This window comes from Rattus norvegicus, chromosome X (assembly GCF_036323735.1).
Source record: "Rattus norvegicus strain BN/NHsdMcwi chromosome X, GRCr8, whole genome shotgun sequence".
NCBI lineage: Eukaryota > Metazoa > Chordata > Mammalia > Rodentia > Muridae > Rattus > Rattus norvegicus.
In genome coordinates this window covers 30842890-30914978 of record NC_086039.1, presented here as the reverse complement: position 1 = coordinate 30914978, position 72089 = coordinate 30842890, and the positions used below count along the sequence as shown (strand labels likewise).

The following is a 72089-nucleotide window of genomic DNA, read 5'->3' as shown; positions in this document are numbered from 1 at the left end:
AGCAGGAGAGAGGTTCGAATGTAGCCCAGGCAGACTCAACCTCAGTGTATAGCTGAGGCTGGCCATGCATTCCTGATCCTAATACCTCCCTTCCCCACAGACTGAGGTAATAAGCCATATCCAAACAGAAGCACAGCACTCAGGACATGGTGGTGATAGTGTTTGCTTTTGAAACAACATTTCATTTTGTCCCCTAACTTCTCTAGAATTTGCTACGCAGACCAAGATGGCATGACATTTGCCATAATCCTCCTGCTTCTGCCTCTGAATTACTGAAATATAAGCAAGTATGTCCCACCATACTTGTCTCAAAAACCTAGTTTTGAAAATGGTGCTTAAATGGAAATGTAAGCTGAATAAACCCTTTCCTCCCCCCCCCCCAAAAAAAGAAAAGAAAATGGTGCTTGACCATATTTTTCTAAAAATGGGATCATCAATTATATATTAATAATTGACATAATTTTAGCTACTTTCAATATTTTAACACTCAACCAAGAAGTCAGTGCTCTATGCAGGTGTTTCATCTTGTTTGTATGATTAGTTGGTTGGGTTTGTTTGTGTTTTGCTACACAATGACCGTGAACTTCTGCTTAACTCTTACCTGCTATGCCAGGTATATGTGATGCTTGGGAATAATGCTAGGGCTTCATGCATTGCTAGATATGCACACTTCCAAATGAGTTACATCCCCATTCCTATTTTGGGGGTCTTTTAACCAAGGACTCACTCAGTAGCCCAACATGGCCTGGGATTCATTATGTACCCAGGCTGTTCTTAAATTAATTCATAGCTATGCCTCTGCCTCCTGGTTGCTGGGATTACAGTGGTTTGACCCCCTCCACCTTATACAATTAAACTTTGATGAGCCAAATATTTAGAGGCATGGTTCTAGATAATTTGTTTTTGTCCTAAATACCTCAGAATATGAACTGAAAGCTGTTCATATTCTCAGGGAATACTGCTTAGGGAAGTTTTAATGTCTGTGTAGAAAAAAATCAGCCACGGATTTAGAGAGTTACCATTTTTCTACATCTCACCCCATGACTCTTCTCCTGAGTCTCCTGTCTCTGCTATCTGTGAAAAATTGTGTGTGAAGACAGCACTGAATAGAATAGAATGGAGCTTCCTGGAAAACAAGACCATGGTGATTTATAACACGAGGCTTCGGGGGCACTGACACTCATGGAGGATCACATGCAAATGGTAGAGGTCTGGGCTTAGAGGTTAAAAAATACTCTATGGAGTGAGAAAAAAGGTGTGGAGAAAAATCAACTAAGGACAAAGACATTTCTCTAAGCACCTCGTGTATGCAAGAGTCTTGGGTATCCTTGAGATAAAATTTAGCATTTCAAAAAAGGAAATTAACTCCTGACACTTAACTAGGACTGGGAGAGCCAAAGTTAAAACATCTTTCTCTGTCTTCTAGTTATCAAGAAAAGTAAGTCAAAAGTCATAGCCTTTAAGTCCAGGGTGGAGAAGAAAGGGAAACAGCAGGGAACATATAATTCAACTTATCAAACTTTTATTGAAGATCTACTTTTTTTTTTCATTGAAGATCTACTTTTTTAATGACCAGGCTAGTAGCTAATAAATCGGGTAGTGAGAGGGAGCGGAAATATTTTCCTCATGGAACTTGCAATCTGGCTTGTGCCATTGCTTGTTCTGAGTCTCAACTGTCTGGAAAGAGTGACTAGTACTTCAGTCTGGGCCAGGCTGAAAGGACTAAGGTTAGTAGTGCTCTTTGTGCCCATACCACAGCTTATTCTCTCACAAAAGAGTAGAGGTGCCATTTCAAACAGTTTTGTTCCCAGGAGGCTTTGGGCTGTGATAACTAGAAGAGTAGCAGAATAAAGGTCATGGATGGCTGCCACCTAAAATCTCACTGCACTGGACAAAGCCCCTTGCAAGGAATGATCTGGCCAAAGACGGAGGAGATGGCTCAGTGAATAAAACAGTTGCTGTGCAAGAAACAGGACCTTAATTTGGATCTCCAGCACCTACACCTAAAAGGTGAGTATGGCCTTGAATGTGTGTAACTCCAGTAGAGAGCTAGAGTGATGTGCACAAAGAAGCAGATCTGGAGGTCACTGACCAAGCAGAGTATCAAAAAGGACTTATAGAGTCCCTGTCTCAAAAATTAGGTAGAGAACAATCAAGGAAGCCATACTAGAGCTGATCTCATCTCCCCAGGTATACAAACAGGTATACATATGAACATATACTCATACATACATCACTCACATACACCCAAAAATCTGGCCCAAGATGTGAAGATTGCCAAAAATAAAGCATCTCCCCATTAAGGGTTTTGCTCAAGTTCAAGATCTGACCAGGTTTGAATACTGTTTCTTTTACGGGTTGGCATGTAATATAGCTGGGGATCACCACTATATATGAGAAAAATAAGTGGTTTGAAGGCATGATATCTGGGTTGTGGGACATGGTCTATAGAGAGAAACCGTAGGGCGTGGAAAGATGGTTCAAAGGTCAAGAGTCCTTCCTACTCTTGCAGAAGACCTGAGTTCAGTTCTTAGTACCCTTATCTTGTGACTCACAACTACTTGTAACTTCAGCTTCCGGGGGATTTCACACACACACACACACACACACACACACACACACACACAAATAAATAGAAAAATAAAAATACAAGTAGATCAAGAGAAATCCCACTGCCTCTTTGGTCATAACAGTGGAAAATTACCCCAGCCATCTATACTGCAATAAAACAGCTCTGGGAGTGCTGTGTTTGGGCAAATTTCATCAGAAGGTGTGCTTAGGGAATACCAGTGCCTCTAAAATTAGTCTAAGACAAACATCACAGGATCAGAAGAGTAAATCTGGTGAAATAAACACTACAGCACAAACTCAGCCTAAGCTAAACAGAAATTGTATTTGCATGCTTGTGTCCCTTCCTTCCCCAAGAAATGCAGCTGACTGAGAGTGCAGTATTTCTCCATATTCTCTCTGCCATGAGTAGGTTTTGGAAAGACTAAACCAAAGTGTTAGAGTTCCCAGTTACAACTGCTTATGACCAAAAACAAAACAAAGAAACAACAACAACAGAAAAAAACAACCACCAATAATGAAAGGCTGCAATCTAAGATAAGTTCAATTGATTTTCTTCAAAGCACTCATCACTGAAACAAGTAAAGATGTATCCCTTGTGATAGACAGCATACCTCTTTTACATATGCAGGTAGAAGGGGCAAGGAGCAGGTAGGTTGGATGGTTGGCTGTTGTTCTGAGATAGAACCTCTGGCTTCTATCCCAGAAAGGCATTGAACTCTCTATTTTAGCCTAGGATGACCAGACCTTCTGATAATTCTTCCCTCACTACTTGAGAGCCTCGGGCCAGAGAACCAATATACCCTGGTTTACACATACCATTATAAAGTTAACTTTATAGAGGCTGGACAGATAAATCAGCCACTAAGAGCACTTGCTGTTCTTTCAGAGGATCAGAGTTCAGTTCCCAGTACTCAAAGAGGACAGCTCACAACCGCCTGTAACTCCTGTTTAAGGGGAGTTGATGCCATCGTCTGGCCACTGCATACACATAGGAAGATGCTTACCTGTAAATAAAACAAATAACTAAAATCTATAAAATTCAATCTCAGGTTGAGTGTACTTATACACACACTTGAAACCCTAAAACTTGAGAGTCTGTAAATTCAAGGCCAGATGAGTCTACACAGTCAGTCCCAGACTATTCAGAGCTTTATAGTAAAGACCTGTCTGAAAACCACCACAATAAAAGCAGGCAGGCAAGATGGATCAGCAGGTAAACGTGCTTGCTGTCAAGACCAAGAATCTGAGTTTGATCCTACAGGGTTACATGGTGTAAGGAGAGGACAGACTAAAGTAAGCTGTCCTCTAACTTACAGAGGCGGGGGGAGGGAGAGAGGGAGAGAGAGAGAGAAAAATTTAATTTAAAATGTTTGAATAAATTTCTGCCCAGGTGTGGTGATGCATGCTTTTAATCCCAGAACTCAGGAGGAAGAGACCGGTGAAAGTCTGAGACCAGCCTCTCTATACAGTGAGTTCCAGGGCAACTAGGGCCACAAAGTGAGACTGGCAATGCATACATACATACATACATACATACATACATACATACATACATACATACACAAACGTTCTAGGAATTGACCTCAAGCAGCCATTGAATAGCTTGGCCTCCTGGCATGGCTTATTTGCTCACTGAGGATTCTTCTTGCCCTTTTTCTTTCTTCATTTCCCCTAGGATGCTATGCTTTTATTGTTAGGCCACCCAGGGATGCCCTTAATCCTCTTGTGTCATATGCTTGTATTCATGAGAGCAATACCCCCTGGCTAGGGAAGGGCCAAGGAAAGGTCAAGGTAGAGGAAGCACAGATGTCAAAGATCTGAGAGCCTGTGTGGAGCCTTTAGCTGGGATACAGCTGCTGCCTTGGCTGGCCCCCACTTCCTCCTCTTTGACAAAGCTTTAATGACACAGTGTTCCTGTGAAAGGCACAAAGAACACAGTCAGTTACCTAGAGAGAAGCCAGCTGATATTCCTGTCTGCCTTCAGGTATATGGAAAAGGATGTGGTCACGTCTGTAAGCCTTCTACAGCCTTTGGTTATTTCGTTTCCTAACCCCATCTCTTGAAGGACTAGAGAACTGTGAGGGGTTCAAAAACAATGCTATTTTTATGGACTATAAAGGCTATTTCAGTGATTGCAATTCAGGTGGACTTTACTAATCTTCTCCCAAATACAATCTTGGGGGGGGGGGATAATCTATGGAGTCAAAAAAATTTTCCGATTAATAGACTTACTCTGCACATGTGACAGACATATCAGATCAATAGTTAGATGATAGCTTACAAATGTCATAAAAGAAGCCCAAGGCCAAAGGCCATATACTACTAATGAAAGATATATCTGAATGAAGTCTTTAGAGAAAATTAATTCTGTGACTTAGGAGAAATTTCCTACAGCTAAGTCTGTGAGATCAAAGAATTTGCATGCGGTTACAGTCAAAAGCAATTAGGGCCTGGTATGACAAGAAAGGTGCTCATGGCTACAATCCGAGCCACTCAGGAACCTGAGGGCAGAGGATCATTGATGAATTTGAAGCCAGGCTGAGCTACACAGTGAGACTCTGACTCTGAAGGATAAAGAGAAAGGAGGAAAAGAAAAAAGGGGAGGTAGGAATTTGGGGAGGGGAAGGAAGGAAAACAGAAGAGGAGGAAGGGAAGAGGAGGAGGAAAAGAGGAAGAGAAAGAAGGGAAGTGGAGCAGGAGGAAGAAGAGGAGGTAGGGAAGGTTGGCAGAGGAGGAAGAAGAAAAGGAAAGAGGCGTAAAACGCACATGGCTTAGCTTAAGAGGTTTCAGTGAAATAATCATAATGTAGTTTTTTCAAAAAAAAAAGTATTACACATTTTCAAAGTCTTGATAAGAAGATAATTAGTCCTTGGATACTGTCCACTAAAGGATTTCAAACAAACAGGTAAACTTAGCTACTTAAAATTAACACAGGAAGTTGATGATTTCACATTCACAGGCTAAACAGGCCTAGGAAGTGACACTATATCCTTCACTGAAGGTGATCCTGAGAAAACATTTGTCAAACACCTAGAACAATCCTGGCCTTTGTTTTCCTTTTAAGCTGTCCTCATAAAGATAGGAAATCCGGAAGTCTGTTCTCTGGTGGCCAACCTTAGGATTCATGAAAATGTCCTAAGCGCGATCCACATTATTTAAAAGCACAGACGAGCCAATTGTTGCTCATGCTTTTGTGCAGCCTACAAGCAGAAAATGGATTTGACCTTTGAAATAATGAAAAAAAAAATCAAAGCAAAAATACTAGTTTCTGGGATATGGAAAACTGATTGAAATTCAAATCTCAGCGCCAGCAAATAAACTTTATTTGGACCATGACCTGTGTTTCCATATTGTTTGTAGATGCTTTCAGATTGCCAAGGTACAGTCAAATACAAAAATTACACACAGACACACACAGACACACACACACACACACACCTTCTGAAATAAAAAAAAATATTACATAACTTTATGGACATACTTGGCCAATTTCTACTGTAATATGCAAAAACTAAATTAACATAAGGATAAAAGAAAGAAAACATGGCGAAAAAGAGAAAAGTCAAAGTTCTGTCTAGAACTAATTCTAGCTAGATGTGCTGATGTGTGCCTATAATTCCAACATATAGATGGCTGAGGACAACTTGGTTACAAGGCGGAATTTTCAAACAACAGAAGCCATGGCCCACGCCCCAGAAAAACAGAAAGTCAGCCTCCTTACATGGCCTCTTGAGCCTCTCTGACACACCTCCACCTCTTTCAGGCCATCCTGGCCCCATCTGATTAGAACACTACCCTGTCATGAAAATAGTGTCATTCTCCTCGATGTTCATTATGTAAGATCTCAAAAGTACCTTGAAACTCTCTAAAGGGTTGGAATTGGCTCTTATTTTAGCTGATTAGAGTTCACTAGGTTATGCAAGAAATCTAAAATAGCTTAAATAGTCATACAAACATCAAACCAGTATATGTAGTGGAGGAATCATCACTTTCAAAGTGAAATGATCTTTTGGATGGAACACACACACACACACACACACACACACGCACACACACACACACACACACGCACACGCACGCACACACACACACACACACACACAGAGAGAGAGAGAGAGAGAGAGAGGGGGGGAGAGAGAGAGAGAGAGAGACCCTTTTCATTGCTAATGAATTGTATGGAGTTACAGGAAGGGAGCATATCTCCAATCACTTGACAGCATAGACCTTTGATGAGTGGAGAGGCTCAGGATATGAACTCAGGTCATCTGTTTTATACTAATGCTTCAGTTTTAAGGGTGTTGTGAACTCCCCTGTAGCTCCACAGTGGAAGCAGAGCCATGACTCTGGGGATTATCTATATGATTCAGTGGGAGGTTTTTTTTGAGATGACCTTCACACTGTATTGAGGTATAGCTCTGTATTTTCACTTGTTAATTCTGTACTGGCAGAGAGTTAAGATGGCAGCATTTTGGTATTCTGCCCCAGCTAAAGGCCAACAGATTTAAACTACATAAATTTTCATGTCGTATTTCAACTGTGAGTGAGATCTGCTAAAGCCCTACAATAGTTTTTTTTCCAACTTATTTTCTGTTTAGAATACTTCAGACTGGCCAGAGGTTAATGTAACCAGATATAGATAGCCCTTGCTATTACTAATGAGGTTTATGAACCATCAGTATCAACATCCTTTCAGGACTTATTAAATATGCAGAATCCTGGGCTTCAGAGATGACTCAACAAGATAAGGTTCTTATCACCGAGTCTGCGAACCAAAGTTCTATCTCTAAGGCTCACATAGTGGAAGGTTTAAACTGACACCAAGTTTGTCAAATCCATGTTATGTAATACATACATACATACATGCATGCATACATACATACATACATGCATACAATTTAAAAATAAAAATTTAATAAACAAATAAACATCATTTTATATTCTCCAATCTATATCTGCTGAACAAGAATCTAAAGTATTTTAAAGATTTATTTAATTTTATTCAAGAGCATGTATACATCTCTGTATATATATGCCTCCACACAAAAGTGTATGAATATACTGAATTCTGTGAAGATGGAGTAACAGGCAGTTGTGAGTCTCCTGGCATGTAGGAGCTAACTGTAGTTGGGTGCTATGGAAGAGAAATAAATACACTTAACTTCTAAGCCATCTCTCTATCCCCAGAATCTAAATTTTAACAGGACTCTTGGGTTACCTGAATATTGCTTGCTTTTTGAGAGGCATTAGTTTAAGAAAATCTACTAGACTTGGGCTCCTAGAAATCTAAGTACACAATGGACAGTGGTAATTCTTTGGTGTCCAGGAGCAACATGTTCACAATCTTGTCTGTAAAGCAGGGCTAATTTTGCTGTCTTAGTCAATGTGGGCTGCTGTAACAAAAACTGCCTGAGAGCAGGCAATGTAAACAATTTATCACAGTTTTGGAGTCTTCCAGTGTGTAGAGTGAGGTCTTATTGTACTAACTCATAAGGGAAGAGTGGAAAGGTGGTGGTGTTCTCTTTCTACAAGTACCAATCACTTTCCAGAGTACGATTACTCTCTAATATCTCCGTGAAGCTCTCATCTGCAGTATCATCAAATTGGAGGCAAGTATTTCAACACATGAATTTCAGGAAGGCATAAATTTACAGAGATGTGTGTGCTCAAGTCCACTGCCATCACCTCCTTGCCTTTGGACAGTGCTCTCATTGACAATAAGATAACCAACTCAGGCATGATGTTTCACACCTGCCACCTTACACGTAGGAAGCAAAGGCAGAGCAATATGGAATTCAAGGCCAGCATTAGTCACTTAGAACGTTCAAACCCAGCTGGAGACACTTGAGGACACATCTCAAAATAAGCAAATTAAGTTAAAAGCAATTATGAACATGAAATTGCTTGAAAAAAGTGTTTACTATGCCATGGTTTGGAGATAATGGTTAGTGTCAGCAGTAATTCTGTGTCTAGTCTTGCTCTGCCAATTTCTACCAAATTTTCCTCAATGACACTAAAACTCTTAGATGAGAGTAGTACCATCAGCTTTAACTTAGATGAAGAAACTAAGCTAAAGAGATTTCACACTCTCACAAATGGCTCAGTTGATAGGGGGCTCGCCGACCGCACCCGAAGCCCTGGTTTCAGTTACTAGCACTGCACACACAAGGCAGGGTAGTATACACTATAGCTTCAGCACATGGGAGACATAGTTGTCATGAGAATCAAAAGTTCAAGGTCATCCTTAGCTGAGGAGGTGAGTTTGAGCCAGCTTAGAATACATGAGGTACCATCTGAAATCCAACATTTTAAACCAAAGGTGACCGATTTTCTAAGAGAGAAAAGTAGACTGTTTGTCCTATATTTCCTTAAGCTAGCACCTAAAACATAGCACTGTCATGAAAATATCACAGTGAGCCCCATGAGGTAGTATGCTAGCTGGAGAAAGCAAAAGAAGTCAAATATGATATGGAGGCATGCATGTCAACAGATGAAACTATTATCACAGATTATAGTCTCAAAAACACCCCAAACGCACAGCAAAAGTGCGGCAAGTTAAGAAAACGCAAAAAGGGAAGGAAAACAAACAAAAACCAGTTTCTTATTGATTAGTGACTCAATATCTCAGTGCACCTGAAGCAGCCTGTGTTATGCAGAATGAGAGACAGCTGGTGTCTACTGAGACCTTGTTTCCCCGAGTCAAATGTCAACCATTCCCTAAAACAATAGGCAACATGACTGATAGCCTTTTATCTTTTCAGATTCATTCTATTTCTCTTTAAATTTTAAGTGTGTTATGAAAATATATTAATTTATATATAATAAGTTTCACTGTAGTATTTTCATATAAGTCCATATTATGATTATATTCATCCCTTTACCACTCCCCTTAATTACTTTCCTATTCCTGCCTAAACCAGGGTCCACTTTCATATCTATGTGTGTGTGGGGGGAGGGGGAGTCCAATGAGTTCCATTTGTTAGGAGCATTAGCGAGAGTTTATTTACATCATTGTATTTCTTCTAGACGTGAAGAGCTCAGTGGAGGAGAACTTGTCTGCCAAACGAGAGGCCCTAAATTCCATTTCCAGAACTGAGAAACAAAAATAGCTGAAATCAAAGCTAAAGGAAGTCTAAGAGCTTTAAATGTGCCATTTAGGTGTCTACTTCAAGAGGGAGGAGAGCATGTGTATACCAGGACAGCTTGAGGTAGCTGAGGCCTTTTCCTTCCATCATGTGGAGTCTCGAATCCAACTGAGGTTGCCAGGCTTAGTGGCAAACACTCTTCCCTTCTGAGGCATCTCATTGGCCTAAGACCGTTTTCTGTTTGAGACAGGATCTTCTTATGCAGTCCAAGCTAGTCTTGAACTGACATTTCTGCTATTTCAGCTCCACCTACCTAGTGCTTGTATTATGAGCATGGATTCCACTGATTGGAGATCAAGTCTTATTTAGTCATCCTTAATAGTTGTAGACTCTTGAAATGGGGTCTCTAGTTAGCCTGACACTTACTATGCAGACTAGGCTGGCCTTCAAATGCTGATTCATCTATGCCCACCTCATGAGTGCTGACCTTTACAGCTCTTTACCCTATACCTGCTTAAGTCTTAAGAGTAGAGAGTTAACAACGCCGATTATATGCTTATGGTTCAGTTGCGGGTATAGAGATCTGGAGGTGCTCTGCGCATATCCATGGGATCCACACTGATCCCTTTGGAAGCAGAATTCTAAGGTTTCAAAGTATTTCCAAATAAATATTTTAAATTTGGAGATGTCTCGAAAATCCCCATACTTCACAGACTTGAGCCAAGGATCATACCTTTATTTGCTCTGTGCTGGGAACTGCTCGACGAGCTTTAGAAACGTTAACCGGGGATGCCTCAACAGGAAGGGTACTTGTTGCTCTTGCAGAGGACTCAGGATTGGTTCGCCATCTACAAACTCCAGTGCCAAGGTATCCAGGATCATCTCCTGGCTTCCTCAGACACCAAGCACAGGTGGGTGTACTGCGCCTTCGAACAAAACAGTTGGTAGGTGCACAGTCATGCACAAAATATTTTAGAAAATTAAAATAAATGTTGAGTGAGATAAAGTTTTCCCAATAATTCTTTTTGGCATGTGGAATTATTATTTTATAAGCTATGATTTAGATTAATTGGGCTATTATTCACTGAGAAGGCATGGAGAATTTAAGCAAATCCCTTAAGATCATACAGATAGTAACTGGTAAAAAAGATTTCTTTTGTTTTGCAACAGAGTCCCTTGTGTGCCAGTCTGGCCTCAAACTCATTGTGTATGGGGGTGGGTCAACCTTTACTCTTGATCATCCTGTCTCTACCTCCTCAGTGCTGTAACTCCAGAATTATATCTAAGTACCACCATAGATGGCTCTTCTCCCTCTCTCTCTCCCTGTCCCCCTTTCTCCTCTTCCTTCTTTTACCCTGTCTTCTCCTCCTTCTCTTCTTCTCCCTTCCCTTCTCTCTATTCAAAACAGACATGGAACTTACAGTAATCCTCCTGCCTCTCCTCACTCCCCTGCATGTTGGGGTTACCACTGAGTACAACAGTCAGTTGTGCTCAGTTTTAAATTGGATTGCAGGTTGAAGTATGCAGCCCACATTATTTAGAGAAACCATGTGTAAACTGACTTCCTAAACATTCAAGACATACTAAAAAAAGGAAAGAAAAAGAAAAATAAAGGAAAAGAAACTTCGATTTCCATGATATTTCAATGATACAGGCTTAAAGTAGAATGTGGTAACTGCCTTGGTGAAACACTGGTGCTTTTTCTAAAATAGAAAAGGCAGAGCAGCCACAATTATGTAAATTTCGGGTATTTTAATAGTTAGTAGTTGGGGATTATGCGTAAGAGTGAGGAGCATGTGAATCAAGCCATTGAACCAGTTTGCGGCAAATTTAAAGTATTAGTAGTAAGTCTGAGGATGTAGCTCACGTGGGAAAGTGTTTTCTCGGGTTCTTTGAAGCCTTCAACCTCCAGCACTGCATAAAGCCAATGTGGCAGTACAAAGCTATCAGCCTAGCTAACACTTGAGAGATGGAAGGAAGATCAAAAGTTCCATGTCATTCGGGCTACAGATCAAGTTTGTGGTCACCCTGTCTCAAATCCATAACCAAAAATCTATTTGTATCTATAAGTGTGATTTTTGTCCTTATATCCACAGATAACTATGACGTCCATCCCTTATCAAAGAAACTTCACTTTGCAACAACAGGAAACCACAATCAATTTGCAGAGTCACCGAGTCCTATTCCGATAAATGCATTTCCAACAGAACTCCTGCATCAGAGAACGTTGCAGGAAATGGGGCAGAAAGATTGTAAGAGCCAGAGGATCAGGGATTTTGTGCAAGATTGTGTCTCCTAGTACCACCAAAAGCAACATCCCTAAAGTCTAGCCAACATGACTACCTGAGCATGAGTTGAGCAAGAATGATACCAAATGAACATGCCAAACTGCATAGGGAAAAGCCCACAGGGCCTCAACCTTCCACAAATAACTAGAGGTAACTGAGTAAAGCTGGGAGCAGAAAAGGAGGTCTGTCTTAGGGTTTCTATTGCAATGAAATACCAAGACCAAAAAGCAAGGTGGGGAAGACACAGGTTTTTCTCAGCTTTTATTTCCACATCACTATACATCACCAAAGGAAGTCAGGACAGGGACTCAAGCAGGGCAGGAACCTGGAGGCAGGAGCTGATGCAGAGACCATGGAGGAATGCTACTTACACTTCCTCCAACAAAGCCATACCTATTCCAACAAGGCCTCACCTTCTAATAGTGCCACTCTCTGGGCTAAGCATATTCAAACCACCACTTTGTCTTCTCTGGAGAATAGCACAACAATTGCTTGTTTAGTGCCAAGGAATTGGTCCTGAAAACATATATACATGTAAATTATAAGTATTGAACAGGTTATATTTAGGGATATATAAGTATATGTAAATAAGCATATGCATGCAAAAACAGTTAGTGAAGACAGAGTCCATGAATTTGAAGGAGAGCAGGGAGAAGTATATGGAAGAGTTTGGGGGCAGGAAAGGCAAGGGAGAACTCCTATAATTACATGATAATATCAAAAAACTTAAAAAGTAAAAGAAAGCAAATATATACATACATACATGCATACATACATACATATATACATACATGAAGTAGAAAAAATGGATTATGGGAACTGGACACAATGGGTCATATACATAATCTCAGCATTTGAAACAGAAGCAGAAGGATGACCACAAGTACAAGGCCAGTGTGGTCTAAAGAATTTCAGATGAGCGGAGGTTACAGAGTGAGATGCTGTCTCAAACAACCAGGAAGATTTCATATGCATAGCATAGCAACGGGCGAGTTCAGCAGCATCAAGCACTGGGTGGCAGTGGCTGTTTCAAATGTGTAGCCTCGCACTAGAAGATCGCACAACATCACTGACCTGGAAAGACATTTAAGTTCAAAACTTGGGATCCAAAGTTTGAATCTATCCTAGGCCACATGTGAACCTATCTATAAAATTCTTTCGCAGGATAGTGTCTGTTAAGTTGACTGTGTGAATGCATTATCCTTCATGAACCGGGAGTCACCCATATTGTTCTATAAAAGTGATCCCTGAGCATTAAGACATATTTGGCAATGTCTGGAAGCATTTTCGAAAATTTTCAGTCTGTTGTTCTTAGTATCTAGACGGGTAAGGATTCTGCCAATATCCTGCAGTGCCTAGAACAGCTCTCATCAAAACGATTATTTGGCTCCAAAAACAAACAGAAAAAGCTGACAGTGCTCACCTGTAACCCTAGCAGCACTTGGGAAGTGGAGGAGGAGGGTGAGGATCTCATCCACAGCTACAAAGTGATCTACTGGAGACCTAGTCTGAAAAGAAAATAATTAAATTAAGAAAACATTACTGCTCCCCACCCCCATGTGCCAACTGGGCTGGGGAGATGGTTCAATGGTTAAGAATGCTGGCTTCTCCTCCAGAGGGATTGCGTTCAATTCCTAGCACACATGTATGTAGTTGCAACTCCAGGGATCCTATGCTGTCTCTGTCCTTCTTGTGTATCAGGCGTGCATGTGGTTCATAGACATCCATGTGGTACACAGACATAAAAATGAAATTTAAGGGCTGGAGAGATGGCTCAGCGGTTAAGAGCACTGATTGCTCTTCCAGAGGTCCTGAGTTCAATTCCGAGCAACCAAATGGTGACTCACAACCATCTGTAATGAGATCTGATGCCCTCTTCTGGTGTGTCTGAGGACAGCTACAGAGTACTCATATAAATAAAATAACATAAACCTTACAAAAATGAAATCTAAGAAATCAACAGGGCAAAGACTATGAAACTCTGTTTCATGGAAAAGAATAGTCAAGGATAAGGCAGAAATGATAGCACATACTTGGAAACCTAGGACTTTCAAGACAGAGGCCAGCCTGGACTATGTAGTAAGTTCTAGGCTAGCCAGAGATGTAAAACAACATACACACATTGACACAAGCTAAAGGAGAGAGGAATGTTGGGTATTGGAAGTGACAAACATATAGAGAATCTCAAATGAATGAAAACTGCAGGGCTCTTAAAATTACACAGGAGGGACAGTACCAGATTAGCCTTCACAATGAGGCTGAGTCTGAATGTTAGAGAATGAAGTGTTCATTCTCCTCAGCTATTAAGCTTCCAGAGTAGAGTAAAGGGTAGCCCATGGCTTGGGTTCTGTTTTATTTGGCTGTGGATTCCATATACCATGTATGGCTTGTTGCATTGTTTGAATTCTGTCTGGGACTCAGGCCTTCTCCCTTTTGCCTTTAAAAACATTAGTGAAAACCTTTGGAAAACACAATTCTAAGTTACATGCAACTATGAATCTTTCAATACAGAAAATCTCCATGGATGACAGAAAGCCCTATCTAACTGTGATCTAAAGGAAAGGACCCTGAAGCCAGATATAGTAGTGCACACGTGTAATTCCAGTACTCAGGAGGTAGACGCAGGAAGATTACTTCAAGGTTCAGGCCAACCAGGGCTGCAGCACAAGATTTTATCTTAAAGATTTTGTCTTGAGATGGAGGAGGGAGAAGGAGGGGTGGTGGACAAAGAGGAAGAGGGGGAAGAAACCAACTTAGCAACAGGGCCATCTCTGGTATAGTGGTTTGAGTGAGAATGACCCCTATTAGCTCATATGTTTGAATGCTTGGTCTCAGTTGGTGGGAAGGATAAGAAGGTCTAGCCTTATTGAAAGAGGTGATGGCCTTTGAGATTTTAAAAGTGCATGCCGGGGCTGGGGATTTAGCTCAGTGGTAGAGCGCTTACCTAGGAAGCACAAGGTCCTGGGTTCGGTCCCCAGCTCCGAAAAAAAGAACAAAAAAAAAAATAAAATAAAAGTGCATGCCATTGCAGGTAGTTCTCTCTGTGTCCCTCTCTCTGTGTCTCTGTGTCTCTGTATCTCTGTATCTCTGTATCTCTGTATCTCTCTCTCTCTCTCTCTCTCTCTCTCTCTCTCTCTCTCTCTCTCTCTCTCTCCCTCTGTACCTTCTGCTTGTGGATGAGATGTCAACTCTCAGTGTGTGCTCCAATGCTCTGCCCATGCCTGCCTGGCTGCCTCCTGCATGTCTTCTGCCCTAATAGTAATGGACTCTAACCCCCTGGAACTATGAGCTCCAAATTAAATGTTTCCTTTTATAAGTTGTCTTGGTCATGATACCTCTTCATAGCAAAAGAAAAGTAACCAGGACACCTGGAATTTGAGGACTGTAGAACGCAGCAGTGAGAGGGAAAAGTTCTGGTTTATTGAGGGGACAAAATCTTCAAGGGGACAAAATATAGCATCAAAATACAGAGCTAAGTGATAATAAGAAAAGCATTATCATCCTTCCTCTTAGGTTTCTAAGGCAAATGGAAGAAAATTACCAAATCCTCTGATGATAAATGTTTCCCATTAGTCAATTTACTTTTAGGCTCCAAGGCAAAGAGGTTAAGCCAAAAATGGGTTTTAGAATCTAAGCTGAAAATGGAATGTGGATGGGTACATGACTGCACCAGCTGAACAACCATGGTGATAAGTAATGTGATATCCTCTTCTTTCAAGACCTTTAGACACGCTTTTGAGGAATAGTCTCATGAAGCCTATGATTACTTTGAACTTAGAATGTAGCTAGAGCTGGCTTTGAACTTCCGAACCTCCTGCCTCCATGTACTGAATGCTGCCATTATGGGCTTGTGCCATCACTTCCAACTTACATAGTGCCGTGCATTGAGCCTAGGGCTTCATGAATGCAAGACAAGCACCTGGTCAAATGAATTATGTCCCTAATCCTTAGCATGATTGGAAGATATATTTTCCTGTAAAAGTCCTCTGCCCTAGTCTAATGGAACAATGATAAGGAAAATGATGAGATACAAAATGATGTTAATCAGGAAAAAGTCACCTCCCTGTCCACTCTTTGTAAGACCAGTAATTGCATCTACTAAAATAAGTTAGCCATAGATGGAGTAACAGGAATAAGGGTACACCTGTGAGTTAATTATGTATGCAACTTAAAGGGAGAGTAAATGATTTATAGGGGAGAAGATTGAGACCCAAGGATCCACAGGAGACTACAACATATTTTACCTAAAATCTGAGAACACTGTCAATCCTAGTAGTCTCTCCTATTAAAAACCAGAGCTCTTTGGCATGTGTCATGGATAGATGCCAATGAAGAGAAACAGGAACTGGATTTTTAAATCTGAGCTCATTTCCGAGAGCAGGCAATCTCTGGGAAGAGAGGGGATTAATATCCTAAGAAGTCCGTTTCCCAGGGTGGCAAGATAATTCTGTGAGTAAAGCATTTACTTTACAAGCTTAAATTCAATTCCTGGGACCCACTTGCAGGAAGAAGAGAATCAGCTCCGCTTCCTCCAAACTGTCCTCTGACATTCACACACAGTAAAAGCATGGGCTCTCACACAAATTAATAATAATAAATCAAAAACTTTTAACTTTGTCTTCCATCTCATCTTTAGCTGGCATATTTTAAAAGAATAAGCAAAAAAAAAAAAAAAAAAAACTAGCAGTTGAATGTCTCCTATTTCCTAGACAATGATTCAAGTTTTAATTCATTTTATTTCCACTGTCAATGATGGAGCTTATTGAATCTAAAGATGATGACAGTACCACCAAGAGGTTAAAGAACCCCACAAAAGCCATTGCTCAGAAAACAGCCCAAACAAGCAAAAATAACAGACACATTATTTCTACTTTCTAACAAAAAATAGTAGAATTCATGGTAGATTCTTTCCAATAGAACTAATCTGTGTTCTAGGGGTTTAGCAGGATCTAGTTAAAAAAAATTTTCAGAGATTTTTATTTATTTTTATTTTATGCATATGAGTGTTTATCCATATGTAGGTATGTGTTCCCCATGTCTGCAGTGCCCATGAAAGCCATTTAAGCAGTAACTATGTCTCAGGCACCCCCAAGAGATGAATTTTAAAGAAAACAGAATGCCTTTGCCATAGCCTGTTAAACATGTCATCATATTTTGATGGCTGGAGAGATATAACTTCATGGGCCCAAGGAAAAATGAACACCTTAGTGATAAGGCTCAAGCCTACACTGCCCTTTCAAGTATAATCGAGGATTAGAGGGCCCAGAATGTGCCTATGATAAGAACGAGCAGGCCTTAAATTCAAGAAGAAATCATAGTGTGGCCAAAAAGATCATGGGGGACTTTATATCTTCTGCATCTTCTGGCTTGCCACCAACCTTTAGCAAATACCCAACGGTGATGTCTTTCAAAAGAAATCTAGCCAAGCATAGCCCTTTCCTAGCCTGTCTCTCATTAAAACAGTTTAGAAAAAAAATTGATGTGAGCAGCTGGGTGGAGGAGCTGGCCACTTCTGTGTTTCTTCCTTGTTGTGAGTAGCTATGAGAAGTTTCCTAGGATATGGATCCTCTGGGAGAATGGTTAGCTCACTACTTCTATCCAGAGGCCCTCAAATAAAGCAGCTTAGAGTGACATGATTATGCAATTGTATGCCATGCTTCAAGGAGACGTTGTAAATGGCAGTAAGCAATTTGGCTTCGTGAACCATGCCAGGACGGTTGGATATCTAGAGCAGATGGGCTTGTTCTGGCTTCTGTAGAGAAAGAAGAGTAGAAAGAGAACGCTAAGGGGCCATGGTGAGAAACAGAACATTGGACCAGTGTGATGGCTCATTGAAATTAAGCAGCTGGAGACCCAGGTTTGAGTCCCCAAACTTATAGTGGGAGGAGTTATCTCGTAGTTGTCTTCTGATCTCCACTTTCACCATGGCTTGTGTGTGACTTCACTCACACAGTCACATCATAACACACACACACACACACACACACACACACACACAGTGTTTTTAAAAAAAACAACATATTCAGGGAAACTTCTCCTTTCTCCTCATTTTGCTACTGCAGTTATTTATATTCCAGATGTTACTTTATATTCCTGTCTCTGCCTCCCATCTCCCCAGGAAATGCTAGGGTGACATAGGGGCTACCACTACTGGCTTCTATGTCGGTGCATTCTAGGAATAGAATTTATGTGTTGGCTTATGCAGCTATGGTCACACTGAGCCATCTCCCCAGCCCTGTGCATCTTTTTTATTAACAGATTTATTTATTTATTCTATATGAGTACACTGTAGCTGTCTTCAGACACACCAGAAGAGGGCATCAGATCCCATTACAGATGGTTGTGAGCCACCATGTGGTTGCTGGGATTTGAACTCAGGACCTCTGGAAGAGCAGTCAGTGCTCTTAACCACTGAGCCATCCCTCCAGCCCCCTGTGCATCTTTTGAGACACATCCTCACCACATAAGTTTTTTCGTTATTTTTGTTTTGTTTTGCTCCTTTTCTTTTTTCTTTCCTTTCCTTTTCTTTCATTTTTCCTTCTTTCTTTCCTTCCTTCCTTCCTCCCTAACCCCAGCCTTCCTTTCTATTTTTGTTGGTGGTGGTGGTGTTTTTTTTTTTTTAGAAGCTCTTGCTTTGTCACTCTGATCTGAACCTTGCTAAACCAATTATCTATATGCAGATACATACAGGCATTCCTGCAGAAACCCACTCTTGAACTGTAATATGAGCCAGATTGGGGCTACAAAGCAAGACTGCTTCACCTTTGGCCTGCCAGAGACATGGCTCATCAGTCAAGTGGCTTTCTTGGGTCCTACATATATTTGGGGGAGAGGCATGCATGCAGGTAAACACTCACACACATAAAATAAACATAAGTAAAATGTTTAAAAATTAAAAATAATAAAGCTTAACTCTTGGAATTACATTTTTATTTAGATTTAACTGTATCCTGCTAAACCCATGGAACGCTGATTAGTTATACTGAGAGGGATCTGTAATGATGTCTACAGATTTTAATTAGAAAGTAGAAGAATTGTGTTGGCTATCTCTTCTTATTTGGGTTGTTTCCTGAGCAATAGCTTTGGGAGGGATTTCCTCTCAAGCCAATAACTGTAGACACAGTAAATCCACTTGTGGAAACTGTCTGACTTGGTCTGTCATCTGTGTTTTCTTAAATATACTTGAGTCATTCTACTACACTTTTATTTAGCAGCCACCTATATATGGAATGCTGCCACTTTGAGTGTCAGACATATACATTTTTTCTCTTCTTCCAAATTTAGAATTTGGTTTAGAATTTAAAATTTGTTATTCAAGTCTAAGATGGACAGAAAAAGATAATGTCAATGCTTTCTGCTGTTGCACCTCTCTCCCTCTCCTCCCTGTCCCTCTCTCTGTCTCTCTCTCTCTCTGTCTCTGTGTGTGTGTGTGTGTGTGTGTGTCTGCATGTGCGTGTGCGTGTGCGTGTGTGTGTGTGTGTGTGTGTGTGTGTGTGTGTGTGTGTGTGTTTTCAAAACAGGGTGTTGTGTGTCTCAGGCTAGCTTTAGACATTTGAAGATGACCTTGAACTTAATCCTTCTTTTTCCATCTCCCAGACACTGAGTTTATAAGCTTGCTTACCTAGTTCTGCCTCAAGACATTATCATTCTGGGGGCTGGGAAGATGGTTCACTGGGTAAAGTGCCTCCTGAGTAAGCAAAAAGCAATGTTAGGATCACGATTACCCCTCAATAATCAGACACAGTCCTATAATGGGAGGATGGACAGAAGTGATTGGTAGAGTCAGTCAATCTAGCCAAAACAGCAAGCTTGAGTTTCAATGAGAGAAACTCTCTCAAAAATCAGTCAATCGATCAATCAATATATCAACTAGTAAACAAAGTTCAAGTCATTCTTGGCTACATACTTAGTTGGAGTCCAGTCAGGACTCCAGAAAACCTTGTTTCAAAATAAAACAAAAGGAAACAAATAAAAATAATACAAAGCCCAACAATTGTTTTTAAGTCATTAATGTACTTCTGTAGTCAAAATGTCTTTATCACCTGATAGAATTTTATACTAATTGTTTATTATTTCACAGTTTCCTTGATATGCAAATATGTGTCTACAGTAGTTTCGTTCATAATAGCCAAAAGTTTTAAAAAATAAACTTAAATGTCCTTTAGCAGATGAGTTAATAAATAGATGTGATATATGTGCTTACAATAGAAGCTTACTTAGTCTTCAAAAGGAATCAAGTACCAATACACGATGTAATACGGACAAGTTCTAAAAACATGATGCTATGTGAAAGAAGTACATGATGTATGTCATGTAAATCATGATTCCACTTACACGAAATTTCTAGAATCCACAAGTTCACAGAAACTAACAAGAGATCGGCAGTTACCAGGATCTATAAGGAGAAGAGATTGAAGACTAAATTTGGCTTTCTCTTTGGTTTGAGGACATCACCCTATGCAATATAATATGATTATGTTTGCCTATGTTACAATAAAACTTTATTTGTGGACACTGGCATTTTACTTTGAAATAATTTTCAAACATCATTAAATATACATCTTCTCTTTTGTCCTCTTTTAAAAAAAGATTTTGAAAAATATTTTTAAAAAATTAAGGAAAACTATATAAATATGGGCAGACAGGTGGGATTTAGTGTGAGGCCAGAATTTACTGGGACCCATCCTTACTGGAAGGCAGGCAACCGAGGGTGGCATTCTAGAGAGAAAAGGTAAAGCCTATTTTGACTTACAATGGTAGAGTGGAAGATGAGGGGGAAAGGGTGGGAATATATTATTCAACTTTTCCCCCAGGGTAGTCTACATAAGGATCTCTGCAAATTCCTGTTCTCCATAGACTGAGATAACAGTGCCAATAAAAAAGAACTTATCAGCCCATAGCACTGTGGAATGCTTTTGAAAGTACACTCGCCTCCTCAGGGTTCATATAAATAAGCCAGACAGTTACAAAAGGGAGCAGCAACAGGGATGCCCTGAATTCTTTCTTTTAAGGTTTATTTATTTTATTTTATGTGTACGAATGTTTTGCCTCCACTTAAGTCTATGCAGCACTTGTGTGCCTGGTGCACACAGAGATCAGAAGTCGAATTCCCCTGCAAGTGAAGCTACAGATGGTTAGGAACAACCTTTGTGGTAGCTAGAAACTGAAGCTAATCCTTCTCAAGAGTAGAAAGCACTCTGAACTGCTGAGTAAGCACTCCCTTGAGCTCTCTCTCCAGCTCCCTCCTCCGCCATCCCCAAATTCTTTTTCATTTTAGAATGTGATGTGACTTGAAATCAACTGCAGGAGGCTTCATATGTCAGCCCATTAAAATCATGTGCTCAAAGAGTTTCCTACAAGGCATTCAGTGGCAAACTACATGCCAACCTTCTCGGTGCAAGAATGTCACAGATTTGCCAACATGAGGTAAAAGCAAGACCTGATTGTTACCATTTGGCTTTAATTAATTGACTCTGATCTAATTCTTAAAATTCTTTAAACTTTTTATTTTTTGTTTGACAGGATCTCCAGTAGACCAAACTAAAGGCTTCCTTGAACTGAGCCATCTGCTTTTAAATCTCCCAAGTGCTGGGACTATAGTTGTGTTTTACCAAAGCCAGGTTCCTTCTCTTGAATGCAATTATCTTAGAGTTTTATTGCTGTGAACAGAGACCATGACCAAGGCACCTCTTATGAGGACAACATTTAATTGGGGCTGGCTTACAGTTTCAGAGGTTCAGTCCATTACCATCAAGGCAGGAGCATAGCAGTGCCCAGGCAGGCGTGGTGCAGAAGAAACTGAGAGTTCTACCTCTTCATCTGAAGGCCAATAGGAGAATATTGGATTCTAAGCAGCCAGGAAGAGGGTCTTAAAGCCCATGCCTACAGTGACAAATTCCTCCAACAAAGCCACACCTCCTAATAGTGCCACCACCCCCTGGGTCAAACATATTCAAATCACCACAGCAATTAAATGTAAATCTGAATATGTTGCCAGTACACTATTGAATGGGTTAATAAAACACTTTGATTCTCAACTTGCATCCTATAAAAGTAAGATAAAAAAGTAAAAGATTAAAATTCTTTGATGATATCTTTCTTTCAGTCTCTTAATGAACACATATTTTGATGCTTTAATTTTATTTACAGGCAATAAGAAGCTACAAGAAAATAAAATTCCACTAATTTTTTAACACCACATATTTAAATTAATGTCTTCTGTCTGGTCTTTTTGGTTTTTGAGTTTGGATGAGGTTTCGTGTAGCCTGGCCTGACCTTAAGCTGTCTATGTAGCCAAGTCTGACCTTGAACTCCTCCTCTTCCTGCTTGGTCTCCTGAGTGATAGGAGTAGATACCTGGATCACAATATTTAGCTTCAATTCTTTTAAAAGTGCATAATTTCAGGGTGCAGTGACACCCAGTTTTAATCCCGGCACTTGGGAAGAGAAAGGCCTGTACAGTCAGGTTTGCACAGAGAGACCCTGCCTTTAAATAAACAATACATACATACATACATACATACATACATACATACATACAGCTAATATGGTGATGGACACATGCAAACATCATGATGGCTAGCTTTAGAACATTTTCTTCACTCCAAAGGAAATCCATACCTGTTAATTGTCACCATCCCCTCAGTCCCTAACAAACTCTAAGGTACTTTCTGATTCTGGTTTCATCTATTCTAGACATTTCTAATAAAGAAAATCATACAAGTTGTGGTCTTCTTACATTTAGCCTAACGCTTTCAAAGTTAACCCCTGTAATAGTTTGAATTACTATTTCATTTTTAAAACCGAGTATTAATGGTTCTATTATGTTTTATTTACTGTTCACCTTTTACTAATGGGGATTGTTTCCTCGTTGTGATGGATAATGTTAGTTCATAACACAACAGAATCTAGGATCACTGGGAGATGGGTGTCTAGCGTGCTTGTGATCTTGAGTACAATAATTGATGTGGGATGACCCTGTTTAACTATAGGCACGGCTATTCCCTGGGCAAGGGATCCTGGATTTAATAAACAAAGAAAGCAAACTGGGCAGGGTGCATCCATCACTCTGCTTTCTGATTGTGAATGCGATGTAACTAGCTGCTTTATATTCCTATTGCCTTGACTTTTACACCATGACAGACTGTACCCTTGAACCGTGAGCCAAAATAAACCCCCTTTCCCTACAATACCCTTCTTGGCTATGACAAATAATATCACTGTGACCATTTGTATGGATGTTTCTGTGCAGATGCATGTTTTTATTTCTCTTGGGTGTAGTTCCCAGGAGAGGAATTGCTGAGCTAAGTTACAGACAAACAGCTTTAGAAAGTGGCTCTACTCTTTTATATTTTTAGCAACAGTGTGTGAAAACTAGGCACAGTGTGGCTCATGCCTCTACTCCTAGCATTGAAGAGACTGAGATAGGAAGATTCCCATTGAATTCCAGACTAGCCTGGACTACATAGTGAGATCAAGATTATCCTGGGCTACATAATAAATGAAAATAAAAACGGAAATAATACAAAACAACAGTGTATTTTTGTAGCAGTCTGTCTACATCCTCACAAACACTGGTTTTTGCTTTGTTTAAATGAGAATGGCTATTATGGGTGTGGTTTTTATTGGCATTTCCCTAATGACTCATTATGTTGAACGACTTCTCTCATCTGGGTATTAGCTACTTGAAAAGCTTCTTTGGAGAGATGTCTATTTAAAATCTTATTCTCTCTTAATTTCTTTGTTTTTCTGATTGTCTTTTGAGACATGGTTTCCCTACGTAGCCCAGGCTGGCTAGAACTTGTTATTTTCACTCAGCTCCCAAAGTATTATGTTAAAGGTTTCGTGTATCTCATTCATTCATTCACTCACTCATTCATTCATTCATAGTCAGATCTCAGGAATCTAAGGCTGGCTTCAACTGCCATGTAACCCATGACAATCATGAAGTTCTAATCCTTTTGCCTGTTAAATAGGTCTAGGTATAAAGATACAGATAGCCCTAGTACATTCAGTTTGATTCTGTCATAGGGATCGAACCCAGGGATTCACACATGCCAAGCAAATGCTCTGCTGACTAGGCTGTTAATCTATTTCAAATCCCTTCATCACATTGTATGATGACTTCTAGATGTATCTTCTCAGCTTTTAATTAAAGCCTCGGCTTTCCACCCCCTCCGAATTTGGAAGTTTCATGAGGTGCTCCATATGCAGTATCCAACCAGGGGTCTGGAACACAGTAGACACCCCATCAACGCCATGGCTGATTGCATTATCTGCTTCCTTACTGTGGTAATGCAGCTGTCAGAAAGAACAGGAGAGCCATGCTTTTGTCTATAGCATTGACTCTTCTGAATCTCTGAACAATCAAGACTCCTGATAGCATCTCACTTGGGTGTGGCAAGAACATGCCCAACACTCGATATTCATGTGCTCATTTGGTTTTGGTGGTGCTAGTGTAAGAAATACTAAATATGAGCCTTTTCTTATCAAATACTATAAAACTTGTGTTGTAAGACAAGGATTTCAAATAGTTGTTTTTTTAATCTTCTGTCCCTTGTTTGAGTTTTATGCAAAAGTTTTAATCCACCCCCTGTCCAGCTAAACCTTTGTTCATATGAAAGCTCCTAGCTACATTCCAGGAATTTGGTGACCCAGAGCAGTGACCCTTTTCCCCTTAGAGCAACAGCCTTGTCCCCCTCCCTCCTTCATTTCCGCTGTACGAATTCTTTTCAGACTAGCCAATCAAACAAGACTTCGAGGTCAGACCCCAGCCAAGGAGGAAATGACACAGATACCACCTGTGTTAGAATAAAACCAAGTGCATTTCCTGTCTCTGTGTGTTCATTCCTGAGCACAGCCTCTTGATCACGAGTGAAGTTTGCCTTGTCCTGCCACAGTCTGTTTCTTTTTTGACTGTGGGGCGTATTTATAACAATGAGGTTGGAACTTGGGGCCCCTACCATGTTAGGCAGGCATTCTTCCACCTAACTACCCCAGCTCTAAGAAGTCTCTTTCTAATTTCAGTATCAAAAGATTGAGTTGAGATGGACTGATGAATCTTTGCTCCGTAAACTGGATATGCTTGTTGTCCCTAAGACCCTTTTACCCAAACCTATGCAGCTTGATTCTCTTGCAGTCCACAGTACACCAGAGCGGAAGGAAAGGTTGGATGGTGATGACTGTGTTCTAAAAACATGTTCTTTCAGAGCAATATGGGAGGGGGTGGAGATTGAATGATCTTTACTTGGCTTGAGCTTGACAAATCTATCCCACAAAACTTTACAAAACAGTCCCGAAACTTAATCAAATAAAACAATTTGCACAACATTTGGCTTTTTAAAAAAGAGTTCCTCTGAACTATTCAAACAGTGATCACAAAAGTTATGAAAGAATGCTTTGGTTTTCATGTTGAAAATCAGACCCCACTCCCACTGGTTCTTCTTGCTTGATTGCATGAGCACTTAAAGGTCTATGGGACTGGATCAGCATGAGGGCTAAGCAAGCCTCATGAGGTGAGTTCAATCCCTAAGACCCATACAGTAGGAGAGAACTGACTCGAGTTGTCCTCTGCTCTCTGTAAGCACACTGCTGGAGTTCAACAACAACAGCACTCACAATTAATTAACTGATGCCAATTTTTTAAAACTTTAATTAGATCATCTCAAAGGGAGATCAACTTTGTAAAAATCAAGAATTCCATGAACAAAGAGTACTGGCTAAAATCATCTAGGTCCACTAATATACAGTTCTATTTGATGATTAAATGCCTATAGTTTATAATAATTACGATGATGATAATTTTTCATGTTTACTTTAGGTGTGTGAGTGTTTTGCCTACATATATGTCTGTGTACAACACGTTGTGACTGGTACCCACAGAGGTCAAAAGAAGGAGTTCAATCCCTTCTGCAGATGACTGGTGGGTACTGGGAATCTAACTCAGGATCTGGGGAAAAATAGGAAATACTCTTAACACTGTGCCATCCATCTTTATTTTGCATCATGGCTATTTTAGACCAGATACCCCAGGTTTGTCTTGAACCCCTTATGAACACAAGGATGATCTTATGTTTCAATGACAAAAGATTCCTTCCAGATTTGATAGCTAGAGACACACTGAGAGATTTCAGGTGAAATATCTATGACACTTGCAGCCCACCATTTGAAGCTAGGTTAGGAGATCCAACAACAACAGTAGTAATTCTTTACTTTTAAATAAGTTAGAGGTGAGAGGTGTCGGAGCTTAGAGGGTAGAAGTCTCTGACTTTAGCACTTCCATGAAAGTACTAGTTAAGATATAAGGTCATAACTCCAGAAGCTGGTCTTCCTGGCAATTCCTTACCTCAGGGCTGCTTCAGGCTAGGATCATAGCACTTTAAGGAAGACACTAGATAGCATAGAAGATGTGGTTCATCCCCTTCCTCTACAAGGACAATAGTTTTGTTTCCTTTCTGTTGCTATGAGAAAATAACATAATAGGAACAACCTAAGGGAGACAGGGATTATTAGATTCACAACTCCAGGTTACAGCCTATCACGACAGGGAAACGAAAGTGGTAGGAGCTTGAATCATCTGGTCCCATCACATTCATAACCAGGAAGGACAGAGTCACAAACACATGATGTTCTGATTAATTGCTCCATTGTATACAGTCCAGGGTCCCTTCCCAAACAACACTCCTTCCCCCAGTTAAGACAGGTCTTCTTACATTAGTTAACTTACTTAAGGCAGTTCCTTAGAAGCATTCTGTGATATTCATACTAATATACACCAGCTCTCACAGGGGTTCTCAGAGGCCTGTCTCCCAGGTGTCAATTTTGGCATTTAATATTCACCATCCCAAACAGCATCTTTATTTAACATTTTGAATTCCAGCTCTTTCCTGACCTTTCAAGATCTGGGATTATACATATATCCCATCATCACTCTCAATGTCTTCTATTCTGGGGGTTGAACCCAGAGTCTCCTGAGTGCTAGGCAAGCACTCTAGCAACTGAGTTATTGACTTAGCCCACTTTTATACTTTCAGTAGTTGAAATGTCAGTATAAGAATTCTTGTCACTGGGTGGAGACAGGCAGACAACAAAACAGCACATATAAAACCATCCCATCCTTGTTTCTACATTAAGAAGAACTGGGTGTGGCAGTGCATGTTGCAGGAGACCCTGGTCACAAAATTAAGCAAATAAAAATTGGAATAAAAACAATCCAATTGTGTAGAAAAAACAAATTCTTGAATAAATTCATATTAAGAGAGGTGGAGGTGATGGATGATTTTAATTTAGTTCCTCCTTCTTTTTCTTCCCTTTTTTAAAGACTTTTTTTATATTATATATAAGTACACTGTCGCTGTCTTCAGACACACCAGAAGAGGGCATCAGATCACATTACAGATGGTTGTGAGCCACCATGTGGTTGCTGGGAATTGAACTCAGGATCTCTCCAAGAGCAGTCAGTGCTCTTAACCACTGAGCAATTTCTCCAGCCCTTACCTTTGCTTTTGAGACAGGGTCTCACTGTGTAGCTCAGGCTATCCTTAAACTCACTATACAACTCCGTCTGACGTTGAACTTCCAACAATCCTACCACCTCAGCTCCCTGCATGATATAATTGTAGGCATTAGCTACCGTGACTGGCCAAAACTTTCTCTTACTGTATGCAAGTTTCAAATTTTTTGTACAGTGAAAGGACGTGAATTGGACAATGTCTTCCACAATAACAATGATATGCGGACATAAGGAAAGAAGATCCTGTGTTCAGAGTCCGTGTGGTGCCTGGGACCTAGAGCAAAGAGCAACTGACTGCCTTGCTCTGCTCTGCTTGAGGGCTCCACCCTCCTCCCCACTGGCCCTGTTCTGTCTGCTGATCTCCTTGTGAGTCATCCTTTGCTCTATTTCCCACCACACCCAATCCCCTGGGTGAGTGACTGCTCACTTCCTTACTTAAAGTTGTTGTCCACAGTAGATCAAAGTTCAGACTCGAGACATTTTGCTCAGCCTCTCAGTTACTAAGCTACTCTTTTCTACCATAAAGTTATTATCTACTAAGATAAACCATGCAATTCTCGTATCTCCTTCTCCATTTTATAGTACTACAAATATGCCTTCTGCACACACCTGAAAAGTCCCTCTCTGTAGAAATTTTTCTGAACTTCCCCAACTTCTATCACAAGAATAAACAGTTTCTCCTCTGGTCCTGGGTAAAAGAATGCTCTCCTATAATGCTCTTCCTGAAAGGTCAACCATCTTCGATGACCCTTCTGCCTCTCCCCTCTACCACTACCCTTTTGAGACCACAGAGGTTTCAGTTAACCTGTACAGGTAAAATGATGAAGTGCTGAAAATAACCTAGCTGTGCAACCGAAGAGGATGAGGTGAGAAGCAATATTGCAAGTGTTATGAGCTCTGGGGGAACAGGAGAGCTAACAGTCGGTAAAGTACTTGCCTTGCAAACATCGGGTCCTAAGAGTTCAGCCCTTAGAACCCATGTTCGAAAAATGACTAAGAATTGGAGGGGAATGTGATCAAAATCCATATGTGAAATTCTCAACTAATAAAAATATTGTTCAAAATTGACGTGTAACACTGAGTGTTTTGAGGCAGCCAGGCTAAACTACTTGGTGAGATCTCAGGTCAATGAGAAACTTTGTCTCCAACAAATGGACAAATGACAAAAAGAATCCTCCAACATGTTCCCCAAACATAAGTAAAAGAACAAATTTCAGTTTTGCAGGACAGCAGGTATAGTATAATTATTGTACTTTTACGTTACTGAGACAGGGTCTCACTCTGTAGCCCAGGCTGGTGTGAAACTCATAATTTCACCCACGCCAGTTTCAAACTCAATCCAGCTGCTTTAGTTTCCCCAGTGCTAGGATTACAGGAAACCACACACTGCTTTCGTCCCATTCTTTTTACACGTGTAGATCATCTACCTAGGGAGGTTCACAGTTACATTGCTATTAGTAGCTTTTAGTAGATAGCTTAAAGAGCTTTTACTGTCCAATAGCCCATCTCTCTTCTTCCCTAATATTTTGTGTTAATTGTGAATGACTTAAATGTTTTAGAGTAAAGAAGGTATTTTCTGCTTGCCTCATAGGATTCCATGGCTTCTGGTTTCAGGTCCCCTTTATATGGGAGGCGCATGTGATTCAGACTGCTGTTTATTTGCTTGCCCTGCTTTGGGGGTGAACTATATTTAGATAGAGGTTGACCATATTGGTTTTACTCTTCTTACAAATTTGTTTCCTCAGTATCTATTTTCATGTAAGCTTGAGGGGGCACAGTTCAGCTCAGGCAAGCAAGTGGATACAGGTATTTTGCCTTCTGGCTCATTGAGTAACAGTTTTGGGTCACCTATATTTACCAGAGCCCAGAGTGCTGGGGGTGCAGATCTCACTTGCCTAACATATGTGAGGCCCTGTGCTCCATCTTCAGCATCTCATAAAACTTAACATGGTATCTGTCTATAATCCAAGCATCTGTAGAAGCTGGATTATCTGAAATTCAATGTCATCTTTAGCTACACAGTGAGCTTAAAGCCAGTCTAGAATACATGAAACTATACATACATACATACATACATACATACATACACACATGTACACACATACATACAAATGCGTGTCTGCATATATAGGTGTATGTGTATGAATGTGTATGTATGGATTAGAAACCTACCACAGGATTGGAACCACAGCTTCTAAAAACAATATGGCAACAGAGAAACATCAACACGTTTGAACACTAGCATTTGATCAATTAACATGAAGAATCATGGTCAGTCCCACTTGGCTCCTGTTGGGAGATAAATCTTACATCATGTTGCTTCTATTCATGTGATGCCACAGCAGCTTGTCAGATTCAGGAAGAGTTCCAGATTGCCTGGCTGTCTGTTAGCACACAATCCAATTCTTCGCTGTGGAGACTTTCTAAGGCTGAGTGTTTGGTTGCTATTGTTTCGTTTTCTATAAAAACAACAAAAACATCAATCCGCCAAGTAATGGTGGTGCGCACCTTTAATTTCAGCAGCCAGGAGGCAGAGGCAGGCAAATCTTTGAGTTTGAGGCCAACCTGGTCTACAAAGTGAGTTTCAGGGCAGCTATGGATAGAGAAACCCTGTTTTGAAACACACACACACACACACACACACACACACACACACACACACACTTCATTCATTGATTTATCTGTAAATAATCAGGATAAATTTTACTTTTGTCCTGAAAAATGATTATTATAAAGCCAAAAACAGTCCATGTGTCACTAGTAAGAAAGGTCCCAATGACAGGCTATAAGAACAGGACCTGAAGGCAGGCATCAGAGACACGCAAGACCCTGTCTCAAAACAACAAAGTAGCAAAAGTATCAGTCAGCCCTTAACCTTGCTCCTTAATAAGGTTCTCTCCATGCAGGAATAGGCTAGCACCTATGGGGTTGCAAAGAGTTCTGAAACATTTTTTAACTTGACAGCTCCTTTTAAGAAGTGTGCTTTTATTTTATTATTTATTTTTTATTTTTATTATTTTTTTATTTTATTATTGGTTATTTCATTTATTTCCATTTCACATGTTATCCCCTTTCCTGGTTTCCCTTCAGAAAGCCTCGTATTTCAACCCCTTCCCCAGATGCTGCTTTTAAAACATGAGGCTTGGTGAGATGGCTCGTCCAGTAAAGGAAGACCTGAGTTCCACCCATGGGACATACTTAAAGGCAGAAGGAAGAATCTCTGCACGTACTACATGGTATGTTCATGCCCATGTGTGACTAACAATTTAGTAGAACTTTCATCCATAGAAAACGGTTTAAAATACCCAATGACAGAATATTAGAAACTGAAGATCATCTTCAGTTACATAGCGAGTTTGAAATGTTTAAGGCAACCTGGGATATATGAGACCCTGTCTCAAAACAAACCAAAAATTAAAAAATAAATAAATAAAATCAACCTCAGATTAAGATCAGCATAGCAGGAGATGAATGAGGAAAGAAGTCGAACATTCAGTAAAAATATCCCAGCATTCCTGCACTTTTGGTGATTCTTTTCTTTTTGTCTAGTTGTGTTGTGGCATCTCTCTGCTTTGACAACTTACCATTTTGTGTAGACTTAGACATAAATGTTGTACCTTGACTAATCACAGATGGGCACCATTTGTCACTGGCTCTTGGGTGCTCATTTTCTTAGTCTTACTCACTCACTTGCTGGTACCAGCTGAATCCGGTTGCTCATTCATATTCATTTATTTATTTCGTTGAGACAGTCATACCCTGTAGCCCAAACTCACTAAAAATGACCCTGAACTTTTGATTCTCCTTCCTCTACCTCCAGAATGCTGAAATTACACCCAACATGTATGTATGTATGTATATAATGTATGTGTATATCACCATGCTCAACTCTAAGGAAGGACTAATTTTGTTGTTGGGTTCTTTCCTTTTCTGAGACAAGATCTCACCCTGCAGTACAGCCTCGATTAGAATTTCCTATGTAGATCAGGCTGGCCTAGAGTTTGTTACAATAATTTTTCCTCTCCCTCCTGACTGGGGTTACAGGCCTGCACAGCTACATCTAGGTGCAACTGAATCCTATACTCATTGGAATGCAAACTATTTGCGTTTGGGGTTTGTGTGGAGGTGGGGGTGGGGTGGGGGAATCAGTGCTCTATTTCATGGCATAATCCAGGTTAGTTGACCCACAACATTTTTGGTGATTCCTTTGTCTCGGGTTTGCATCTCACCTTAGGGCTGTTGGGACTTCACACCCATGTCACCAAAGCTAGCGTTTTCATTTTGGTTCCTGGAATTTGGTTTGCAAGCCTTGTGTTACATGCACTATTACCTGATGAGCCATTTTAGTAGCCCTGGACAATCTATCTTAAATTTTTCATAAATTAGAATACAACTTTGCAAATGTAAGGTATTCAACAGAATGGAAACAGACACGAGAAATTTCATTGGGAGCATTGGTCAGAGTTGCCTCAAACTAGAAATAACTCAAATATTCTGTCAAGAACCGAGTGGACCAACAAGACATGGTACAACTATGCAAGAGAACACTACTTAGTCACACAAAGAAATAGTTGATATTAAAAAGTACAATATGAATGGCTCTCAAAACCATGATGGAGAGGCTGGGCAGGTGGCTCAGATGGTAGCACGATTGACTAGCACGAGTAAGGACCTGGGTTTGATCTCAAAACCTGTGTAAACCATGGTGGTGGTACATATTTATAATCTCACAATTCCAGAATCTCATCAGGAGGGGCTGGGGGTATATCAAGTTCTTGTCGCATGTGATAACCTTAGTTCCATGCTCAGCAACTGCACCATAGAATAAGGAGGAGGAGGAGAAAGAGGAGGAGGAGGAGATCAAGTAGCAGGGAATGTTGGTTTTTGTTGTTTTTTTTTCTCATAAAAATAACTATTTACCCAGCAGGACAATAATGAAAAACTAAACGTTTAAAGCAAACGAAAAGAAAGAGGAAAATGCTAAACTACTCTATTGTTACTTCTGGAACCAAGCACAGAACCTTAAACAGGACGATCGGAAGTTCAAAGTCCTCCTTAGCTATAAATGGAATTTGAGGTCAGCTTGGACTACAAGAGACCCTGTGACAAACACAAAAACAAATCGATACAGAGTAAAAACTGCAGAAGGCAAAAGCTACATATTATTGGATTCCATTGGGGTAATATTGTTTAACAACACGACAACACCACCAAAGCACTTGGTAGGATGACATTGCTTATAAAAAACAAACAAGCATTTAGGAGTTAAGAGTAAAAGTTAGAAGGTAGCCTGGGCTATGTATTTTAACATACAGGAAAAGGAAAAGAAAAGGGAGGGAAAGGGAAGGGGAGGGGAGGGGAGGAGGGGGAAAGGGGAGGGAAGAGTAGAGGAGAGGGGAAGGAAGGGGAGGAGAGTGGAGGGGAGGCAAGGGAAGGGAAGGGAAGATAAAGGGACCAAAAACAAATCAGTGCTTGCCAGGAACTAGGAGTTGGTGGGAGGATATTGACAACAAAATAGTCAAGTATAAGTTTATGGGATAACATAAATCATCAATGGCTTAATTGTAGTGAAACTTACAGACTATGTCTGGAGCTCTGACCTCATAGAACTGTACACATAAAAAGATGAATTATACATCATTAAATAGGTCATGAACAATAAAAATTATGATTCTATCTACACAAAAGGCATTTGTACTGATTTGCTCACCATTCTGAAATGAAGACTTAATTGTGTTATTGCGACGACAGTAATAAGGATGGTTCCATAAACACATATACCAGGGAAAGAAGCCAGCCCTCCAGGACTGTAGTGGCCTCTGAGCACAGGTTCCAGTGGTGCCTACACTAAACTTCAGAATAAAGGAAGCTCAGTCTTGGCTGCAGCTCAGTTACTGGAGTGCTTGCCTGCAAGCACAAAGCCCTGGGTCCTATGCCCAATATCACATAAGCTGGGCTTGCAGATATGTGCCTATAATTTCATCACTTGGGAGGTAGAGGCAGTAAGGTCAGAAGTCCAATGTTATCATTGGCCTATTGAGTTCTAGGTCAGCCTGGTACATAAGGAAAATACAGAGAGAGAGAGAGAGAGAGAGAGAGAGAGAGAGAGAGAGAGAGAGACCTTTGCTAGATCCCGTGCTTATGTCTTTAGCCACATGCTTTTTAGAGTAAGAAGTGAGCAGAAAGTTGTGACATTTCGACTAATAGATGTATTGAAAGTTGAGTTGAAGAAAAGCAATTATGAGTAACTTAGGACCAATTGCCAGGGTATTGTTCTCCAACTCTAGAGAAAAAACATGAATTTGATTTCAAAGCCAGTTCCAGAACAAGACATTCATCAAGCTCTCAAATGGCAGAGGAAGGGCTGGGGTAAGTCAGTGGTATATCAAGTGCTTGGCCATTGTGAGACCCTGAGTTCCATGCCCAGCAAGAGCAGCACCAAAAAAGAAGAATGTTGTTGTTTTCATAAAAAATAACTATTTACCCAGCAGGGCAACAATGGAAAAAAAATAAATGTTTAAAAAATATAGAAAGAAAAAGATACTGAATTACGCTACTGTTACTGACTTCCTGAATTGGAGTACCAAACCCATTTCCTGACTGGGCGAGACTATTGGTATCACCTAGATCTGGCCAACCCCTTCCCTGAGCGGGAAGCAAGGAACAAAGGAGAGTGTGAGGAGGATTTTAGGGAGACTCAGTCAAGGGTGAGTTAAGTTTGGAGGCACCTAGATCTGCACCTGCCCTCCCCCTGCCAGTGTCATACCCTCAAACCCAGTAAGAAAGGATTAGAATATGTCTCAGAGAAACAAGCCGTCTTCACCTAGGAGTAAAATGTACTGCCCAGAAAAAGATCCATTTTAAGAGAAGAAATAGCAAGATGGAATAACCTGGACACAAAGGCAGAACGAGACAGAATGAACTTATTTGCATAAGGAATGCTGCTCTCCTGAATGGTGGCTGCTGTCAAGTCCACCTTGTGGATAGACTAACGTGGACATTCCTTGTTCCTTAGAGCGGTGACAACACTATTACACTCCTTAAAATACCTTCTCCTTCTCTGGTTGCTTTCACAAAGCTTCTTGGGATTTCTAGAATTCAGTGGCACTCCAGAGGGGAGCAGCCAGCACGGAGGAATTCACTTTTGAAGGGAGCTGGCAGCAAGACGAGTGGGAGGGGCTGTTCGTTTTGTGCCTGGTCTGTAACAGAGCTGTCCCTTAACAGGAGATGAGACTTCTTCAGATCTCTCTGCCTGCCCTCAGCCCACATAATCCACATACTTCTCGCTGCCTGCAGATTGCATTTCAGCTGCTACCTCGTCACCAAGCAAAGGTTCCTCTTCAAATATTTGCTTTCAGAGATTCTGTCTGTGTCAGCACCGCCCCAGAACCAGGAAAGACCAGCTTAAAAGATACAGCCGGGTACAAAGTTATGTTAAGCACGTGCTTCTTATGGACATGTGTCTGTTCAGTTCTTTCTGCCTCCATGTCCTTCCAACATTCAACGTTGCTGGTTTACTCAGCCATACACCTGGCACAGGAAATGGCTTCTGTTTCTTTAAGCAACTAAGGACTGCCGAGGTAGCTCTATGGGCAAAAGGCTTGCCATACAAACATGGGAACATGCACTGGGATACACACAAAAAGCCAGGCACATCTGTAATCCCAGTGCATCTACATAGTTGTAAGAGAAAGACAGGAAATTTCCCCGGAGCTCACAGGTCAGCTCATCTGAAATACACAGTGATAAAGAACCCTGACTCGAACAAGGAAGAAAACAAGGACTGAGACTCGAGGTTGGTCTCCAACCTCCACATGAGCCTCATGACACATGTACAAGTGCATGCAACACACATAGGTGTCTTTTAAAATGTTAACAGTTGGATTGGATTGATGGCTCAGAGGTTAAGAGCACTGACTACTCTTCCTGATGGTGCTGAGTTCAATTCCCACCAAGCACAAAGTGAGTAGCTCATAACCAACTATAATGGGATCTGGTGCCCTCTTCTGCTGTGTCTGAAGACAGTGACAGTTTACTGACATATATAAAATAAATAAAAATTTAAAAAAGAATTGATTCCCACAAGTTTTCCTTATTAAAACAATGTTGAGTGCATCGTTAGGGCTAGGACTGGGGCTCAGTCAATGTAGCATGTTCAAATCCCTGAATTTTAGCCCTGGTACCACATAAAACCAAATACAGTGGTAAAGATTATTTTTCTGTAAGCCCAGCACTTAGGCAGTCGTGGTACAAGCTACAGAAGTTCAGGATTATCCTCAGCTCTTTTGGGGTACATGAGATCCTGCCTCAAAACGAATTCAATCAGTAAATGAGAAAAAGAGAAAGACTGCACAGTCTAATAACCGATGGGTGCATCTGTGCAACCACACTCCAGGTCAAACGGGATAGGAGAGTCTAGAGCTTTGAACCACATGATTGGCTAGATAGTCAGTCAGTGGGCACTGTTGATGGATAGAGGCACAGAAGAGGCAGGTGCCATATATTAGGGCAAAACAACGGAATTTTCCATTACCTTTCTCTGGACTTGTCTACAGCAAAATGTTTGCCCTTCAATGGCAATGGATCAATTAGGGACTCTGGAGGTGTCAAGGTAATTAGTCTCTTGGGGCTCCTGTAACAAATGACCACTGACTAATGATTTCTATGCTTTTTTTTTCTTTCCCAGTTCTGGGAAGAATAATTTTGAGACACCTTTAATCCCAGATTCGAGGCGAGGACCCAGTATCTCTAGGCCAAAATTAATGCGGCTTGGGCCACATGTCCCCAGGAAGCGCTAAGAGAATGTCCATGCCCTGTCTTCTTTCCAGATTCTGGTGCCCACATTCATTAGCTTGTGGCTTCCTCTAAGTTCTGTTGCTGTCACATTGCTGTCTTTCTTATGCCCATTCCGCAGCTCCCTCTTCTTCCTTTAAAACATGTATTTTATCTATTTGATTATTGGTTGGTTTGTGGTTTTTCGAGAGCAGGCTTCTCTGTGTAGCCCCGGCTGTCCTGCAACTCACACTATAGAGCAGGCCAGCTTCAAACTCAAAGATCCCCCTGCCTCTACATGGAATCTGGGATTAAAGGTGTCTGCCCCCACAGCTCAGTTTCTTCTTCCTTCTTATAAGAAGCTTTGCTAAGTATTTCGGGCCCTCTTAAGTATTGCAGAAAACTTTGTCTTAAGATCTTGAACTTCGGAGCTGGGGTTATAGCTCATTTGGTAGAGTGCCTCCTAATGCACGTGAAGGCATGGGTTGGCTCCTCAGAATAAACTGGATGTGTGTTCATACATGCTTGTAATCCCAGCATTAAGAAACTAGAGCTAGGAGGACCAATAGTTCAGTTATCCTGGGCTACATGAATTTCTGTCACAACGGGGCTGGGGGTTAAATTACATCACATCTACATATACTGTCTCCCCCCAAAAGTAACATTAACAGAGTGATACCTTAGGATATCATGTTTGAATCTATTACACGAGGCCAGCCCCTGCCTTGGTTCTGATGCCTATCAACAGGAGCAAACACTGACCTTTCACTGTCAGGAAGAAAAATACAGTCGGTTCAAAGCCATGTGTATGGTTCTGTCTGCTCTCTGATCCCCCTTCTAGTTTCACGGGCTGCTGGCTTCCTGCTTGCACAATGACTCTTTGAAGAAGCCCCAGACGGAGCTTCCTGTGAGTGGTGGCTACAATGCATCAAATGAAGAAAAGGCAGACTTCTCACTGGGAAGGGGGCAGAGGCAGATTGGGGGCCACATCCTGCTTTGTGCTGGGGGCTATGCTGTTTATTGTAGGATATTTAGTGCATCCTTGGTTTTGACTCAGTCAAAACTAGCGTAAATCGTTACCTCTCTACTCCAACTGTGGCAACTAAAACGGTACTGAAGAGAACTATGAAAACCCATTGTAGTTCCTAGGCGATAAGCTGCCTTAAGCTCCTCTTCTTAGGGTTTCTCTACATTTGAAAACAAAAAGGACTGTATTTGAGAGTCTCTGCTCCCTCCGGACATTTCTTTATCCACCCCATTGGGGCAGCTTCTCAATTTGAATATCCTAAGGCTGGGAGGACCCTAAGTGAATGAATGGCTCAGCTAGGGGTCTCAAGCTCTTATCCAAAAGACCCTTCTGAATCTGATCTCTCGAAGTCACTAGGAACTTAACTTAATCTCACACAAAAAGACGCCTCTCAGCTTTTTCCTTGGAGCCCCAAGAATTAGCAGAGGTTGGTACTTTTGCTAGTTGGGTCCCCAGAAAGTGGAAAACCCAAGGGGATATCTCAGCAGAGAAGGGCCTTTGCCATTTCTCCACTCGAGATATTTTCTGTTTTCTTAGCTCTCCTTACAAGTTAGAGTGCCTCGTGCAAGTTATATTAGCTCTCTGCCTCAGTTTCTTTTTTTTAAATGCTTTCTATCGGTGTGTGTGTGTGTGTGTGTGTGTGTGTGTGTGTGTGTGTGTGTTTCAGTACATTTTCATACATAAATATTTGGATCAGATTCACCACCCATTCCAGTTAAGCTTTCTCTTCCCAGCTAGCCCATCTCCCCATCTACTTTCCTGTTTTGTGTCTTTGTTTTCCAATCCAGTGAGTACTATTTGTTTACAGGAGTCTGGGTAACGATTTGCATACAAAAGAGGACATGGGGGTCTGTTTACAGTGCTATGCATACCTTTCTAATGACATTTTCCAGTCATTAAAGAAAATATCTTTCCTCCTATCAACTGCTCCCTTCCTCCTATAAGTCATAAAGGGGAGGTTGGAGCCCATCCTCCTGCCTCAGGTTTTCTTCTGCAAAACATAATAGAATTTTGTTTTTTTTTTTCTGGGATTGTGGGGAATGAAGTGGGTGATGCAGGATAGATAGTAGTCACTTAAAACTCCGGTGAGGTACGTTTGTGGATTCCCTACAAGATTCAATCATGTGCCTCAGGCAACACTTCAAACACTTGCTTGGTGCCTCACACCTGTTTCCCAGCACTGGAGAGGCTGAGCAAAGAGGATAGTCTAGAATCCCCCGCACCATCCTGGGCTCCATAATAAATTCTAAGCTAGCCCAAGCTACAGAATGAAGGGCCTGTCGCAAAAGGTACAAAGAAGGGTGAGACTGATGCATTTATTTCCTTGACGTTCTTAAAAGTGATCTACAAATCCAATATCTCAGGGAAAATACAGTAAGGAATGCAGCGTTCTATATTCTTCAACACCCACAAGTTTCATAGATCTGCTTCAGGTTACATTGATATAGGCGGGGCTGACTTCTGTTTTCTTTTCTTTTCTTTTTCCTGTAAATAGTGTAAAGTCAGAAGCTACAATTGAAGTCTGTTTTTGTTTTCTTAAGCAAATTTTCTACTCTGGCTCCCTTCCTTTTACAGCCACACTGTAAGTTCCCAGGCAGTTCCTTATGCATTAAAACAAGGCTCCTTTGTAAGAAGGAGAGATTAAAAACACTTCCGGAAGTCTTGCTTTTCAAGTACTCATACCATAAGTGTAGTTGAATGAAGCAACAGTATAGACAAATATGGACAGTACGAGCCACAAAACCTCACTCATGATTGGCTCCCACCTTTGCCCCAAAAGAAGAACATTGTGGTTCAAATGCCGCAGTCCCAGGAAGTCTTGAAATCAACTGAAGGGTTTTTCAAATTCATTCTTCTTCATTTCAATTGGCCCAGTGCAATTGGTGGCTAGGGTGGCCTGAGTCTCGGGTCCAGGGCTGACATTTTCAACCCTCCTTTGACAGGACATAATTAGAGGAGAAGCCATACTCCAGTGTTGCTGACATTTGAACCTCTGGAGCTTTTCAATCCCAGCCGTGGATTGGATTTCAGTTTCTTTCTTTCTTGCGGCACTGCCAATTTGTACTGTTGTAAACTGAGCGGCCAGCAACCTCTGAAAAGCCAGCTCCAGCTTGACTGGTTTTCAAAGGCCCATTGAAAACTCGCAGCTTGTAAAAGGATGTGTTCGATGAAGCTTCAGTTGGCCCCTCTAGGCCTGAGCTGATAAGATGTTTTGCAGCTTCAGTTTCCGCCGAGTGTTTTAAAACACGGGTGTTTGTTTCGGGCCAGTGTAATTGTTTGTTATCTGCCCCACGGCAGTTCTTTTACGCTGTGAACACATCATAAGTCCTTCACATAACCAGTGCAGAAGCTCTGTAAGGATGAAGGCTATTAACCCGGGGCTCAGTTCATGAGCAACCCGAAGCTTCATTAGATTGCCATCTGTGAGAGAGCTGTGCACCTAAGCCAAAGCTGTACTTCCCTTTCAACCCTTTGCGCATGCCCCCCACAGCCTGGCTTCCAGGGTTTGGATAAACAGGAATTGAGCCCCAACTATCCCTGGGGAAGTGGCTAGCTATTATTATCACCAGTGGGAAAACAAACAATAGTTACACGCTACAGAGAACAGAACCTGGTTGGCTTCACCTTACGGACCACATGACCTCCCAGTTCAACTAGCATGCTTTTCTTTTTAACAGGAACCAAGTACATGAACCTTCTCATGGAAACTTCCAGTTTTACTGGTCCACTTTGTCACAGACGCTGTCTTCATTTTGTGCGGTTTGAGGGAACATAGAGAAATTTTGGATAATGTGCCTTTTCAAACTTAACTTTGACTTCTGTACTGATGTCACTGTAAAACTTAGTGGCTGTGCCAAAGTGCTCATTTCTCTCCAGAGAGTACCACCAAACCCACCTCTGACCAGTTTCCCCCTCAAATCTTAAAATCCCAGATATGAAGCTTTTCAGCATCGTTTAACACCACTGCATGGTCACTGTCAGCCCTAAATTCCAATGATACTTTACTAACAAAAGAAAAAAAAATCGAGCCTAATACGGCAATAAATTAGTGCAGCCATACATGAATGCCATGTTCTTACAATAAGCATAATTGTTAATAATCATGTTCCAGAAGAATGAGAATATGTGAGTAAAACTCACAACATGAAAAAAGATAAGATGATCTGGGTTTGTCTGAATTTGTTGAAAGAGAAACACATGCTTAAGAAAACATAGAGACAAGGAGACCAAAACTATGTTCTAGAACATGGGAGGCAGAGACAGGAGGATCAGAAATTGAAAGTCACCCTTAGCCAGCCTTGTGTACACGAGACTCTGTCTCAAATATAAAAGAAAAAAATACATCAGAATAGCAACAACAATTTCTCAACAGCTGAGAGTAAAGCTTATAAATGGTTTAATGCCAACGATTGAGCTTTTCTATATTGTTCAAATCCCCACCCTTAATAAATGTATTTTACAATGAAAAAGTCCACTTAGGAAAGTAATACCCCCACAGAAGCTTGCTGTTCCTTAATGAATTAGTAATATGAGAAGGGAGAAGGGCAACATACTAACAGTCCAGAAGACACGATGGAGATGAGAATATCAGTCTTGTATCTATTTGAACTTTATTCACTCTTGCTTTAAAAAGAACTTTCGTGATTACATATTCCATGCACCCTGCAAAAAGCCAGGACTTTCACATTCAGACTAGGGAATAAAAAGCTCACCCAGGCAGTCTTCAATGGAGGTGGCTGTTCTTGCATTCTAATTGAGGGACTATGTGCCTCAACCATTCTCCTGACACATTAAGAGAATGAAGAAATCACCAGCTGCCAGAGCCCAGAGAAGGAAGGGACCAAGCGAGGGCGGTTGATGTCTGGCTGAGACATCGTTCTGTTTTCTTGAGTTAACATAGGGGAAGAGAAAGCCTCCAGCCATTGCACGCAACTTAGAGTGCATGCAAGCAAACACTGTAGAGTTCAAGGGAGGGGCCCTGCAAGCCCAGAGAGAATGCCTATTTTGGGACATGTGGTTGTGACCACAGTGCTCTTCTGCCTTCAATAAACGGCTCATGTTATGATTAGAACGTTGACACCAATGGAAACTGGGTGACTGGATGCTAATTGTCTTTTTAAAGAGGTAGGGATGTTTTGAGACATGTCCTCAAATGGGTTATGTAGCTGAGGATGGTCTTCAAGTCTGGATCCTCCTGTCTCTACCTCCAAGTGTCAAGATTACAGCCCTGCACCACCGCCAAGTGTCTAAGGTATTTGTTCTGAATAGGCAGTAGATAAAGCAGGAGAAGTTGAAAGTCTTCTGACCCCACCCTAATCTTAACTTTCTGTTGGTCATCTATCTTTTCCTATCTTAGACAATCCATCCTTTTAAGTTCTTTTGTCAAACTGCACTGCTTTAGTCCACAGTGATGTCCTAATTTTTTTACAAAGGCTTAGACGGAGGAGCTAAACCAGGTCTACAGTCTCCTCTCTGTCATCCTGTCTCTAAATACTAATGGGAGTATCTATAGTATTCATAAATACCCTTTCTTTCCTTCGTTGGAAATACCACAGAGACGAAGAAAATTGCATTTCACTTTGCCATCTTTATTCTGGTCCACTTGAAACAGGAACTTCTGAGAGCTTTCTCATAAGCAGTTAATAAATAGTACCGGTTTCAGTATAATGTTCAGGTATATGTGCATTCAGAAACATTCACACAAGATGCACAGAAACATTACCAAGACTCTAGTACTCATTATATGCAACTCTTTAACATATAAACAAAAGTGATTTCTTTTCTTTTCTTTTTTTTAGTATAGAATAGAGTTTATTCCGGTCATAGTGAGGGGAGTTAAGAGGGTAGTAGGGACAGAGAAAGAGAGGGGGGAGGAGGAGGGAGAGAAGGAGGGGAGAGAAGAGGAGGAGGAAGAGGAGGTGGAGGAGGAGGAGTGAAGAAGAGGAGGAGTGAAGAAGAGGAGGAGGGAGAGGCCAGCCATGAGCACGTGGAGAGAGATGGGGGAAGGGAATGGGGTGAGAGTGGGGGCAGGAAGGCAAGAGCAAGAGAGGAGCACGAGAGAATAAGAGAGTCATTGGTTTTCTTATTCATATTTCCTTTACTTGTAGCATCTAAAGGTACCACACAATGGATGGCAAGCTGGGTCCAGCTGAGGAAAGGCCCGGTATAGAGCCTTTTCTCAACTGCTCTTAAAGAATCCCTCAGGTGAGGCCATTTTCCCTTGAGCAGGCATCCTCATGGCTCACTTGGGGAAGGGAAGGACATTTTACACTCTTATAGCTGAGAGCAATATCTTTGGGGAAATGAAGCTAAAAGGGAAGCCCTTTTAGCTGTCTTGCCCTTTTAGCTGTCTTCTGTTATTTATCTGCTGTCCATCCCAATCAATGTTACTTAGCACTGCTGAACAAGCATTAAGGGAGAATTTGAGAGGGCTCTAACTTCTAAGATGCTCGGATGCTTACACACCAAGCTTTCAGATCCTAGCAGTCTTGGGTGAAGCATTTCCCTCCAAGGCAGATGATGCTTATGCTTTAGGATTCACTCGTATGAGCTTTGCAAGTAGGTTAGACTTCCATTATGAAGCATTAATGGAGACTGCAACCACACTGTAAGACTTCAGGGTGATGCGTCTTGCGCAAGAGAAGGGGCAGCCTGTGTAAAGGTTTTCATATTACCCCACTGAAGGTTTTTGTTATCTTTCAAAATTTCAGACAGATAGTAGGCAGAGGAAACAGACCTAGCCCACAAGATCTTAAATGGAAGAGGACTTCCCTTATTCTACTTTCTGATTTCCATTCTTAAGAGTATTCATCTTAACAAATAACCTTAGAGATACATGGGAATATTGCTCAATTAAACATTATTTATGCTGGATGTAGTAGCACATACCCTTAATCCTAGCACTTTGGAGGCCAAAGCAGGCAGACCTTTGTGAGCTTGAGGCCAGACTGGTTTACACACGTAGTTCCAAGCCAGCCAGAGCAACACCGGGAGACTCTGTTTCAAAGAAATGACTTATGTAGGTAGCTAATACTTGATTGACAGTCTATAGCCACCACCAGAGCCTGTCGTAAAAATACCATATCAACCATCAGCTTAACTTTCTTTTTTTCTCTATGATGGAAATGAAAATAAATCAACAGCGTGTGAGCAGGTTTTCTTCTTCAGTTCTAAGGCATCAAATCCAGGACCCTGTGTATGCTAGGCAAATGCTCTACTAGTGCTCCAAACCTTTACATCAACAAATGAATGGATAAGTAAAACAGGTCTGGGATTCAATGCCATTTGCTCCTGCGTCCCATTGAAGTTTAAGCCCATCAAAGCCCATCAAAGAGAAGAAAGGGCAAGACAGTCTTGGGTAAAGTGCAAATAGCAAAAGCATAGCCCAGCTAATTGCATGCAGCTGCAAAGAATAACCTACATAGCCAAATGCTCTAGGTTGCCAATGTGGGCAGGGGAATAAAATTGGTAGAGAAACAAGCAGAACTCAGCTTCCTTGGGTTCCTTCCGGGCTTAATGTGGGTGCGTCCTTTCCTGCAAGGCACCTGCATGCTCTGAGACATGACTTCCGGCCAGAGACTTCCTGTAGAAGGGGAAAAAATAGATAGCATTGCTGTTTGCCCCCTGATGATTTTTTGTGCTTTGGTCTAGCATTTTCTGCTGTTTTCAGCTTTCAATAAGATCTCAGATAGTGGTACTCCCTATCCTGAGCTTCATGGAAATCTCCTTTATATATAGATCTGCTTGGATAATACTACATTAACTAACACTTAGACTGATGTTACAATAGAAGCAATTCTGTCTGACAGGAGGAAAGAGTCTTCAGTATCAAACAGCACCCAAACTCAATAATATAAATACTGAGTCCCCTCATTACAGAATCATGAATAGATTTGGAGACTAGAGAATCATTAATTCTTTGATACAGACTTACTGATTTTATTTTATTCTGCCAAAGGGAAAATGTTCTTCATTATCTGCAATGCCTGCTGCTGTAGCACAGATTGCTGGTAACTATTACTTCCTCCACGGGATTAAAGGGCAAACCCAACAGTTTGACGAGCTGTCATTTTATTTCTAAGTTGGTAGAATTTATTAGAGATATTTGGTGGCTTAGTGACAATCTCAACACCAGCCTGTGCCAAACTGTTTTAGTGCTATTGTTTCTTTCCTTCTACGTGACCGTAGAGGTCATACCCTAGCATCTTTGTTTTACAGATAAGGAAACAAATGATCAGTGTTATGGAGATAAGAGCTGACACCAGTTGTCCTCAAGTCCACTGTTGCCTGGGTATCCCACCTATGTTCTTTGTGAAAACCACAGTCAGGGCTTTCTAGAGCTACATTCTCCAAAGATCTTCTTGGGCTTCCTGTTTTAATAACATCTAGTATCCTACTAGAAAAGACCATAAGCTCCATTTCCTTTTCTGGACAGCAGATCAAAAGAGTCTCGGATTAGGAGTACTGAAGTATATAGATGGCTTTGTTGGACTTGGATTTTTTACATATCACTTACTGTCATGCATGTTTTTAGCATTCATTTTGTTCTTTTTCCCTCAACTGTAGAACAGTGAACAAATGAGATAGTTTTCTCAATGAGACAACAATGACAACGGAAACCACCCTTTCACTGTTTTTTTTTTCCCTCACTTGAAATTTCAATTCGTTTAGTCAAGTGATGCTGCTATTGATTTTTGTTACTACGGCAGTTTCAGTGATTTCACTGGACACAGTAATCTGGGGAAGGGCAGAAATTACAACTAAACATATTTAAGTGGATTGAAAAGTCCGTGTCCTTAAATAGGTCATGCTTACATTTATTTGATGGTTTCTGTGGGGTGAAAGAGAGGAAAGAGGAAATACTACTAATGGGATTGTGTGGTTATTGTTTGATCAGGCTCCTGTTTTGGCTAATTGCACCAATAGGGAGCTTGTGTCAAGTGGTTTTATATTTAAGGCTGGAGGTAGGATAAGGATTTGTTCACCTGCTTCCACTGGGAGTTTGATAATTCCGTGTTGTAGGGGGTCAAGATAAACTGGATGACATTAGGCTCAGCTCTGCTTCTACCTAGTCACCTCCCCCTTCGCACCTCTTTGCTCAACAGTGATGTGCTAAAATGGCTCCAGTAAAGGACAAATGTTTCTCCTGGATTTTGCCCTCCTTTTTTTTTTCTTTTCTTTTTTTCGGAGCTGGGGACCGAACCCAGGGCCTTATGCTTGCTAGGCAAGCGCTCTACCACTGAGCTAAATCCCCAACCCTGGATTTTGCCCTCCTTTATCATGTAGAATCTCCTAGAGAACATTCATGCTCTATCCTGGAAATTCTCTGAAGAACATTCCAATTGCCATCAGCTCTCCTGGTGAACATTTGAAAGAGCTTGTGTTAATCAAGGAAAAGTATCCTACGGATTTGCTTCATAGCAAATGAAAAATTTTGTTTTCACTAACAAAAGGCTGTCATTTGTTACACAGGATAGGGATACATGTGAGTTTTTACTTCCAAAATCTTTCCTGGTTCTGAACTGCTAACTCTGTCCCAAAAACACAGTGGCTTCCCCCATGGTTACTAACAGCCCTCTGAGTACATACCTCAGTGTTATACTGAGAATGACCTTGAATTCTTAGCCAAGCCTGTTTTGCACTCTCATAAATTATATTAGTCAATCTTTGTCAGTCAGTCTTTCCGTCTTTGTCTCTCTGTTTCAGTCTCTGTCTTTCTGTATCTCTGTGTCAATGTATCTGCTGCCCTTTTTCACACAGACATGCATACACACACACACACACACACACACACACACACACACACACACACACCATCTCCCCTTTGCTTCTCAAGCTTAGCTTTCCTCAAGTGGAATCCGTGTGAGTGGTGGATGCCAGGACAATGGGATAAAGAGTTGAAGTGCATTTTCTTAAGCCAAGAGTAGTAGCTGCCTGACGAAGCACTCCTTCCTTGTTCAAAACTGAAGCTAGATGTGCTCAATTCTCTCCTAACACAATTCTGAGGCCAGTTTTCTTGTTGTTTGTTTGTGTGGTACTAGATATTGAACCTAGTGCTTCACACATGCTAATCAGGTTCTCTATCACTTAGATACAGTCCCAGCCCCTTCTAAATTATTATTACCATCATTACCATCATTGTTGTCATCGTCGTCATCATCATCCTCCTCCTCACCATCATTACCATCAGGAGTTTTTTGAAACAGAATCTCACCATGGAGTCCTGGATAGCCATAGCATAGCCTTGAATTTGTGAACAAACTTCTCTCTTTCTATCTTCCAAGTGCTGGGACTATAAGTGTGTGATGCTTGTATTATACTGAGACCAAGTCTCAATGTTGCCCACGATGACCTCAAACTTATAATCCTTCAGCCTCAGCCACCTACACATGTGAACAACAGGCTTGCACCACCAGACCAATCCTGCCCTTAACCTCAGACACCTGGTCACACTCTGCCACCATTACACTCAATTTCCTGAAACTTCAGACAAACTGAAACACATTTTTGGCCTTATAGACGGTTCTGAGGGAAATGTTCTGATATGTCTTGTTTCTGCATTCTTTGGCTTCAGAGTACAAAATCTCTAACCACAGTACAGATCCAAATGTAAGAAACACCATCAAAAAATATAGTCACTTGAAGCTCGTGGTATCATTTTCTAATCCTAGGGCCCCTTATGCAAGTTCCCTGTGTAAGTCTGTGGCCTGGCTTTCTGAAAGCAACTTCCTGTACTTGTACAAAAATATTTCAGACAGCGATGCATTTCTAAACTCTTGTCCTTTCTTTTTCTCTGTTCCTTTTTTTTTTTTTTTTTGGCCTTTCTCAGACTTTCACTCACGTAAAAAGCTCCAGTTGTCTGCCTTTAAGTAATGGTATCCCTGTATTATTTGGACCTTTCGTAGCCATCATCAGCACTATGCAAACTATTTTACATTCATGGACTTATTTTTATCTATTTATCTACTTATTTATTCATCTGTGTGTGTGTGTGTGTGTGTGTGTGTGTGTGTGTGTGTGTGTTGTGCATGCAAGCATCCACCTGTAAGTACCATGGCACACAGGTAGAGGTTCGAAGACAACTGCCAGGAATCAGTTTTCTCCTTCACTCATGTGGGTCTTGGGGCTCTAATTCATAGCATCAGACTTGGTGATAAGCTGCTTTAGAAGCTGAGCTATTATACCATCTCCTTGGAAAAAAAACCTAATGAGTAAATGCAGCTTCATAAAGACATTTCTTGGGCTGAGGGTACAGTTCAATAGAGTAGAGGGCCTACCAAGCATGGATCCTCATAAACTGGGTGTTGTGACTCACAACACTGAGGTGGTGGAGGCAGAAGAATCAGGAGCTCAAGGTCAGCTTTGACTACACAGTTCAAAGCCAGCCTTGGAATAACAATACTAATAATTTAAAAGCCTTGTCTGGAAAGAAAGAAAGAAAGAAAGAAAGAAAGAAAGAAAGAAAGAAAGAAAGAAAGAAAGAAAGATAGATAGATAGTTCTATATTGTTCTCTGCTCTCATGAAAGCTGCTAGGATCTAAATAAATCTAGGATAAAAAGCAGAAGCAACAATTTTTTCCCCGAGAAAGGGGTTTCTCTGTGTTGCCCTGGCTGAGATCCAACTGCCTTTGCCTCTCCAGTGCTAGGTTTCAAGGTGTACGCCATCGTGTCTAGCTATGACATTTTTCTTAAAGGTATTTCCCCTAACAGAAAATGTTTCATGCTTTTCCACCTTCTTTATAACTTTCTTTTTATTACTAATTTTTTGCCATTAACGCACCAAGTAATGTATTTCGCCATATCAGCTTTATATTTGTGTGTCAGATTAATAGCATTCAGATCACTTCCTGCAGGCTCAAAGCTCATGTGACTTGTGATGAAGACTAGTTTTAACTTAAGCCTAAATGATATAAGGCCTCCATGGAATATATAAACATTAGCAGAGAATAAAAAGCCATAAAGTTGCTTCTCTATTAGATTTGGGACTTCATTTTCTGTGGATATTTCCCTGGATTGATTCTGCTAGAATGTGTAATTCTTTGATATTTGATTTTGTAGGACTTTTAAAAAATTAACATAAATCAAATTCAGAATGCAGAAGCTTATTAAAATCCTTTCTTGATGGAGCTATAGTCTAGTTATTAGTGAACAGATGAAAAAAGAAAAGACATAGAATAAAGACAATAAAATACACAATTTATTAAGAAGGAACGTTGGGTAGAACAGAATAACAGGAATGGTGGGCCTGACATGGTGACACATGCCTTGAGCCCAGCAGTCAGGAGGCAAAGGCAAGCTGATCTCTGTGAACTTGAGGCCAGCCTGGTCTACAGAGGGAGTTCTAGGAGAGTCAGGGCTGTTACATAGAGAAATACTGTCTCTACCCACCCATCCCCAGCCCCCAAAAGAAGTAATGGTGGTTAAAAATGGACATAGGGTGGAGATAGCATAGAGAAATTAGGCTTCTTCAGAAAAGAAATCTGATCCAAGACTTAAGAAGCAAGAGAGGCAGCCATGTCGGTATCGGACGATGTCTCTTCCAGTCTGGGCACATGGCTCAGTGACAGAAAATTTGTCTAGTAAGCCCTAGGTCATCAGTTAGAAGATAGTCTGTGCTTTAAGTCTCTTCCAAGCTAACCCAAGCTAAAGGATCAGTCAATGCAAAAGAGAATGGGAGATGACCAGATGTTTGGCAGAGAAGAGGAATCTCATAGAGCCCAGTGTGCCTAGTGAGAGAGTAGAGGAAGTTGGAAACATTTTTTAATTTATTATTTTGTGTGTGTTGGGAAAAGGGCAAACTCACAGCACTGTGTACTAAAGCAGGAATCAATTCTCTCCTTCTACCAAGTGGGTTCCTGGGATTAAACTCAGGTTATTGGCCTCTATGACAGATCTCTGTACCCTCATCTTACTAGTCCTGGAAAAGGGATTTTAACCTATATTGAAACATGGGAGCTGATAGAAAGGGAGACTAGGGGGAAGAATAAAAGACATCCAAGAACATGGGTGTGGGTTTCTTAGAGGCTAGTTCCAGTTAATTGTCTTGACTCAGCCTATGTAAACACTTTAGCAATTCTGAAGTTATCTTCAAAGGCTTGCTAGGGAATTTAAAGGACACCAGAGTGGTTCCTGAGGCATGTTGGTTCGGTTTACAAACTGGGAGGTAACACGGTAGTTTACAAGGAATAGCATGGCAAAGAAAATCTCCTTACTATAAACGAAAGTTTATAGTCTGACATGTGAGGTTACCTGAAAACTGCAGCTATACGGTTAGAAGGGACCTCGTATAGGTTTAGGCCTTAAGCAGGGCTCATTGTTACATTAACAAGCATATTTCTGGAGAGATGTCAGGAGAGTGAATACCGCTTATCCAGTACCTAGCAACTACCAGACAGCTCACAACCACCTGTAACCCCAGTTCTAGGGGATGGAATGACTTCTTCTGGCAGTCAACGATGCTCACACACATGTGCATATACCCTTACACATAGCTGTACATATTTCAAAATTAAAGGTAAATCCTAAAAAAAAACTCTATCTAAAAGAAATATTGTCTCCACCTAGGCAAACTTCACAGCAGATACGACTGGTGCTAGAATCCTTGAGTCTCAGCTTGTGTGAGGTTTCAACCAGCCTCCGGAGTGAAGGGCTTTATCCCCTTCACTTTCTTCTGTGTTTCTACCTAACTTCAATTCTGCCTCGCAAGTCCACCATGATCCTTGGCTAAAATTAAGTATTCTAAATGTATCTTAACCCTGGATAATTAAGATAAAGAATATTAGTTCTTTGGAAAACCATGAAAACAATTGATTTTATCTATATACTACATAAAGCATGTTTCTGTTTACAATCAAATTCAATCCATTATTCACAGCTACCCATTATTCATAACTTCCTCAAATTTATTGAACTCCTTGGTCATTCCTTGTTAGGTACTACATTAATGGAGATATGACATTAGAATACAATGTGATATCAGAGGGAAAAGGAGGAGGATCAGGAGTTCAAAGCCACCCTCAGCTACATAATAAACTGAGGCTAGCCTAGGGTACATAAGACTCTGTCTCAAACAATAAAAAAGGATACAGAACCACAGAAAAACTTACAGGAGTCAGTTCCTTCTGCCATGTAGGTTTGGAGCAGCAAAGTCATAGGGTCTTATCTTGCTGGCTTAGTATCTTTAATCCTCAATTTTTTTCCTATTCTCTTAGCAAACTAAGGCCAATCAACCTTTTAATGTGTGTCCTTTATATCTGAAGAGTGAATATTTCTCATAATTTACATAGGGATCCCTGTGAAAGATGGACTGATATTTTAAGAATGAAATTGAAAGCAAACACCAGTGAACTAAATGCAGTGTGCTGCTAGATTACATCCTTAAAAGAGAAAATGGCCCAGAGAAGGCAATTGCCATGCAGCAAAAGTTTCTCAATGCTTTGGAAAAGAGTTCCAGCCCACTGGCCTTTCAGCCACCAACGAGCTCTGCATGACGGAAATGACTCACACAAGGAAAATGAGCGGTGTTCCAGGTGGCTGTCTCCAGACTCTGCAGGCACCTATTGCTGTTGGAAAGGTAGAGGAGGCAGGCCCTGCTGAACTCCTAATTTGGGCTAAAGCTACAATATTACCTCTGCAGCACAGAGTATTCTTTGGATTTCCTCTCTGCCATTACTCTAAAGAAACCAGAGGCTGAAGCAGGAAAAGATCTGTGGGATGACCAGCCCTGCTGGGCCCCCTTCTCCCAAACTCTCCATCAGCTCCAAGGGAGCAGAGTTGCCTTTTTGGTTTCTGGAACATGGTGGGACATTGGCAAGATGACAGTAGGAGGCTGAGAAGGAGAGGAAAGGATAAAAAGAGGGTGGTACAAAATATGTGCGAGTAAAATCAGCCTCCTCCACTACATATGGCATCCATATTCATCCTCGGTACCTTCTTGGTGGGCTGGATGAAGGATAGGTGAAGTGCAGCAGGGAAGGGGTGGGGTCCGAGGCTGGTATGCAGTTTATAGGTTATTACAAGCTTATCCACTCCTTTTACAGATACTTTGACGAAGAAGGGCCTCTTGGAAAAACCAGAAATAAACCAGCACTTGCTCCAGGAGTTCTCTCCCCAAGAAGAAATTCTAGTCTGAGGCCAGGTTGGTTCTAATTTTGGTAAAATACAGAACATATATCTATAAGCATGTTGTAATTGTGGACACCACACACACTATACACATGCACACATGCACACACACACATACACACAGGCACACATGCACACACGCACATGTATGTGCAAGCACACACAAATGCACATGCATATACGTGTTTAGTGAAGTGGGACTTCGAGAAGGTCAAATGTGTTGACTCAACTGCCATAAGAGACTTCAGCTCCTCTTCCTCATATCCTTCACCCATGCTAGGACCTGTGCCCCTTTATCCACATCCAGCAGTTTGGTCAGTGCCACCTGTAAATCTCAGCTGTTTTATCAACTCCTCAGAGAAGGACTTTCTCTCATTCCCTCCCCATATACACACCCCAGCCACATTAGGTGCCCATTATGAGCACCCTACACTTGTTTTTCTTGGCACGTCTGTCACACTGTACCCTTTTTTGTTTGTTTGTTTATTGTTTGAGACAGCATCTTATGTCGCCTAGTCTAGCCTCAATTTACTATGTAGCCTTAAACTACTGATCCTCCTCCCTCTCACTCTGATATCACTTTGTGTTCTACTGTCATATATTTCCATTGATGTAGTATCTGACAAGAAATGATCAGGAGTTCAACAAATTTGAGGAAGTTCTGACTAATGGGTAGATACGGATAATGAATTAAATTTGATTATAAACAGAAACATGCTTTATGTAGTATATAGATAAAATCAGTTAGTTTCACGATTTTCCAAAAAACTAATATTCTTTATTCTCATTTATCCAGGGTTAAGACATCATCATATCCGGTAGCTGCCTTGCCCATGTGATAGGTGATCAAGCCCCAGGACATGGAGATGCCATTATGGGTGCTCTTTCTAATTTTCAGCTTGGTTTAACTTGAAAACAATGATAATCACTTCCAAGTCAATAAAATTAATTCTACATAAAACATGTACTGAATAGAAAAAGACAAAATGTAAAAGTTAATCGTGGGTGTATCTATAGGATCCCAAGCAACAAGAAGCCTAAAGCTTGAAAGGGTTAGGTAGTTTCTTGGCCCTAGGTCAGACCTGCTTGGACTACTGGGCTCTAGATGTTTGAGATGGTAGGGTTAGTGTTTTCTTTTGTTGTCTCCTTTCTCTAAAAGGTCTCATGTCACTCAGACTGTTTGTAAACTGTATCCATAGCCAAAGATAACCTAGACTTCCAATGTCTATGTTCCAAGTGCTAGCAGCATAGGCATACACCACCATACCAGCTTTGTTTTTTTCTTACTATCTATCAAAAATAGTTGCGAAAATAACATATCTATTTGGGGGGCCTGCTTGTCTTTGTAAAATCATTTACACCTAGACAGCATGGAGTTATTCCTGTTATAAATATCCCATACCAGCTTCTCAACATGGAGCCTAGTGTAGTGACTGGATTAAAACTGGGACTCTGATATCAGATGACCTATATTCAAAGTTTGGCTATGTGATCTATATCATGTCTCTTAGTACTTTTACTTTAGTACCTACAGCCTGGATATAACAATTCATCTCTGAGAAGTGGGCTATGGGAATTAAACCATTTACTAGGTCAAAAGTCATCGGGAGAGTTCCTGACTCATACTAAGTGCTAGTAAATGTTGGCTGAAAAGACCTTACTTGGGGCTAGGGAGAGGGTTCATAAAGCTAATGCCCCCGAAGTAGGATGGCCAGAGTTCATATCCCCAGCAGACCTACAAATGGCAGGTGGATGCGGCAGCCCACCTGTAATCTTAGAACTCAGGAGGCTGAGACAGGGGATCACTGGAGCAAGCTGGATTGCAAGATGAGCCCGACTGGCAAGCTCTGGGTTCAAGTGAAATATTCTGTCCTTATGCATAAGATAAAGACTGATCAAGGAAGACATTAACACCAACCTCGTTCAATGTGTATCCTAGCTAAAGAATCCAAAATGTAAGGAAGCCAGTTGTTGGGGGTTTTTTGTTTTTGTTTTTTGGGGTTTTTTGTTTTTTGTTTTTTGTTTGCTTGTTTCTTTCTTTCTTTGTTTGTTTTAAGTAGTCCATAAGCCTTTTCCTATGGAGAAATATTACCTTTACAGTGGTCAGCCAGGTTTGGTAGACTGGCAAATCATTGCTTTGGAAAAGGGACCTCCCATTCCCTCTAAAGCTGTCCAGGATACAAACATCCTTGAGAAGCCAGTGGGGAAGACATACATGGTGAACAGTGGTTGCTCGTCAATATATGCATCACTCTGATGTATCTTGTACCCCAATAAAAGATGATTGAAAGTGCTACATCAAGGGTTCGGGAATAATTTCACATCTTATACCGTTGAGTTAGGGTCTCACATTGGTCCCAGAGTTTGCCAGTTTGGCTCATCTAACAAGCCAGCTTGCTCCAGGGATTTCCCATCTCTGCCTTGTGAATTCTAGGATTATAGGTGGGTTCCTATGTCCACTTGCCATTTGTGTGTCTGCTGAGGACCTAAACTCTACTCCTCCTGCTATGGTGGCCAAGTGCTTTCTTCACTGAGCAGTGTCTCCTGCCCCCAACTAAGAAATTTTTTTTAGTCTTGTATCATGACCTAAAGTCTTGATTTTTTCCAACTTTATTACATTGGGTATTTCTTATTTACATTTCAAATGTTATTCCCTTTCCCGGTTTCCAGGCCAACATTCCCCTAACCTCTCCCCCTCCCCTTCTATATGGGTGTTCCCCTCCTCATCCTCCCCCCCCCCCCCGTTACCTCCCTCCTCCCAAGAATCCTATTCACCGGGGGTCCAGCCTTGGCAGGACCAAGGGCTTCCCCTTCCACTGGTTCCCTTACTAGGCTATTCATTGCTACCTATGCAGTTGGAGCCCAGGGTCAGTCCATGTAAAGTCTTTGGGTAGTGGCTTAGTCCCTGGAAGCTCTGGTTGTTGGCATTGTTGTTCATATGGGGTCTCAAGTCCCTTCAGCTCTTTCAGACCTTTCTCTGATTCCTTCAACGGGGGTCCCGTTCTCAGTTCAGTGGTTTGCTGCTGGCATTCGCCTATGTATTTGCGATATTCTGGCTGTGTCTCTCAGGAGAGATCTACATCCGGTTCCTGTCAGCCTGCACTTCTTTGCTTCATCCATGTTATCTAGTTTGGTGGCTGTATATGTATGGACCACACGCGTGGCAGGCTCTGAATGGGCGTTCCTTTAGCCTCTGTTCTAAACTTTGCCTCCCATCCCTTCCTAAGGGTATTCTTGTTCTCCTGTTAAAGAAGGAGTGAAGCATCTGCATTCTGGTCATCCTTCTTGAGTTTCATGTGTTCTGTGCATCTAGGGTGATTTGAGCATTTGGGCTAATATCCACTTATCAATGAGTACATACCATGTGTCTTTTTCTGTGATTGGATTACCTCACTCAGGATGGTATTTTCCAGTTTCATCCATTTGCCTATGAATTTCCTAAAGTCATTGTTTTTGATAGCTGAGTAATATTCCATTGTGTAGATGTACCACATTTTCTGTATCCATTCCTCTGTTGAAGGGCATCTGGGTTCTTTCCAGCTTCTGGCTATTATAAATAAGGCTGCAATGAACATAGTGGAGCGTGTGTCTTTGTTATATGTTGGGGCATCTTTTGGGTATATGCCCAAGAGAGTTATAGCTGGGTCCTCAGGTAGTGCAATGTCCAATTTTCTGAGGACACTCCAGACTGATTTCCAGAGTGGTTGTACCAGTCTGCAATCCCACCAACAATGGAGGAGTGTTCCTCTTTCTCCACATCCTTGCCAGCATCTGCTGTCGCCAGAGTTATTGACCTTAGCCATTCTGACTGGTGTGAGGTGGCATCTCAGGGTTGTTTTGATTTGCATTTCCCTTATGACTAAAGATGTTGTACATTTCTTTAGGTGCTTCTCAGCCATTTGGCATTCCTCAGCTGTGAATTCTTTGTTTAGCTCTGAACCCCTTTTTTTTTCTTTATTAACTTGAGTATTTCTTATTTACATTTTGATTGTTATTCCCCTTCCCGGTTTCCGGGCCAACATCCCCCTAAGCCCTCCCCATCCGTTCTATATGGGCTTCCCCTCCCCATCCTCCCCCTATTACTACCCTCCTCCCAACAATCACATTCACTGGGGATTCAGTCTTGCCAGGACCAAGGGCTTCCCCTTCCACTGGTGCCCTTACTAGGCTATTCATTGCTACCTATGACGTTGGAGCCCAGGGTCAGTCCATGTATAGTCTTTGGGTAGTGGCTTAGTCCCTGGAAGCTCTGGTTGGTTGGCATTGTTTGAACCCCATTTTTAATAGGGTTATTTGTCTCCCTGCAGTCTAACTTCATGGGTCCTTTGCATATTTTGGATATAAGCCCTCTATCAGTTGTAGGATTGATAAAGATCTTTCCCCCATCTGTTGGTTGCAGTTTTGTCCTAACAACAGTGTCCTTTGCCCCAACTAAGATATTTTAATTAATTAAAACTGTTATATGGTCAAATTGAGGAAATTTAGGATAAACCAAATTCTTTACCACTGAATTTACCAGAACCTTCCAGGTGCTCACATATGTGTACCATCAGAAGAAAGGAGCACAGTTTGAAGCAGTCAACATGCAGTGCTTCCAATCCTTCTTGCACATACCTGAGAATTATCTGGAGCACTCAGTGGTTGAGCGTTTGCCATGCATGCATGATGCTCTGAGTCTGATTCCCAACATTAAGAAGGAAATAAAAACAGAGCTACCTGCAGAAGTGCAGGTTCACTGGGTCTACAGTGGAACAAGAAATTATGAATATCTAATAAGCTTAATGGACTTTTGTCAATATGGGAACTCTTAAGCTAATGGGGATCTGGATGAATGGAGGCTGTAGGCTTCAAGTAGGTTCGAGTTCTTCTAAGTATCTTATAACCTGGTCTGCTTGAGTCTGCCTCATCCTGGTTATTCTCTATAGATTATGACCATGGACCTAAAGCTGATCTCACTGGGCAAGAGGACATTCAGAGCACATGCAGGTGATTCAGCTGCACCTTACCCTCTCGTTATCTTCCTTAAAACTATGGTTCCATGGCCTGTATACATGGTAGAATCCATCCCCACCCCACCTCCAGCAATGCTTTGGAAACTCCCAATACCCTGACATAGTCTAGCACAGTAAACAAAGAATCCCCTAGCCTCGGGACTTTGTGCCACTAGGTTGTAAAAGTTCCCCAGTGATGCTAATGGAAATTTACCTTTAAACCTCTGACAGAGATCACTGAAGGAAGTGAAAGCCCTAACAGGCATAAGTGAAGCATAAATCCCCAAGCTACACCTGCTTTCCGTTATTCCGCATCCCTGCTGCTTCCACAGAGAACCGAGAGAAGAAAGATGAACATGTACAGGTTCATTGCCTTCTGAGGCTCGCCTTGGCTCATCTCGGTAGCTCATGTCTGGAACAAGTTATTGTAGTGTTTGGGAAATACAGAAGACTCCTTAAGTAGGAATTTTGACCAGCATGAAGCAGTTCCCATTGTGTTTGTGATAAATGAAAATGCAGCCTGGTCTCTATTACTGTACTGAATAAAATAATTCTGCAGTAACATCCTGTGAGGATAATATTTCCAGGGTTGGGTCATAGCTCTGTGTGACTACCAGCTGGGGCACCACAGTGAGCAAGTGACTCCAACTCACTAATCCTCATTTAGTCGCATACACAGAGGGGAAAGCGAGAAGTTCACAGCATTTTGAGGTGTATTAGCAGAATGCAATCCATCTGAACAAATGCACACAGCATCTGAGATGCAGTAAATCTTGACACAGACCAGCATTTCTTTTAGGTTGGCTCAATAGACTTTAAATGTCAGACCTATAGATCAATCGCCACGTGTGGGGATGTGTATTATCTACCTTCAATAAGACATGTTAGTTGAGATGGACTGTTCAGAAGATTTTATACTAATTTAACAGAATATGTCTACCAAATCTCATGATAAACTTAGTGCCCTTCGATTATGTGTGCCAGTATTGAATTGTTGAAATAATTCATTTTATTAGGACATTTGACCAAGGGCTGAGTTTTCATATGCCTTCCTCATCTAATAGTTTTCATAATTCACCTTTATTTTATTTTATTATGTATTTTAAAGATTGGTTGGATAGTATATGATTGATTGTATAGAGCAAGTTGGTGAATAACTAGTTTAACTGTAAATTCATAAATATTGTGCCATGGAAATGAATGGAAAACCACTGAATCTTACGCTATGGAATAAATGGACACAAATCCAGTAGGTCTAAACCACACCCACTTGTTAATCTCCACTTCTGGGTGCAAGGAATGTGGCCATGGTGTGGCTGAATCCTCTATTAGGATCTCATGAGGACAAAATATGGATGCCAGTCTTACCTGGAGCTTGAAAAAAGGATGGCAAAATTGAGTTCCTTGAAGCTAGGGTCAATGATTTCTTATTGGCTGTCAGCAAACAAAACTAGTGTGCAATTGAGGGAGTCACATCCTATCACCTTTGATATATTTTGTTGACTGAAAATAAAAAAGAAATCCTTGCAAGTACTCCAGGAAAGAGTATTAGACAAGGATCTCACTGTAGAATGTGCCCACCACACCAAACAGAGAAGCAAGAAACACACTGGCCAGACATGGTGGCTCATGCCTTTTAACCCCAGCACTTGGGAGGTAGAGGCAAGTGGATCTCTGTGAGTTCAAGGCTAGTCAGGTCTACAAAGAGGGAGGTAGAACGGCCAGGGCTATTACACAGAGAATGTCTGTCTGTTTAGAGAGAGAGAGAGAGAGAGAGAGAGAGAGAGAGAGAGAGAGAGAGAGAACAACCAGAAAACATCCATTTAGGAGGCACAATGAGAGTCAGAGTACTCAACGTTCCTGGAGCTTCAGATGAAGAAGTCAATCTCTGAATTAACCCTGCAATGCTTTTTTCAAATAATACACCATACCTTTGTGTTTCTCATTTTTCTGCAATTATGTCCTTGGGAATATAGAAGTCAATGTAATTTCCTTTGGGATGAGATATTTAACATTGTGAAAGCTAATGGCTATGTTAGTGATGATTCCCAGTAAGGACATTCCTCAGTGAAGTCCCTGGGATATACTCTGGGTAGCTGTAGAAATGACTTCATAAGCTTCTTTTAGAATCTGTTAATTTTTTAAATAAACTATGGTTTTTAATTTACGAGGCTCTTCTTTTTTACGACTGAATCTCTACATAAGACTACAAGTAAACATCTCAATGAGCCTGTGGTTGGTGTCTGCAGCAGGATTGCTTTTCATTAGGCACAAACCTTGGCTTAGCAAAAACAATAGTGGAAGACAACGTTTACATCCAGACGTGGGCTATTAATGGCTTCAGAACCTCTTGGAAAGTGCTTCATACATACAAAAAGAATAAATGTGTAAGGGAATGGTTAAGTGAGTGAAAGTAGGAAACCTGTTACTTCCAAGGAGAGAAAGCCATCAGTAGTGGGATATAGCAGAAAATGTCCCAGACAATTGTTTTCCAACAGAAGTGATTTGGTCACCATGACATTGCTATGATTTGAATGTCAGTCTCTTCCAGAACTCATGTAGAAATCAGATAGCCAATACAGCAGTTTAAGAGGTGGGAACTTAAGAGACAATTAAACCATATAGGCTCTGTTCTCAAAAACAAAGTTATCATAGGTCCATTTGAAAACAGAGAGTTTGGGTGCAGAGATGCCACAGTGGCTAAAGCCATTTGTCACCAAACCTGATATCCTGAGTCCAATCCATAGGTCACACAAGGTAGAGAGAACGACTCACACATGTTGTCCTCTAACCTCTACATGCTCACCATGACACAGAAACGAATGCTCCTCCATAGAAAATAAGTGTAGAAGGGGAGGTGAGAAAAACCTAGGAGTTTGTTTCTTGACCGCTACAATTCTACTGAATGTGTGTGACATACAATCCCCCCCCCCTTTAGAAGATGAAACACTCAAGGTGAAATTTTGGAAATCGGGACTAAGCTCTCTCCAGACACCAAACATCTGGCACCTTGATCTTGAATGCCCTTGCCTCCAGAACTGTAAGAAATAACTTCTTATTCTTTACAAATGGAACAGCCTCAAGTATTCCGTTGAAGTAAGGCAGATAAACCTTATAAATTGCAAAACCTTTTAATGGTGAGGAAAGGATATAGAGACCAGGGTAGGTGAGACTTATGGGGAGCAAGTAGGGATCATTTAGGGGTATTAATTTGTAACTAGATCTTATTAAGGACTTTATGCTTTTTTCAGAGTAAAAGTTGATGCATCTATTATGTGCCTACCCTGTTCAAACATACCCTATAAATATCTCTTTCCCAATAGTTAGGAATCCATCCTTTTTCTGCGATAAGTGGCCAGAAACTGTTGTATTAAAGAGTCTTTCTATCTCATCTTTAACACTGCTAATTCATAGCTCCATGTTCCATATTCCTATAGTTTTGGGGGGAGTGGGTGGGCTATATTAATCCTAGGGCCTTCCCCATGCTGGGTAAGCACTTTATGAGATCCTCGGCCCTTCTCATGGGGATTTTGCTTTGTTTGTTTAGTTGGTTTGGGGTTTGGTATTTGTTTCTGGCAAGAGCTCTCATAGTCTAGATTGTCCTATATTCAAAGGATTACCTTGAACTTCTCCTGCCTCCACTACCTTAGGGTGAGACTAGACTAGTTTATGTAGTGCTGGGGTTCAAACCCAGGACTTCATGCACAGAAGTCAAGTAGCCTACGAACTGAGTTACATCTCCGCCCTCCTGTGAGAAACATTGTAAAGCTAACATCCTGTAGAATAACTACTGAGATGCCTAGGTTGAGGGATTTTAGTTTCAAAGCAAGTGATAATGAAAGGCATACTGAGCAATGTTGGAGCTCAGGGAAATGTCTTGAGAGGAGAATACTGGATCAGTTTTCCAGGTGGCATTTGTGACTTAGGAATAGCAGGATGTAGCCTAAAGTTGAGAGGAGGGCAAAGAAGCAAAGCATCCAAGGCTCATGCTCTTGATTCTGTGTTGTACTTGCTCTAGTTCATGGAGTTCCCAAGAAGAAATATGATAGGACTTCAAGGCTATGAGTGTCTATTGATTGGGGCCCCCGACAGACTCAAGGAAGCCTGAAATCTACTCCACAGAAAAGAGACATCCATCAGAAATAGAATTCAAGCTCCAAGAGTGAACCCCAAGCATAACTGAAAACTTCCACCAAATTGCTTTCCTTTTTGAGATAGGGTCTCATGTTGTTTAGTGGACTGCCTCTACTTCCCACGTGCTGAGATTACCATCCCATACCAACACACCACTTTATGCGATGCTGGGAATGGACACCTGGCCTTTATGTATGCTAGGCAAAACTCGACCAACTAGAGCTACACCTCCAGCCCCTCCACTGAATTTTAAATTTTGAAGGTGTTTTCATAAGTATATAGACACTTGTAAAAATAATACAGATGTTTGCTGGTATTGTTATTTATGGGACAGGATCTCACTATGGAGCACTCAGCCAGCCCAGAACTTGCTATATAGACTGGGTTGGTCTCAAACACACAGAGGTACATCTACGTCTGTCTCTCTAGTGTTGGAGTTAAAGACATGCACTACTACTCCTAGCTCCCAATGTAATACACTTTATTTGAGCCAACATAACTACCATTTCAATGTATGATCAGCTCAATGTGATGGCTCACATCTATAATATCAGCACTCCTGAGGCAGGAGAATACCCACATGTCTGAGGCCAGCTAGGTCTACAGTGAGTTTGAGGTCAACCAAGACTCCAGAGTAAGACACTATCTTTTGGTATACAATGGAAATATTTTACACTAACTTTTCAAAATGAGCCATCACGATCTGGAATGCATTTTTATATTACAGACCATCTGAATGTGGCTTTAATACATTCAGTTGTTGACCTGTCACAGCCATGTGTAAGTGGTAGCTACTGTATACAAAAGGACACCTATAAAAATGTTGTTCTAATAACTACTTGGCTGGAGGTAAGATGTTCGTGTTGGTTTAGTTGGTGTACACATAGAACACTGGAAAATAATCTGGGAAACCTAAAATATTCCTGATTATTTAAAAGTGACCAAGAAATTTACTTCAGAAAATTGCCTAGAACAAAATTAAATATTATCAGTATATGAAAATATCTTTGTGTATGCTGTTATAGAAGGATTTCTGAGATCCTACCCTAGAAATACAGTATTAATGTTGCACATAAAAGGACAAAGAGACAGACAGGCAGGCAGGCAGGCAGGCAGGCAGACAGGCAGACTGACTGACTGGCAGACTGGCAGACAGAGACTGAGAGAGGGAAAGAGAGAGTGAATGGAGAGAAAATGGAGGGGAGAATTCAGATATACTTCATTTCACAAGCCATGATTGCATTTTGAAAACAGAAGTCTCAGGGGCAGAGTGTATTTTTAGGTGGAAAAAAAACCCCACTTTTTCTTCAGGGGAACATATAGCTTCTGGCCTCTGTTCCTTTTGGAGTGTGAATTCAGGATCAGAAGTGGATCTTAATGGTGGCTGTCCCCAGGTAGAATATGCCTTCACTAATAGAACTGCTCTGTGCAGTCTCCTGATTGCTCATTTCCTAGCTGCAGAGCTGATTCATCCTCAGGAAATGCAGCGACAAGTTCATTTTCCCAGAAAAGGTCCTCTCTGCCTCCTTAAGATTATATCTCTTCCTGCTCTTCTCTCCATACCACTGACCTTTTTCAACAGCCATTAGTGTCTCAAAGTGCTTTAAAAATAAATGGACAGCCACTGAGATGATTCACAGGGTAAAAGTGCTTGCTATAAAAGGTGCTTGCCTACACTCCTGATGGCCTGAGTTGGAATCCCAGGATCCATATGGTGGAAGAAAAGAGCCAACTTCTGCAAGTTGTTCTCTGACTTCCATACGCACTTTTGGCATGTACACAAATATACATACATACCCATTAAATCTAATAGAAAAATTAAATATGTGGAGTGGCTGGAAGATGCCCCCGTGAGTAAGAGTGCTCTCTGTCCACGTGTGAGGATAGGAGTTCAAGTCGTCTGAACATACATCAGAAGTAGGGCAAAGTTGTGTATGCTTGTGACCCCCTTGTCGTGAGACTGGAGGCTCACTGACACTTGCAGGTTCAGTGAGAGACCATATTTAAAAAGAATAAGATGGTGGGTGGTAGAGCAGGACACTTAACATAGCAGAGAGAGAGAGAGAGAGAGAGAGAGAGAGAGAGAGAGAGAGAGAGAACAATTGAAGTAGACAGTCAACATTGACCTCTGGCCTTTGTATGCATTCATATACCTCCACCCACACATATAACACACATACATACATATCACATACATATACACACACAATAACAGTTTAAAATTTTGTCGTATTTTCATGTATATGTATGTGTACTTTCATGAGTTCATGTGCACTATGTGGCTAAAGGTGCCCTTGGAGGCTAGAGGTCATCAAATCTTCTGAAACTGAAGTTACAGGCAGTTGTGAACCACCTGATAAGGGTTCTGGGAATTTAATCCAGGTCCTGTGGAAGAGCAGTAGACACTCTGAATCACAGAACTGTCACTCTAGCCCCCAACCCTTGTTTTGGATGACAGGGTGTCAGTATGTAAAGCACACAATGAGCTATACACCCATACTAATTGAAGAATTTACTGAAAAGCCTTAAATGTTTCATGCAGAACAGAGGCTCTCTTCTTCCACATGAAAGTTGAGGCTTCTTCGTCACAGTCCAACGTTTCTTCATTGCCAGACCTTTTACATCATCTAGTACCCATAAAGAAAGTGATGATGCCTCTTAAAGCCAAGGTCTAGGACTGGGGATGTAGCTCAGGGGTAGAGTGTCAGCATGCACAAGTACCAGGTTAATAAGAACCAAAACAAACTCTAGGTCTAGAATTGGTATAGCAACACTTCTATAATAATAATTCATGATTATTCATGATAATGAATATCATGAATGGTCATGATAATTCAGACCATTAGCATGGTGGCAAAGGAGACAAAACTACTTCTAACGCATGTACATATGGAGACAGAATCAATTGTTGAACATTACCTTAAAGACTACAGCACACAGGGGTAAGAACACCTCTTGTTGTTTGGAACCCTAGGAAAAGTAATTCTACTTCTTTTTTCCTCTGAAATGGGCATGTGTATCCTAGACAGACCTTAAAATCAAAATCTCTCATTGAAGCCAAGAATGACCTTGAACTTCTGATCTTCCTACCTGCACCTCCTAAATGCTAGGATCACAGGAGGGTACTACCATACCCAGTTCATGTAGAGCAGGGAAAGGAATCAGTGCTTTGTGGGTATTGCATTAGCAAGCCAACATCTGAACTCAATGCCAGCCCTCTGTTACTTTTTCTTGTTCTGTACTTTCAATTTTTCTGAATATCATCTAAATGATAATTACCATAATCTATTTTCATCACTTGGCCTTGCTGAGTTGGACCTCTAGATACAGCCCAGGTTGGCCTCAAACTCACAGCAGCCCTCCTGCCTCAGCTTCCCGTGCGATGGGATTCTAAGTATGTCCCATCATGTCTAGAAAGCAATAGCTTTTAAATTGTGAGATGCTTGTACTCATAATTTATTTAAAAATGTCAACTTGAATGTTGGGAATAAACAGATGAAGAGAGATGTCAGTAAAAACATGACATCTGCCATGTCTCCAATATGGTTCCTTTGGGGGGGGGGGGTGTTGGCTTTGTCTCTAAAAGATAACTAGAACAAGAGGAAAGTGTTATTTGCTGCCCATGAGAAATGAACCCCTGCCTCTTTAAGCATTCTGCTTGCTCATAATTTAGCTTAGTATGTGGCTGCTTTCTCTTACATTCAAGTGAGAGCTGTAATCTACATCCTCAAGAATAAATCAATTTATTTCAGAGGCCATGGGCTTTCTTCTACTTGAGAGCTCACTCCTTTCTAATCAAGGGAGCAGTCACCCTGAGAACCGGGGGCTCCTGAAAGGTGAGATGGTGAAAGTCATTTTCATCCCACCCGAAAGGCCAGGACCTTTAATTATGGGCTCTGAGTCAGGCATCAAGGTCACTTACCACCTAGCTCTTCTGCAGTTCACAGAGGTTGAGATGAAATGAAGACCTTTCAGTCTAATGCCGTCTTGTCCGGGAGATGCTGGACCACGGTTCATTATCTATGGACCCTCCTCCAGCCATTTCAAGGACCTACCTCTCTCCACAGGAGATCATCCAGCCCTAGCTCAAACTGTTTTCTGCTTTGTACCCAGATTTGGTTCTTTTCTTTTTCTCCAGGAATTTCCTCTTCTTTTCAGATTATATTTTGTTCCTCCTCTACTGCTACGCTCCCCAACGTTTTGCTCTGCTACTCTGTCTTATATATTGGCAATATGAGGTGGGCAAATTTTAAATGCCTGCCCTTGGGGAAACACATGGCCTTGGGTAGAGTCTCCTGCAAAGTGGTGCAAAAAGATCCAAGAAGGTGGTATGGTGTCTAGCCTGGGTCTCTGTGATGCTGCTTGAGCAAGCCACTGGGCAGAGAGCATGGCAAAGAACAGAAGCACAGAGGCTAGATGCTGTGGGCTAGATGTACCAGGTTAGCGAAGGATGCATCAATCACCTCTGTAGCATAAATGTATCTTGGAAAGGAGTAACCTCCTATAGCCCCCGTCATACCTTTGGTGTCCTTGTAGAGAGGAAGTTATATATGGAAAGCCATTCTCAAAGACCCTTAAGGTTCTCTGAACCCCAAGATGCCATGGCTTCTTTACTCCTACTCTCTTACAAACATACAGTGCAGTTTTTCCAGGGAGCACAGGACCTGTAGAAAAAGACTCAACACAGAGCAGTTACGGTACTCTAGATATCATTCATTCAAATATTGAAAAAAACTGGCAACCATATAAATAACATTGCTACTTATAATACTTTAGTTTTCAGGAAATAAATAGTTTATGTATTACATCATTATCATCACCATCACCATCATCACCATCACCATCATCATCATCACCACCATCATCATCATCATTATTTAGATAGACTGTCATGCAGTCTTAGGCTGGACTTGAATTCTCTATGTAGTAGAGATGACCTTGGACTTCTGATTCTTCTGCCTCCACATCCCAAATGCTAAGATGACAAGTATGTCCATCATGCCTGGTTACTGTAGTGTTGGTCATCTAATCTAGGGCCTTAAACAAGAGAGAAAAGCACTCTACCAACTGAGCTATATTCCCCACCCTCTAAGCCAGGAACAGTGGGACAAGCCTTTAATCTCAGCACTCCATAGGCAGAGGAAGATTTATCTTGGTGAGTTTGAGGCTTGCCTGGTCTACAAATTAAGCCCAGGATAATCCTGTCTTGAGAAACCACATATATATACATATACATATATGTATGTATATATGTTTATATGTATGTATATATGTGTGTGTATATATATATAATATATATTTCACATGGTAAACTTCTGGTATATTGAGGGCCATAGAAATGATTCAGCAGGTATAAGTGCCTGCCACCAAGCTTTATGATCTGTGTTTAGTCAATTTTACATGGTTGAAGGAGAGAACTGACTCCTGCAAGTTGTCCTCTGATGTCCACAAGTTATACTGTTGCATGTTCATACACATATCAAATAAATAAATAGATAGATAGATAGATAGATAGATAGATAGATAGATAGATACATGCTAAGAAAATTAAAAACTGTGACATATTGACGTGCAACTGGCTTTACTTTTCTATTTAAATACTTGATTCATTAATGTATCTAAATGTCCCTGGATTAATTGCTTTTACTCTAAACTTGGCTTTGTCTCCTTTGGGTGTTAAGAAAGCTTCTTTGGTGGGGGACATTGGTTCACACCCACAATCCTAACACTCAGAAAACAGAGATAAAAAGATCACAGCAGGTTTGAGGCTAGCTAGCCAGGGCTTTAAAGTAAGATCCTGTCTCAAAACAAACAGCTATGGATAAACAAACATATATCCAAAAAAAAAAAAAAAGACAAAGCAAGTTCCTTAAGATACTCAATTCCTACATCCTGAAAGGGATTTGAGACCAAAATCTGAGGAGTCACTGGAATGGTTTTGTCCCCTATATTCAACCCCAATACTTCACCATAGTTGCTCTGCAATTTTGGTCATGTCTGCATCTATTTCTTCATCCAGAAGCCTATGGAGTAACAGTAAGAAGATCAGTGTTAGGGATTTAAGAGGATTCCTCAAGTAAAGGGCTTTAGATGCTATCTGGTGCGTGATCTGTGTTGAACGAGAACCACTCAGGAAGCTACTGCTGTCCACAAGGAACCCTGCTATTCTCTAGTGACACCAGGTTAATAAATTCACCACCCCAACCCTCAAAGGGTCCCACTAGGAATCCAGTGACCCAGAGAATCTGGTCATATTTCTGTGAACCTGTCTAGACAGACAGGACTCTCATCAAAGAAGCTTAAGAATCTCACTTCCCTGATGTATTGCTGCATCCTGCCTAGCATGGTCCTAGAAACAATGCTGAGGCAACTCAGGAATGGAGGGGGGAAAAGAAGAACTGAGGAAATCATATAGACACACTTATAGAAAAGCTGGTGGGCTGTGCTGGCTCTGATTGAGGACACCTGCTAAGTGACCTGGAGCTGCAGTGAGGCTATTCTGTACAACACAAGGAGGAGGAGTTAGCTGCTCTTAGTAGAAGGCTTCTGTAGAAGAGCAGTCTCACATTGCAGTCGCCTAGGAGATGGAATTTGTGGTTGCTAGTTTCTGCACACACTGTTCAATCATTCCTGGTACTTGGATCACAGGAAGGCTTTGCCAATTCTCTGCCTCTGATCTAGGGGGTCCTATGCCCTTCTCATGAAGCTGTGGTGTTTAGGTCCTTAGTATGGCTGTGCTCATGTTAGCAAGACACACCCCCTCTGGACTTCATCCACTCGTCACACATTTCACTCAGGGTTTCCCCACAGAGAATGATTGTTCGGAACTGACGTATTTGTCCGGAATGTTTACAGAACTTAGACTTACTTTGGGAGGACTGGCTAGGAGTCTGGGTACCAGAGACTCATTTTCTGACAACTTACTTAGGAAACAGCAAATATTTGCTGTGCTTTCGGCACTGTGCAAGGACAGAGGCACATCGAGATGACTTAGATATGGTCTGTACCTACAAGGACTTCTCACAATGGAGGAGACGCATCCTCATCATGGTCCTGCAGAGATTAAGAGAGATGGCAGAGCCATTGAATTCCTCTGACCATTCCTTATAAGAACAGAATCATAAAACTGGAAGTTAATTCAGGCTTCCTCCTCCAAGTTCCCAGCTCAAATGTTACTGACTCTCTCAATAAACCACCCTTAGCATTCAAAAGTTACTATTACTTTATGATTACTATACTATGGTAAGCAATAATGTCCCCACTGTGTTCAAGGAGAAACTAAGGATACACTGGCAAGCATAATCCTCACTTGGAGAATGGAAGTTCCAGAGAGACAGAGCTTGAGATCTCTTTCGAGTTCATGAGAACTGGGTTTTACAACAGGCAATGGATTTTACAGATTCCTATTTGAAATTTAAGTGTGTTTTGCTTTCTGAGTTAGAGTCTCATAGAGTAAGCCTGGCCTCAAACCTGTTTATGGACTGAGGATAGCTTGGAATTTCTGGTTCTCCTGCTTCCACCTCCCAAGTAAAGACATGTATCAGCCTGTTTATATAGTGCTAGGAACTAACTCCAGGGCTTTGTTCATGGCCATCAAGCACTCTATCAACTGAGATATACTCTTACTCATAATCATTTTTTGTTTGCTTGCTTGCTTGTTTGTTTGTTTGTTTGTTTGAGATAGTCTTTCTCTGTAGCCCAGGCTGGCCTTGAACTTACAGGTGCCTCCCAGGTACTAGGATCATTAGGTGTGACTCATCACACTCAACTGACATTTAAGTTTTAAATTCCCTTAGTTATTTCTAACAACTTCCCTGCCCTTAATTTCCACCTTTTGTCCTGTTCAGACGATATGCACATAGGCAAGCTAAATAAGAACAATGTTATTATGAATCCACACACCTATGGTCACTTGATTTTTGACAAAGGAGCCAAAACCATCCAATGGAAAAAAGATAGCATTTTCAGCAAATGGTGCTGGTTCAACTGGAGGGCAACATGTAGAAGAATGCAGATCGATCCATCCTTATCACCCTGTACAAAGCTTAAGTCCAAGTGGATCAAGGACCTCCACATCAAACCAGACACACTCAAACTAATAGAAGAAAAACTAGGGAAGCATCTGGAACACATGGGCACTGGAAAAAATTTCCTAAACAAAACACCAATGGCTTATGCTCTAAGATCAAGAATCGAGAAATGGGATCTCATAAAACTGCAAAGCTTCTGTAAGGCAAAGGACACTGTGGTTAGGACAAAACGGCAACCAACAGATTGGGAAAAGATCTTTACCAATCCTACAACAGATAGAGGCCTTATATCCAAAATATACAAAGAACTAAAGAAGTTAGACCGCAGGGAAACAAATAACCCTATTAAAAAATGGGGTTCAGAGCTAAACAAAGAATTCACAGCTGAGGAATGCCGAATGGCTGAGAAATACCTAAAGAAATGTTCAACATCTTTAGTCATAAGGGAAATGCAAATCAAAACAACCCTGAGATTTCACCTCACACCAGTGAGAATGGCTAAGATCAAAAACTCAGGTGACAGCAGATGCTGGCGAGGATGTGGAGAAAGAGGAACACTCCTCCATTGTTGGTGGGATTGCAGACTGGTAAAACCATTCTGGAAATCAGTCTGGAGGTTCCTCAGAAAATTGGACATTGAACTGCCTGAGGATCCAGCTATACCTCTCTTGGGCATATACCCAAAAGATGCCTCAACATATAAAAGAGACACGTGCTCCACTATGTTCATCGCAGCCTTATTTATAATAGCCAGAAGCTGGAAAGAACCCAGATGCCCTTCAACAGAGGAATGGATACAGAAAATGTGGTACATCTACACAATGGAATATTACTCAGCTATCAAAAACAACGACTTTATGAAATTTGTAGGCAAATGGTTGGAAGTGGAAAATATCATCCTGAGTGAGCTAACCCAATCACAGAAAGACATACATGGTATGCACTCATTGATAAGTGGCTATTAGCCCAAATGCTTGAATTACCCTAGATCCCTAGAACAAACGAAACTCAAGACGGATGATCAAAATGTGAATGCTTCACTCCTTCTTTAAATGAGGAAAAAGAATACCCTTGGCAGGGAAGGGAGAGGCAAAGATTAAAACAGAGACTGAAGGAACACCCATTCAGAGCGTGCCCCACATGTGGCCCATACATATACAGCCACCCAATTAGACAAGATGGATGGAGCAAAGAAGTGCAGGCCGACAGGAGCCGGATGTAGATCGCTCCTGAGAGACACAGCCAGAATACAGCAAATACAGAGGCGAATGCCAGCAGCAAACCACTGAACTGAGATTAGGTCCCCCGTTGAAGGAATCAGAAAAAGAACTGGAAGAGCTTGAAGGGGCTCGAGACCCCAAAAGTACAACAATGTCAAGCAACCAGAGCTTCCAGGAACTAAGCCACTACCTAAAGACTATACATGGACTGACCCTGGACTCTGACCCCATAGGTAGCAATGAATATCCTAGTAAGAGCACCAGTGGAAGGGGAAGCCCTGGGTCCTGCTAAGACTGAACCCCCAGTGAACTAGACTATGGGGGGAGGGCGGCAATGGGGGGAGGGTTGGGAGGGGAACACCCATAAGGAAGGGGAGGGGGGAGGGGGATGTTTGCCCGGAAACCGGGAAAGGGAATAACACTTGAAATGTAATTAAGAAATACTCAAGTTAATAAAAAAAAAGAACAATGTTATTGCTTTAATATTTCACTTTGTCAATAGTTAACATTTACTATTTTTTCTCTTTAATATAGCCTCAAGTGTGCATTTTGAATTTCAATTACTGTACGTGTGTGAAATGTCTCTCTGTGTGAGTGCAGGCTTGCAGATGGGAAGGTCAGAGGAGGACATTTCTCTCCTTCCACGGTGGGTTCCTGCGTTGGAACTCAGACGATCAGGCTTATTCAGCAAGTACTTTTACCCACTTAGGCATTCCGATGCCTTGGAACCTCAAATATCAAAGGGATACAATTAGGCATGGCTCTATCGAATTATATTTTAGAATTCGTATTTTACCTTCTCTACTTTCTGATGGCATTGCTAGAGTGATCTAAAATTAGGTGATATTTATAAAACTATGCCAGAGCATGGCTTTAGGTCTCGCACCCCCCACTGTGTGCAGAAAAACATCTGAGCTATCACTTATTCTTGTGTAGTGAACATTGATTCTAATTGCTTGAGTATTGGATTTTCAGCTTAAATGTCTACACTAGTGGGGAAGCATTTTGCTAATGCTTTGGTAATCAGCCAAAGCTAAAAGAAATCTAGGTCAATCAAATAGAAGCTGAATGTTGATTTTTAGGCTACTGCTTTCCCTTTACAAACAAAATCTATATATCACAAAGACTCTGACTATAAATTCAGAATTGAGTTTCAACCCCCAGGACATTGACTGACTCAAGTCCCTGACCCATGAAAAGCCTTTGTGCCTTTAATCATCCTCTGCTTCTCCATTCCAAACTAAGCAACATCATACTTCAATACCAACACTTACAGATATTTTTAAACACTAAATTATTCTAAAGATAAAATCTTGAAGTTGGACATATTCAATTTCTATATCTAGTTTGTTTCTTAGTTCTCTATAGTTTTTTTTAAAGACAAGACTGAGTTCCTAATCTTCTTGCCTACATCTTCCATGTGCTAGGATTCTAGGCATATGCCAGCAAGGTTGGCTCAGTTTTTATGTCTTTATTTCCCCACCTAACATATGTGTTATCGTCATGGAATGGTGAGCTATACAAAAACAAAATTTTCAAGATTCCGCACTCTGCCTTCTAAGGCCTCTATCTGTATCTACATTTCCCCTTATTCTTGCAAACTGCTTCTGGTCTGCAGCTTCCTCTTCTCCGAGGCCTGAGTAATCACATAATCTATGTTCTTGGAATGATTCATGAAATAAAAGCAATCAAGGTCAAAGTCTGGGGCAGTCCCAGTCTGCTTGGAGAATGTACAAAGTGTTTAATAATCATGTGTGAAGTCTCAAGAACAGATACCACATACCCAAAGAGATGAGCAAAGTAACGAGTCTGGCCATTCTGATATCAGCAAATCATCTGTATCATCCTGAAACTATTTATGCGTCCAAGAACATGGCTCATCTTAGTTGGGTCTGTCATTTCTCAGTTCAGACTGGATGACCTCTTCACCCTTTCCGTGGATGACTCAACCCATCTATGGGTCAGTCTGAGGCTTGACATAAAACCTGACAGCTTCATATGGAAACTGCTTTCTGTCCCCTTGCCTTAAAGCACATCGAAAGACCACACTCCTTCTCAGGAAAGCATACTTTGTAACCCCATACAGGAGGCAGTTTCAGAGTGGGCAAAATGAAGATGCTGATGAATTTGCTGGGGGAGCACACAGAAGACCCTGGGTGTAAGATAAGGCCACACTGCCCACACTTGAGTATGTGTTCAGAGAGAATGGAATGCGATTTCCTTGACACATCCCTTAAAATTCAGATTCAAGACAACCATGGTGGCTCATGCCTGAAGCCCTATCACTTGTAAGGTGGAAGCAGGAAGACTGTTATGAGTTCAGGATCAGTCTGGAATAAA

General features: G+C 41.2%; 1 long non-coding RNA gene across 3 annotated transcripts; it reads left to right on the top strand.

Annotated features, from left to right (window-relative positions):
- Positions 1-41249: 41249 nt before the first annotated feature.
- Positions 41250-58532, top strand: LOC102549869 (uncharacterized). 3 transcript variants are annotated; one of them, XR_010061312.1, is made up of 5 exons: positions 41250-41502; positions 50537-50823; positions 51290-51387; positions 52171-56360; positions 56597-58532. It is a non-coding gene; the product is annotated as an uncharacterized LOC102549869 (long non-coding RNA). The 3 variants fall into 3 exon arrangements; XR_362407.5 differs by lacking the exon at positions 56597-58532 and adding an exon at positions 42359-42455 and having other exon boundaries at positions 41298-41502; positions 52171-53672; XR_005498507.2 differs by lacking the exon at positions 56597-58532 and having other exon boundaries at positions 41255-41375; positions 52171-53672.
- The last annotated feature ends 13557 nt before the right edge of the window (positions 58533-72089 follow it).